The sequence below is a fragment of the Schistocerca nitens genome, chromosome 1 (genome assembly GCF_023898315.1).
Source record: "Schistocerca nitens isolate TAMUIC-IGC-003100 chromosome 1, iqSchNite1.1, whole genome shotgun sequence".
NCBI lineage: Eukaryota > Metazoa > Arthropoda > Insecta > Orthoptera > Acrididae > Schistocerca > Schistocerca nitens.
Window position 1 is genome coordinate 817,261,990 of NC_064614.1, and position 61,719 is coordinate 817,323,708.

A 61,719-nucleotide genomic window follows, 5' to 3' on the forward strand; every position below is an offset into this window, starting at 1 on the left:
CACACCGACCAAAAGGTGCAAACCACAGGCAGATGAAACAGTAATATTACTGGACATTGTCTCGTGTTGTACACTGTCTCTTCCTCCTTCAACTCACCCAATTATTTGCCTCATTATATGAACGGCACTTTATATCAGGTCATCAAATATAGCATGCCAAGAGTAAGCAAATTTAATGAAGATCTCTGCAATGTAATGGTGGGCTGGCACTCACATGATAATTTGTGGCTGCAGAAATGAGTGTAGTGATGGGATCAATTCATTTCTTCACTGTTACAGTATGTATTACACTAAGCTACACTGCTACATTAATATTAATGACAGCTTTAATGTTCATCATCTACAGTCTAGGCTATGGTTTTACAAAAGTGTGATTTCTTTTTTTCTTATTCTGCCTTCATATTTCATTCAGTGCTACAATATAGTATACTTCAGTCGATGAGAATCAACTCTCTAATAAAGTGTCATCTTCTCTAAATTTGACTTTCAACATTATAAATTTCCAACAACCACCCTTGACCCATTGCCAAAACCAGTTATGAACTAGCATTAGAATAAACACCTTCCAGATTGCTCATTGTTCAGCAGTTGTTGCCTTCAGACCAGTGCAGCTCTCAAATATGAGAAATGACTGAATCATGAACATTTCTTCAACTGTAGAACATCACAATCACAAAGATGGTTACCAATAACACACAACGAATGCCTGACTAGCTGACATACTTACATTGTGAAGATTTTCTAAAATATATCTACATCATATGATATTACCAACTTAACATTAAATTCATGTGACCCAGTAGTAGTAATGCAGTTGTAAAGCTGTTTTTGTTTTGCTGTTGCTGTAAGATTTTGGACATGATGTTTTTGTGGAAAACTTTGTGATCTGCAAACCAATTTATTAAGTCTAGAATCTTTGTGTTCTTTTGACTTACCTCATTAAGTCACACCTCAGTTGCAACATTTGTCCTGCTATACCAATCTAGATGAAAGGTATATTACTTTGAGGATGATGAACCAAGATTCTCCTTATGAAAGATACATTAGGTAATCATTTGATCACATTTATAGAACTATGCAGATGTTCTGTTACTTCTCAAAATATTCATTTTCAAATTTTCGGAATGAGAATACACTTTTATGGGTTTAGAGCAAATGCTGTAGAAAAAGCAGTATAAAGTAACTGACACAATAGTTCTCACATAATTTTGCTATAGGCCATTCCAACCTGCTTCCAAGAGATTAAAATATTCAGGCCCTTGTTAAATTTGACAGAGAGGTTCATATATAACCTTAGTTGCTCACTCTTTCATAGGTAACCCAACTACAATACTCTAAAATACACACAATTTAACTACCATACTCTAAAAACAATTCAATTGTCATGCACTCAGCCTAATGTCCCACTGATGTTATACAAAAGGTTTACGTGTTCATACAACTAATTGTCAGCAAATGCAGCAAGATGTTCTTTACGAAGTGATCCATTTTTCCTTAGAACATCTATAATTATGTAGTAAAAACTGACAATCAGCAAATCCTATCTTGTAAATGAGGATGTATAGTGCTTGTTTACAAGTACAGAAGAAATGGTCATATATATAGGAAGGCAAACTAAATGTTACAGCAAAGAAACTGTTTTAATACATTACTAACAGTCAGTGCTTTTACTGAAGTATAACAAAATGGAAGTGGTGGAAGTAGCAGAATTGGTACCACTGACTAAATACCGAAAAACAGAGCTATGAGTTAACCAAAGTGCTTAATTATGAACCACTATAGAATAGTTGTGATGTAAACAGAGTAAACAAGATAAAGAACCAAATAGATAACACACAAAAATGACAGTTTATGCATGTAAGACTCAATTACTCCCTGCAGGTAAATGCGTCTCTTACAACTGAAGGATCAGCCACTGTGTTTCAGTTACTGCTACCTCTACGCTCCACAGTATGGCATAAAGCCCTCCACATATGTCAGACATAGAGACAGAAGTTCAAAGATAGGCATATCAGGCTGTGTGTAATGTCAGTACTTTCATTTCACAAGAGGCATTTGAGAGTTCAGCACTTCTCCAATTGCACATTGTCTGCTTGCAACAGAAACCAAAGTACTACTGTCTCCCCTTCTGTCAAACCATCATTTGTGTACACACATGCCAAGTTACACTGAACACATGCTATCTGGAATTTTCACCCACATAAACAGTCTTTTTGAATACAAAAGTATTCCTTTAGTACTCTTTGACACACCTAACTTTATTTATAATTTTATTATGCAATGGTTCTAACCCCAATCTCCAACCAGTCTTCTAATTTAGTTCAGATTAATTTTGTTCATGCCACATTTATACTCATAATTTTCTACATACCCCTTGTTTGTTATAACACTATCATTCCATTTCATTATTTCATTTGTGCAGAATTACATTTTCTTCCCCCCTTTGGAGGACATGCTTCATTTAACACAATGACTAAAATTTCCTCTTTCATTTCACTTCCATCACATTTCTTTCCTCCCTCTCAAGGTTCTTTCAGTAACTGTTATTTCTGTTTCAGCTGGTTAGTACTCCTGTTACCACATCACTCAAATGACCCTTCTTGACACACTGACTGCCAGAAGGCTACCAGCAGCTACAGCAAAGCCTTATACTGTGCACCCACTGACAAATACAGAAGAACCTTATTCCTGATGCTGTGTCCCCGCTTGGCAGTGAAATATGTATCACTCTGTGTGTAACAGTTAATGCATTGACTGAATCCCTACTCCTCATGATTGCAATGTCTGCAAATTTATCACCCTCCACAAGAATACAGTTTTTAAAACTTTTCATTTCATCACTCCTTTACAACAGAAGTTTGAATTTTATAGTTATCATATTTCAATAGCAAAAGTTTTTCAAGGACTCCAAGGGATACTGAATATTGTTTAAATCACATTCTGCTATGGAGTGCACAGAAATGAATGTCTGCATTACACATTACAATTCAGTAAAAGCCTTACTGCAATGTTTTGCATATGCACCTGAGGAGAATCTTGCAGTACTACCTTTTCACTTCACACTGAACACCTACCGGCAAACAATCATCCAATGACTGATAACAGATTAAATATGTTAGTGTACCTTCTCTATTCTCCATCACGTTCATGCTCAATAGCTGCTGAGGTGTGGTGAGACAATTAATTCACAGAAATTATTGATTTGCCCACACAGCTAAGAGAATGATAGTGGATATTGACAAAAAAATGAGTTCAAACAAGTATTTTAGTAGGTAAATAAATGTCCCTCGAAGTTCTCAGTCACAAAGCTCCCAAAACAAATCAACAAGGATCTCTATAAGTTACTCCTCAGAAATGCATGTCTGCAGTCTTTCAACTTCGTCTGCTTTTCAGAACATTGATTATGCTAAATACAACTGCATCTGTCCTCAAAGTGTGCATCTAACTGTCACTCAGTCCTAACTAATACTTGAAAGAAGATTCTCTGCCAATTACTTCATACACTAATGAGCCAAAATATTACCACCACTGACTGCCCATCATGAGATTGAATCAGCTTGGTGGCATTGCATAGGCAAGTGTCACAGTAAGTAACTGCAAGCAGCATGCAGTCTAACGAATGGCTTTCCATAGTGGGAAGCAGCGCCTGGTCCCCGGCACGAAACCACCCGGCGGACTTGTGTCGAGGTCTGGTGAGCCTGCCAGTCTGTGGGGATGGTTTTTAGGCGGTTTTCCATCTGCCTAGGCAAAAGCGGGCTGGTTCCCCTGATTCTGCCTCGATGATTGCTGCGCGAACAAGTTCTCCACATACGCATACACCACCATTACTCTACCACACAAACATAGGGGTTACACTCGTCTGGCGTGAGATGTTCCCTGGGTCGGGAGAGGGGTGGGGTGGGGGCCATACTGCACAATAACCCTGAAAGAGTGGTTTGGTGTGGGGCAGCAGAGGGGTGAAGTGGACTGCAGTAGTCGTAGTGGGGTTGTGGACCACTGCGGATGTGGCGTGGATAGACCCTCTCCGTCGTTTCTAGGCCCCCGGTTATCATACAATACAACTGTAAGCAGAGAAAAGGTGTCTCGGGACTCATTCTAACAACAATATGGGTTGGAAATATGGAAATCCATTGACATAAGCGACTTTGACACAGGACAGATTGTTACAGCCCAGCTCATGGAAAGATGGTCGGCTGTACAAACGCTATAGTCATTACTACCTATGGAAAGTGGCTGAAAGAGTGAAAAATGAGCTGGTGATAAGGTGTCCAGTGTCAATGCCTCTTCACAGAACGTGGCAGTAGGAAGCTTGTTTGGTCTGTCGAGCAGGATACGTGACAATCCGTGGCAGATCTGATGACACAGTAATGCTGGTGCAGGAACAAGTGTTTTGAAGCACACCATTCAGCACACATTGTCAAACATAGCACTCCCAAGCTGACCCAATGGTGTTTCACTTACATTAGACCATAGATAAATGGAAACATGTCACCTGGTTAGTTGAATTAAATTTCTTATTACACTGGATTCATGGCTGTGTCCTACATGCCTGCTGCTCAGAGACATGCTTCGCATCTTGTATGCGGGCTGGTGGGGGTGGTATGCTACAGGGAACATTTATCTGGGCTTCCATGGGAGTTGGGACAGGAACTAAATGCATCGTGACACCCGACGGAACACATCTGGGTGACTACTAATCACCAATTCCACACCCACAAACCACTGGCCGGTAATTTATACGAAATGTTAGACTTATTGAATCCATGCCACATACAATTGTAAAAATGTTGCATTCTGGAGGCACCAACACACTATTAGATAGGTAGTCATAATTAAAGTTAAAGCAGTTACAGCCCTTGGTCACAAAATTTAAGTCTTTTGACCAGGTTTCAACACTTCTATGAGTGCCTTCATCAGAAATTAAATATTCAAATTGGCCTGTAACATAAGCACAAATTTATGGGAAAAAAATTTTATATAGAAGTGTAAGTACTGACTAACAGTACAAGAAAGAAACAATACTTACACGTCAGGTATAAGATAATTATCAAGTGAGAAAGGCTTTAGTCACAAAAATTTAAACAGAATTCATGGAAGGCGAGCCACTATGGGTTGCTCATACCTATAAAGCCACAGGTAGCAACAGACTGAGGTGCCCGCATTAGCAAGTGCAGGCAGATGAACATTACATGTAGAGTGCCATCTAGTAGCTGTAAATATAAGTAGCCTACTTAACATTTAAAATATAGACAGCTGAATATTAAGATGAACAGTATTTAGTACATGAACTAATAGACGAAGTTTTATTTGACAACAGCAGAGATGCAAACTTTTTGTTTACAAAAAAGTTTAGAAATACAGTTTGAAGACTGAAAACTGACTAACAGTACAAAAAGAAGCAGTACTTACACGTCACTTGTAAAATAAATATTAAGCGAAAAAGCTTTAGTCACTTTTTTTTCACGATTGTGACTAAAAGCTTTTTCGCTTAATATTTATTTTATACGTGAGTTGTATATGCTGCATCTTTTTGTACTGTTAATCAGTTTTCAGTCTTTAAATTATTTCTAAGCTTTTACATAAACAAAAAGTTACCATGTCTGCTGTTGCCAAATAAAACTGTGCCCCTTAGTTCATGTACTAAATACTGTTCATCTTAATATTCAGCTGTCTATATTTTAAATGTTAAGTAGCCTTCTTATGTTTACGGCTACTAGATGGCACTCTTGGTGTAATGTTCAGTTGTTGATACCTGTGGCTTTATAGGTATGAGCAGCCCATAGTGGCTTGCCTTCCAAGTATTCTTTTTAAATTTTTGTACTAAAGCCTTTCTCACTTGATATTTATCTTATACATGACATGTAAGTACTGTTTCTTTCTTATACTGTTAGTCAGTACTAATACTTTTATATTTAAAAAAAAATTAAAAAATCCCGTAATTTGTACTTATGTTATAGGCCAATTTGAATATTTAATTTCTGATGAAGGCACTCATAGAAGTGTTGAAACCTGGTCAAAAGACTTAAATTTTGTGACCAAGGACTCTAATTGCTTTAATTTGTAAACAGTCACTGAACTGAGCAGCCATGTTTAAATCTTTACGGCAGTCATAATGTTGTGGGTGATCAGTCTATTTGTGATGGTTTGAAACTGTGAGCAAAGTTGAGACTTCTTTCCTCTATGTGTCAAGTTCTCACTGCCCAAGCTACCTAATTACACCCTGCAGCTCAACTCCAAGCAGCAAATAACCTGAACTTCTCCCCTACACTCCAAATACTATGAAATAGAGCCCCTGCAGCTCATACCCAGAATAATCTTACAGGATTGATTGGATACACATTAAATATATATTGCATAACTGCAATCACTTTCACATTTATTCAACAATGAGACTGCCGATTCCGAAAGCATGGTCACTTTACTGTTGACAAAAACATGCAGACTTAAAAAAAATGCACTGACAGTATCAAAATGTAAGTAATGAGTCAACAGACATGAAAAAACTATTTTCTTTCGCTATTGCATCGTAAATCATTTGAGCTCAGTAAAGAAACTTCAGAATAAATACTGAAGCAATATATGTATGAATGACCACTTGTAACCCTTAGCACATAACTAACTGTAGGGCTCAAATTTTTCAGGTTTATCACAGTGTAATAGGCAGATGACTTCCTGGACACAGTATCCGGAGAGTAACTACCATTAACCAATAAATAAAATGCTGTAGTAGCTACAGTGAATTTATTACAAGAATCTTAATATTTCACTTCTGTATTACCCCTCTGCATAATCACCACTGAAATGTAAGAATTCATTTTATGTCTTAATGATGTGCCAAATTCTCTCCGCTTGAAATTCTGCCACTTGAGATTTCAGCCAGCTAGTTCCATTATCTTTAAGTTATTTGTCGGAATAACAGTGTTTAGAGCCATGCCACTTTTTATTGTGCCTGAAGAGGTGGATCACTCTGAACCACATTTGGGCTGTGGCAGATGTTCCTTTAATGCCTCCCAGTATGCTTTAAAATGTTTTTTCCCTTACATGTTCCCAAATTTTTCATACTAGATCTCATCAGCATTTAAAAACCAGTAGCCATAACCTTTCTGGCTGACCAAATTTTTTTTAACAAGGCAGTTTGCCCTTCAATCTATTGCCCATTTTTTAGTCTCTATGTGAGCATGGGAACTTTATAACAAGTAACCAGTCATGATTCTGTTCAGTAGGCCTTTTAATTTCACATTGTAACAGTTAAGTCCAGAGATGCAGTCATCTGTTGAGTTTTGTGGTCCTCAGAAATGAGTCCTGGAATCCACTGACCACAAATTACTCCCAAAAATGTCTGGGAGATTGTAAAACAGCTGAGAGGTCATGAAATGCACCTTTTCACTGATTTTTCTGCTATTTTTGCTCCATTTTGTTACTGACTATAGATGGTCAATACTTTTAGCATGAATATTCATATGAATGTGCAACACCTTCACTAATTTCATATGGTCCATATGCAGCACATACTACACAATTAATGTCACAGCTTTACTTTCCAGATAGCTCTCAAATAAGTACAATTAATTGTATGTTTAAGAGGATGGTTCTGGGAAATTATTTCTCTGCCCTACAAATGTATAATACGGAAAAAAACAATGATCAATTTAGGGGACATATGGAGGCACACAACCCATTATTTCGTACACAGTACATGTGAATGTGCCCAGGTAAGTTACCTGGACAATACAGCATACAGGTATTTGTGCAGCAGTAGTAGTAGTAGTAGTAGTAAAGAGGATATACTACACATATTTTTAAGCCCACACTGTCAGCTCCAAGAATAATCGCAGGTCATGAAATGAAAAACGACCCATTTTCTAGTAGTTATCGCAAGCCTATCAATCTTCTTAATCTAACTTACCATTATCATACCTTGCTATGGAAATGTTAATGATGAACAGCTTGTCTCCATTATTTATACAGTGTTTTTTTTTTTAAATTAAAATTGTGCAGATGTTACAAACCCAGTGCACAGCACTTCACTTCATAAAATGTGAATTGCACTGATGACATAGGTAAATAAGACAAGTCATCCCAGTTGTAGCAAGGGATGAAACTTTTGAACTAAGAGTGCCAATGTTTCTGAAACAGCTATGTTAGTGAGATGTTTACTTGTCTCTGTATTAACAGTCTCTTTATCAGACTAATAACACCATCATGAATAACTGTTTGAATCAAGAAGCTCCCACTAATTTGTGTATATGATGAGTACTGCTAATGGCACTTTGTGAAGGCCACCTGGTTTACATCACAGCAACTCACCACCAAAATAAAATAGACTTGCATACTGTAACAGATCAAAACTCTGCTGAATGTGAAGTTCCACAAAAGGCAGGCAGAATGAAGGGGACTGCTCAAACCATTATTACAATGTTCATTATCACCTTGCCGCCGCCACCACCACCACCACCACCACCACCAGCACCACCACCACCACCCACAAACAATTTTTTGCTGACTGAAGTAAAGCAGACCTGTCAATTTTACTTTGTGGCATTTAAGAGAAACGAATAAGAACTTCTTCCATACACAAAAAATGACTATCATTCCCTTAACTACTCAACTTGACATAATTCCAATACGTCATCACAACAATCACTGAGTTTTTGGATTCACTTTACGTGTAAAAACTACAAGGAAGAATGTAACAGTACTTCACCTCTCACTATGAACAATTACTTGGTTAATATGATCATAAAATGCCAAATTGGGCTACCATGTTTCTGGATGGGTCAAATCAATAATTATTTACAGTCAAAATTGTGTAATGAGTAGAGTTGCAAAGCAATGATAACTCAAAAAAGTTTATTATCATGTTATAAGCTAGTAACCAATACTGAACTTATAAAAGCAATGATGTTACAATATTAATACATACAAAATTAATATATTTATTGTGTGAATATTGTACAGTAAAACACTATACAATTATTTGAGTTCTGCTTGTAACACATTATCTTGTAAGCAAAAAAACAGCTAAATATTGTTCACTGATAGCACCAAATCAGCAATGTAACAGCATAAATACATGTATTAAAAATAACTGCAAAAGTAAAGTATCAAAATGCTAAAAAATAAAGCACTACAAGCTCATTTATTAGGTATTCCTTATACTTTGTAATACAGCATGTGGCAGTGAATGTATTTAACATGCTTAATGTATATTAGGAATTTGACTTCAATAGCATGCATACAACTGCTACCAACACTAACAGTTCAAAGCTCGGCACTATGTTATACGGAACCAGGATGACAAACACCTGGTAGGGGAAGTCACGCAAATTACTGTTTTTATGCCATTGGCTTACAAGATATTCTTTTCACTTCCTTTATCAAATTTATTATGCCAAGATTTCACATGACCATCGACTCAAATGCACGTTCATTTCACTATTCCAATTTATTTACAATGTAAACTGAGAAACATTTCTGGTAGCTAGTTTTCCATTAAATTTGCATGCTTATACAACCTAAGGACTTCATACTATCAAAATACTTGCAAACCTTTATCCTACTGTTCCCAAATAAAAAAAAATGTTCAAGAACAGTGCAACATTCATACAGATTTTTATACAAGTTATTTTCATAGAGGAAATTTGTTTCCAACGTACACTTACATAAAGATCTATCCAACAAGGTGTGACCAAACAGTATCAAGGCTGCATAATTTAAAGAAATATTCGCCTGCAAAAAAAGCTTATAAAGAAGTACTTAGAAGCTCCTGCAGTATTGACAGAGGGTTCTCATGTTGCTCACAGGCACAGACAACAGCTGTGTTGGCACATTTCCTTTTAATTTATGCATCTTTTGAGTTTCAGAACAAGTCATAACACTTATCAATGCAAATATGATCATCTACATTCAAAGTCATCTTGCACAGGACAAGTGAAAATTCTACAAAATCTTGTGGCATACTTTAATGCTACCTTTCATAAGGCTCATGGTAATACTACCAGGAAGACAGGCCATTCACAATCAGCCAAGCAGGGCAATCTCCAAGTAGGACTGTGCATTAACTAAAAATAACTCTTCAAAACATCAGTGATAAAATGTTGGCTGTGTGTAATGTTACCATATGGTTGAAATAAATACAACAGCTGAAATCAAGTTGCACAACTTGCCTACAGATAATAGCAGTAACTGTTGCCAGACCTTTAAACAAAGTGCAAAAAGCCGATTCTGAACAACTGCACAAAGTAATTTTCTATTGCAACAGCATTATTTATATTCTATCAGTTTATCTTCAAGAATCTACCCATCAATTTGTTTTATCACCCGTGCCTTGAATTGAAATGATTGATACTAAAAGCATTAAGACTCTCGAAAGATGGTCGTCACTCGTGTCCAAATAATATGTGCATAAATTCATTAACCCAACATTTTCTCAGCAATTCCCAAGAGATCTACAACAACCATCCTCATAAACAACATGTAACAATTACACAATGCAGTTTTCTAAAATGAGACTGCTTCATCAATCAGCAACACTGAAGCAGCTATTATCTAACAAACATTTTCACTGCCTCAGTACATTAGTTATTAGCACAATGCCACTACCTGGAACAACTTCAAGTATCAAAATTTATCATGAACCATGATATGTTATGATCACACCTCATATTTCTTACTAAAACTAATAAATAAGTGATAAAATCTCTTGTCAGTGACATGTAAAACATATCTTGTTCTTTCTTTAGCAAAGTGCAAGTAGACGTCTTGACAGGATGAGCAATGATGATTCTCGTTTTCACGATTAGCGGCATGGGCTGCACCATACCATTCTACTTGGTGTCACCATTCAACAGCTTTTCCACTCTTTTCCACTTGCGCAATGGACCTATTGGAATCTTGCAAATGGAAAGTTCAGAGAAAAACACTGATCACTAAAGATTATCTCTTTTACATAATATTATAGAAGAATTATAACCATGTTAACATGACTTATCTAAAACATGAAATGACAGTATAAGAAGACCAATGAATAAAGAGTGAAAGAGACGGCGGTTAAGTCAGAAAAAGAAAAGTTAAACAGAAGACTCCGAAGAAGAAGAAGAAGAAGAAGAAAAAGAAGAGGAAGAATAAGTCACATGTAAATAGTAATGTACATGGAAAGACAATGCAACAAACACACTGCACAGCTACCTACTATTAAATGAAATGGACACACACACCAGTGCAGGATACAAAATCAGCTGATCCACTAAGTAACACCCGAGATTTCCTTCCCATCCTATCACATAAAAAATTAAAGATGCATATACTGTGTTGGTTCAGCTGTAAGTTTCAAGCCTGCATAACACTTGTCTACAAAATGAACCACTGACTGATTATATTAGCAATAATTAAAATAAATACAGCAAAGACAATAGGACAGAAGAAAGGCCACATCAGCTTCAAGGATCAAAGCAAGACAGTAACAGAACTGAAATGTGAGCATGAAACTTCAAGCATAACAGTATAAAAACTTACACAGGCAGAAGGTAGTTTCCATGTACTCACATTAACAATATGACATTTATTATCAAGCTATAAGTATCTATTTGGAGTGACATAATTAGTAAGGTATGCATAACACGAGTTATAACATAGGCAAATAATAAGAATTATTCTTAGAGATTGAAAGAGCAAATATCTACCAAAAAAACCAACTGCAGTAAAAGAAACATCAGAAATACAAAAAAAGATGTCCACCAATCCAATGAACACAATTCTAGTCACTGAGATTACTACTGACACTAGTAAATAGCATCTAGCTCAAATGTTACCAACATAAAACTTAACTCATTAGAAAGTTTCCATCATGAAAACATTTTTATTAACTTTCATACTAGTACGTCACTCACTAATATTAACTATGTGCACACATGACCTACATCAACAGAGTGTAGAAACAGTGGAAGTTGTGCTTTGCAGTGAATGCACTTCAGTAATCTGCTATAGTAAACAGATCTACCTTGTAGGCCATTGATCTTTTCACACAACTGAGTCATCACCATACACCCTAAATTAACATCTCTTACATGAGGTCATGAATAAATACTCCCCTCTGAAAAATTTGGTCTTTAGAAATGATGACAACTATCACACAGATACCTGCTTTCTGGAAAGATATTCAGCAGATGACATCAACAAAAATCAAATGCAAACAGCTATAGCAATAAATTATTTTGTTACAGCTTAGATGCACTAATGATTGCAAATCCCACCACAAATAGGTCCCTGGAAGTTGTTCATGTTTGTAATGAACAAACTGCAATAGATTTTCCCCCTACACCAATATCTGCATCTCCACAAACAAATTATTCTACTATCAAATCATATAATAGCATGAAGTTTTTAAAGACAAAGAAACAGACCCCCAATAATTATACAAAACTAACAGAAAAGATTAACAGAAACCAAATTTTGTTACTGTACACAATGGAAAGTATAACAGGATGCTGACAACAGATTTAATAACAATTTCAATGCCACATCAGACTGTATTTTGTATGTCCATTTACAGCTGCCTTGGCAGTATAGAGTTGATTTAATTTCCATTTCTTCCAAGTGAGGGAGTATTTGATCAATCAATAAACTATGGTTTTATGGACATCTAACAGGAGCAAATAATCCAACACCTGTACCACTTAGCAAACCAATGACAATGTCAAGTTTTTCATTTGTGCACGTAAGCAGAGTGAGAAGACCTTACATCTGCTCAATAGTTTGTACTGGAGAATAAATCATGAAAACTGTCTTTAACAAATTTTAAGTGGCAGAATATTCAGAAAACCGTAAATATAATCATGTATTTATTCAAACAATAAGTCATTATCAAACAATATTCTTTGAAATAGACATGGAAAGTTCAATACAAGTTCCCCTATTTTCTGGAATTCCGATTCTTTGGATCACCTACACAATAGAATCACATTCTTAGAAGCTATGTAATGTACACAGAAGAGAAACAACATGCGTTTGGAATTTGCGAAGCATATGCACAGAACATGCTCTCTACACCAGTTGCTGAGACCAGTACATGAAGTTAACTTATTTCACTTAAAAGATTTAGAATGATAAATAACTCAGTCTCTATTTTGTGACACTATATGGGAAAAAAATCCCATTCAAAATTTCCCCATAAAAACCCTGTAGCTCCTAAACACTATTCCCAAATAAGAAATTCCTTATAGCGGCTAATAGCAGATAGACAAATGTTTGATATACAGAGCTCCAATTTACTTTAATGAAATCGAATTAATGAACTTCATGTACAGCTCTGTCATTCATACCATACAACTACATTACAAACACTATTAACAGTAAAATTACTAAAGAAAGCAGTATGTGCACTTCACTTGTTAAAACAGCAAATACATGCACGTAAACATCAATATTAACCTTCCAAGTTCATCGTTACATATGAAAGGATAATTTCATTATTAATGGCATTATACAAAACACCACAGCAGAAGAAAGCTGCATATATATATTCTTCACACATACCTCAGTGGCCCACACAAAAGCACCACAGCAACAGATTTCGCCTTCTGTCACACTAATTTGTGGATTGACTTACCTGCAAGAAAAAAAAAGGAATTGTGAAAGGACAGTCGCCACATTCCTGTGCTCTCCCTCAGTATGCACTGAATAAACACATTTTAATGACTTAACACATGTCAACACTGATCACACTCAAAATCATGACCCGATGCCAATATTAACCCATTCCTTTCATCACCCCAATGTAACTTTTATTCTCCCTCGGTTATTAACAGGCACCAAACATTTACAAGCACCACGTATTATTCAATGGCCAATGGCAAAAGTTTACAAATAGTACTCCACGTCAACAAGTCCTACTCCCGCAAACGATGCTACACACGTTAATCAGAAAATTCTGAATGTAAAATGACACTTCACCTAGATGAAAACATTTTTGTGTAGTAGATACCGAATAAATATTTTCTTCTCCTCACTTGGCACGTTAATTTCGGAATGTTAGCTGCTGTCAAAAGCAAGTAACATATATGTTAATAAAAATAAATAAATAAAAAGTTTACGCTGTTAGACGATCGTAAACAACGTCAGACACCGTCTTTTGAATGTCATGGTTGACATGCACTTTAGCAGTAGTCTTATTACGCACAACGTTACGTCATTACACCAAAACCGTAAAATTATGCAGACAAAACATCACGGCAAAACTTAAAATGACAGTACACCTTAAACCTTGTCAATTTTCCCAGTTGAAACATAACCTTAACTACGACAGCTGATACATAAAATCATGCATGCCTAAGTCGACTTTCTCTGTTTCACCAATATCAAAAATTGCTTTTGCGAAGAAGAATCTTTCGCCTCTCGACTTCTTGTGAGAACCTCTGGTAACATATTGTCAGGAGGGATTTACTGAAATTTTAAAAACTACTTAATCGAGAAAAAAAATTCTGGAGCGCTGTTGAAAGCCTTTTCGGCGTCGAAATTCCTACTGCTTGAGGAAAGCCGTGCTAATTACCCGTTCATGGTGAAGATATAGAACAATACTTGGTGCCCCGCCTCACGGTTTATTTCGTACAAGTAACGCGCTGTCACTGACGATACAACAAGTGGTCTGGCGACAATCCAATATGGCCAACTCTTAATTATGACAGTACTTCAGAAATAAATTTCGTCATTATAAGGAACGAGAAGGATACAGTTATTTCCTGCATTATATACTGTAACGAAAAGTTACGCATTTATCAAACAGCTTTAACATGTTACATAACAATATCAAATATATTATCCAACTTCAGTGCTAGTCCCATACGAACAATGTTATCTGTGGATCGCAAACAGAGCTGTATTTTTAAGTGTAAAATATTGAAAACTATACGAGTTTTAAAAAATTAGAACTCGTCATAGTATTTACCATATACTTTTAATGTTAAAGCTACCAAATGCTTAAGGAAAATACGCATCAATGACAAACTCGGATAGAGTAATGAAGCGCAGTGCGATGATGAACCAGTATTTCGAGAAATGTAAATATATGCCCGGAGAAATAAATAAAATGCCGAAGAAGTGCTAATGTTTGGTGAAACACGTGATAATTTTATACTTATCTACATTGTGCTGTATTTGTACATCACTAAAGACAACTGCAATTACGGGTACCTACATGAACATTGTACTGAGCAAACCACCGTGAGGTGCATGGCAGCGGGTACGTCCCAATGTACCAGTTATTAGGTTTTCTTCCTGTTCCATTCACGTATGGAGCACGGGAAGAATGGGTGTTTGAATGCGTCTGTGCGTTCTCTAATTTTCTAATCATATCCTCAAGTGAGCGGTACGTAGATGGTCGTATTTTCCTAGTTATCATTTAAAGCCTGTTCTTGAAACTTTGTTAATCGACTTTCTCGGTATAGTTTACGCCTGTCTTCAAGAGTCTTCCAGTTCAGTTCCTTCAGTATCTCTGTGACATTCTCCCACAGATTAAACAAACCTGTGACCAATCGTGCTGCCCTCCTCTGTATCCATTCAGTATCCCCTTTTACTCCTACCTGCTACGGGTACCACACACTTGAGCAACATTCTAGGAAAGGTCGCACGAGTGATGCGTAAGCAATCTCTTTTACAGACTGATTGCACTTTCCCAGCATTATACCAAGAAACCAAAGTCTACAACTCACTATACCCACAAATGAACCTATGTAATCATTCCATTTCATATCCCTATAAAGTGCTACGCCCAAGTATTTGTACGAATTGGCCGATTCCAACAGGACTCATTGATATTATAGTCATGGGATACTATGTTTTTTTTTTCGTTTTGTAAAGTGTGGAGCAAGTTGCCAACCTCTGCTGCATGTTGAAATCTGATCAAGATCTGATTGAATATGTATGCAGCTTCACACATATAGTATTCATTATAGATAACTGCATCATCTGCAAAAACCCCGATTTTACTATTGTCATTGTCTGCAAGGTCATTAATATACAACATGAACAAGGGTACCAACACACTTCCCTGGGACATGTTCGCAGCTACTTGCGCATCTGATGATGACTCTCCATTTAAGATAACATGGTGTGTTCTTCCTACCAAAAAGTCCTCAATCCAGTCACAAATTTCACTTAATACTGCATATGATCAAATTTTTGACAATAGGTATAGAAGCAGTACTGAGTCAAATGCTTTTCGCTAATCAAGAAATACTGTATCTGCCTGGTTGCCTCGGTCCAAAAAAAAGCCTTCAGTATGTTATGTGAGAAAAGTGTGATTTGGGTTCACGTGATCGATGTTTTTGAAATCCATGATAATTGGCACTGAGAAGGTCATTCTGTTCAAGATACCTCATAGTGTTTGAGCTCAGAATATGTTCTACGATTGTACAACAAATCAATGTCAAAGATACTGGGGAATAGTTTTGTGGATCACTTCTACTATCCTTCTAGTAGACAGATGTGACCTGTGCCTTTCAAGAACTGGACGCAGTTTTTTGTTTGAGGGAGCTGCGATAGATTATAGTTAAAAGATGGGGCTAACTCAGCCGAAAATTCAGTACAGAATCTGATGAGGATCCCATGTGGGCCTGGAGTTTTGTTCAGTTTTAATGGTTTCAGCTGTTTCTCAACAGCACTGACACTAATACTTATTCCATTCATCTTTACAGTGCTAAGAGGATTAAACTGGTGCAATTCTCATTGCTTTTTCCTTTGTAAAGGAGCATTTGGAAATGGAGTTAAGCATTTCAATTTTTAATTTGCTACCCTCAATTTCAGTTCCTGTCTCATTCACTAGGGACTGGACACTAACTTTGTGCCACTAACAACCTTTACATACAACCATTTTTTTTTTTTTTTTTTTAATATCATTTGACAATATTCTGCTATGGTAGTCATTGAAGGTATTATGCCTTGCTCTCATGACAGCCAAATGTGTAATTCAGCATCTATCTATAGACCTATACTTTATTTTACAACTATTATGCAGTAACCTCTGTGTACTTAGAAGTTTCTTTACAGTGACTGTATACCATGGAGGATCCCTCCCATTATGAAATGTTCTACTGGGCATGTATCTGTCCAGTGTGTGGTCAACTATTCTTTTAAACTTCAGCAGGTTTTCCTTTACATACACCTGACCTGTACTGAAAGTTTCAAGTTCCTCACTGAGGTATGACACTACAGATTTTTAATCTAGTTTACTGAACACACATCTTTCTGCTTGTTTTAGTTGTCCTTTGTACTTTGGTAATCATTGTTGGCACAACCGCATCATGGTCACTGATACCCGTTTTGATGTGGACATTCTGAAAGACAGCTGGTGTATTTGTTGCCATTAGATCCAATATATTTCTGTCATGAGCTAGGCTCCTAACTATCTATTCTAGGTAGTTTTTAGAGAAGGCATTTAGTAAAGTTTCAAAGGATGTCTTATCATGCCCACCAATAACAAAACTGCAATTTTCCCAATTTATTGTTGAACGATTAAAGTCTCCAGCAATGATTACAGTATGATTGGGGAACTTATGTACAAGTGAACTGAGGTTTTCTCTGAAGTTCTCGGTTACATCAGGAGATGAGTTTGGTGGGTGATAGAAGTATCCGATTATCACTTTATGCCCACCCCTGATACTGAATCTTGCCCAAACCATCCTATATAGAACCTCAATTTCTGTTTCTATCTACAAGTAAAAAACTCCATGTATCAACCTTGGAAGCTTAGACAGTACTGGTAGGGTGACTGACTTTTATCCATCTTTGACCTGTCCAATATCCATTGTACAATTTGTGCTATATGATACAACTGGACCAATAAAAAATCAAATCAAATCGGTGAAATTCAGATGCTCATCCAACTATTCTATTTTTAGTTCTACATGAGGTCCATGACTCAATTCATTTTTGTTCAACATGGCCACTTCAGTGCCCAAGCATTTTCCAGTCGGTGCTAGTGCTCTGTCTGTAATGATCTGAACATAGACAGTTGCATGACATGTTTAGTAAAAGCAGCAATTGTACAATTTAAGAAATGAAGATTTAGTGGTATTAATCATTACCTTTATCACTGTCGATTAACTTTCTGAGTCTCTGTGTTCTGTGAAAACTGTACATCAATTGCAGAACCCAGACAAACTATAAAATAAATTATCGCTGTTCTAGTTAACCTATTATTTTTGTCAAAGTACTTCTATTGGTTCCATAGTTTCATAGAATTCCAAACTGTTTTTTAAGAGGCTTTCTATTCAAGTCTGGAAATGTAGTGTCATCCTTATTGTACATTTCACAGCCACTGGAAAGTCTGCTAGTAACTGTGTACCCACAACTAATTACTCAATCCAATGTTGTTGTTGTTGTTGTTGTGGTCTTCAGTCCTGAAACTGGTTTGATGCAGCTCTCCATGCTACTCTATCCTGTGCAAGCTTCTTCATCTCCCAGTAACTACTGCAGCCTACATCCTTCTGAATCTGCTTAGTTTATTCATCTCTTGGTCTCCCTCTACGATTTTTACCCTCCACGCTGCCCTCCAATGCTAAATTGGTGATCCCTCGATGTCTCAGAACATGTCCTACCAAACGATCCCTTCTTCTAGTCAAGTTGTGCCACAAACTCCTCTTCTCCCCAATTCTATTCAATACCTCCTCATTAGTTATGTGATCTACTCATCTAATCGTCAGCATCCTTCTGTAGCACCACATTTCGAAAGCTTCTATTCTCTTCTTGTCCAAACTATTTATTGTCCATGTTTCACTTCCATACATGGCTACACTCCATACAAATACTTTCAGAAAGGACTTCCTGATACTTAAATCTATACTCGATGTTAACAAATTTCTCTTCTTCAGAAACACTTTCCTTGCCATTGCCAGCCTACATTTTATATCCTCTGTACTTTGACCATCATCAGTTATTTTGCTGCCCAAATAGCAAAACCCCTTTACTACTTTAAGTGTCTCATTTCCTAATCTAATTCCCTCAGCATCACCCGACTTAATTCGACTACATTCCATTATCCTCGTTTTGCTTTTTGTTGATGTTCATCTTATATCCTCCTTTCAAGACACTGTCCATTCCGTTCAACTGCTCTTCCAAGTCCTTTGCTGTCTCTGACAGAATTACAATGTCATTGGTGAACCCCAACATTTTTATTTCTTCTCCATGGACTTTAATACCTACTCCGAATTTTTCTTTTGTTTCCTTTACTGCTTGCTCAATATACAGATTGAATAACATCGGGTAGAGGCTACAACCCTGTCTCACTCCCTTCCCAACCACTGCTTCCCTTTCATGTCCCTCGACTCTTATAATTGCCATCTGCTTTCTGTACAAATTGTAAATAGCCTTTCGCTCCCTGTGTTTTACCCCTGCCACCTTCAGAATTTGAAAGAGTATTCCAATCAACATTGTCAAAAGCTTTCTCTAAGTCTACAAATGCTAGAAACGTAGGTTTGCCTTTCCTTAATCTTCCTTCTAAGGTAAGTCGTAGGCTCAGTATTGCCTCACGTGTTCCAACATTTCTACGGAATCCAAACTGATCTTCCCCGAGGTCGGCTTCTATCAGTTTTTCCATTCGTCTGTAAAGAATTTGCGTTCATATTTTGCAGCTGTCACTTATTAAACTGATAGTTCGGTAATTTTCACATCTGTCAACACCTGCTTTCTTTGGGATTGGAATTATTATATTCTTCTTGAAGTCTGAGGGTATTTCGCCTGTCTCATACATCTTGCTTACTAGATGGTAGAGTTTTGTCAGGATTGGCTCTCCGAAGGCTGTCAGTAGTTCTAATGGAATGTTGTCTACTCCGGGGTCCTTGTTTCGACTCAGGTCTTTCAGTGCTCTGTCAAACTCTTCGCGCAGTATCGTATCTTCCATTTCATCGTCATCTACATCCTCTTCCATTTCCATAATATTGTCCTCGAGTACCTCACCCTTGTATAGACCCTCTATATACTCCTTCCACCTTTCTGCTTTCCCTTCTTTGCTTAGAACTGGGTTTCCATCTGAGCTCTTGATATTCATACAAGTGGTTCTCTTTTCTCCAAAGGTCTCTCTAATTTTCCTGTAGGCAGTATCTATCTTACCCCTAGTGAGATAAGCCTCTACATCCTTACATTTGTCCTCTAGGAATCCAAGGAAAACTGGAAACGGTATATAATGAAGTATGTCACATTGTTTAGAACTGTTGTCTATTCTATTTTACATGACTAAATCATGAAACGTAACTAAGAACGTATACAATACTTATATTCTTTTCGTGTTGTAGTGACCCCTTCATAAAATGTGAATAAAACTTGTATTAATGTTTCAATTTCATATTACTGTTTACCAAAATTCTGAAGCTATTTGGAATTTGTTAAAAAAAAATGAACTACTCATGCTAGATTCCTATTTTCATATTTAGAAGCAGTTTTAATGATCAAACAATTCAAATGCTATTTAAACACCTTCTTGTTTTAAACTAAACCTCAACATGGGCAAGTTGAACAACAAAGAAACTCAGATTGTTCATTTGTGTTAACCTTATTACAAAACAAAATAATCATTTTACATTAGTACTTCTGCAGCTAATACAGGAAAATCAAAGAAAAGTCCAATACATTTTGAGAAATTTCTCAGCACTGATAGGACTTATGTAGGTACAGGTAATACTTTTTTGTATTTGAATATGTCACAGAAGAATCTCAGCTCTCCATAAATTTAGTATATTTTCAAGAATTCCCAAGAAGTTTCCTTCACCCAGTTTCGCATATTAAGCTTCAAATTTTCTACCACAAGGGTGCAATTTGATTACACTTTCTTCACAGTCCACCTGTAATGGGATTTTTCTGAGACCATACTTAACTGTCACTGATCAGATCCAAGGCACTCTTTTATCACATTGTCTACATAGTGCAACTCCAGCACACAATAATGTATCTTTCAGGCAGTCATGCCCATGTAGTTAAACCTCAAAGAAAACAAATAATTTTAGGACATTACCTTATTTATAATATTTTAGAGTATTTATTCATAACTCATTCCCTTTACAATCAAAATATGCTGGAGGAAAGAAAAGAAATAGAAAAAATATATTGGATGTTGTTATTTCATGATGAAGTATGTCCTGACCACTTTATGTATAGGTTGTATCATTAATATATGGAAATTTCTTAGAAATTTTGTTGGATAACTCTGATCACTTTGGAATGTGTTCATGTGGAAACAGAGTTATATTTCTTCAAACTGGTTTATCTTATGGCTCCTTAGCAATGTGTAATACTTGTAGATTGTGTGCTATGTCTGTCACTGGATGTCCGTCTTCAGCAACATATAAGCAAATAGCACCCATGAGTTCAGAGAATAGTATATTGAAATTTCTTCCTATTTGTGATATGTGAATCTTTAAACATTAATAGCAGTTGAGCTTGTACGTCTCTTATCAATTGTATGCTCTGTTGGCCTCTTATTTAAGAGTATTAGTAATTTCAAATTGATTTACCAGCACTCACAAATGTTTCATTTTAATGACATTTTGAATTGCTGTTATGATTACATTTACTGATACAAATCTTAACTGGATTATTTTTAGCTGTACAGTAAACTTCAAATACTGAGATAGCATTTAGAAGTGTAGATGGATGTGTTTCTATTATTTTGCTGTAGGTGGAATCACGGTTAGGTAGTATTAAAACTACAACATTTTTTCTTTCATATCAATTATTTATTTCATGACCTTAACACACACAGTTCTATGAACTACGTTTTTGGTCTTGCCTTCTTTTCCAAGGACTTAAGGAATTTATGGGTTAGACACATGCAAGAATTCCACATAGAGTTGTCCATGAGAAAAACATGGTTTCTCTAAAAGCACACTAGCAACTTTGAGTGTCTGACCTTCAGTAATTTTTAGTGTGAACTGCAGTCTTTTAACCTGAAAGGCAAACCCATCAATATAATTTGAATTTATGGAATGTCAAAACTTTCTCTTGCAGCTTGCCACTAATTATAATAGCCTTAACAATATTTTGCCGTGGTTGTCCAATTTATAAGCATGTACCATTATATAATCTTATCATTCCAAGACTATGCATTAAGAGAACTGTGCAGTAAGAGAACTGCAGAGCCAACCTATAACCTCAGATTATGAGAAGGCACTCCTGATAAGTCCAGAGAGTTTAAGAAACTCTATACATTATGAGGTGACTTATTCAGTGTCTGTAAAACTGTTATTATCAGCAGATAGATATCCTACAATATCTCCTTCTATTGTGACAACTTTTTCATTTATCCATCCTACAAGTTCAATAGTTGGCACCAAAATGCCCTTTCACATCATCATTATTTATTTCTCATATTCATTTGCAGTTCAGGATAAGCTTTGCCAGATGCCGCAACAATTTTTTTTGAAATTTGAGAAACTGCATGCATGAATGAACTTTGGATCTGCACTGCCACAGAATACTTTTTAAGCACTCCAAGTCTCTGACCTTTGCTCAAGTGTTGTCTGTATCACTATTTCACCTTTACATGGGTCGATCCCCAAAAGTGGCCTATATGTTCTTCCTTAGGGTTCAACGCTATTTCCATACCGATTACATCAAAAACGACTCAGCACTACAGTCGTGAAAACATAGCAGATGAAGTTACTATCACATTTGTTATATTCGTACAGGTGTTCTACCTTGAGGTCAAATATCATTTTGAGGGGCAACAATAATTACAAACCTTTTATCAGTATTTCCTTATTAGTAACAGATTTAGTTCAATAATGCCACCCTGAATCATTTTATCACTTTCCATTTTGTTATTTGTTATTACAGCTATGGCTGCAATCGATTTATTCTTCTTACATCATACATGATCAAATAACACATTAGGACTTAACAGAAATACTAAAGAGACTTTCATTTCACCCTTAGTTTAAATTTAAGGATTGAATCATATGTATGTTACAAATATCGTTATGTATAATTAATCTTTACGTAGATACAGATAATTTCGTACCAGCATATTCTCTTGTCAATCTAGTGCATATTCAACCAGAATAATAAATACTCCTTATTTGCCAATGCAATTTTATGGTCAATTCTAAAAACGCTAGGAGCAGTTATTGTTTAATTTTTATTAATTATGACTTTGCCATTTTATAATAAAACACAATTTTGACATCTTCAATTTTATCCCAGTAGCCGAATTTTATTCTCAATTGTGCTAATTGTTGTTTTGTTAAGACAAATTGTTAAGCGATTACTGGAAGAGAACCTCATGTTATAATAAGAAAAATTTTAACTATCATTTACTTTTCCTGTTTTCTACTTAATGTTCATGCAGCAAATGCATGATGTAAGTTAATTAAAGACTACATTTAAATAACAATTAATTGCCTTATGAAAAGCACATGCTTTGAAAATATAAAATTTAACTCCTCTATTAAATATTTCATTCTCAAAAATTTCGCTAAATAAATGAAATCAATAACATCTTTAAACCAATAAAGAAAGTGAATGGAAGGTAAAAAAACTTTTCAAGCTAAATATATAGGATTATCTTAACAGAAACATTGTAAAATCTCATGAATCCAAATAAACCCTAAGGATATAATAGCAAGGTTACTAAAAAATGTAAAAGAGAACAGTGAAACCAACAGCAGCAAACTCAGTGTTCAGCTCTAAAACTAATTAAGATTTTTCTTCAGCAAAGTTGAAAATATTTCGATTTGGCTCAACTAAATGTGAAGCATAAGCTGAAGATAAAGGGAAAAAAAAACATCAAATCAACAGTGAAGTTGGCAGTTTATAATTATACCTACCAACTAAAATAATAAAGGACAATAAAATTAAAACCCTATGAAATAGTTCAAACAACAGGACACAGACAGCCTAATAAGAAATAATTGAAATTAGAGGATCAACAAATAATTATTACAGCATAAACACCTAATTTAGTACATAAAAAATGAGGGGACATATAGAGGCCAAATAAGGAAAAATGACTCAAAGAGCTAAATACATCATTAAAATACGAGAAAAATAATAAAGTACTGTACATTATTTGACAAAATAAGAATTAGCTGTTCTTTACAAACTAATATAATTGCACCAATAAAAGGTTGAGGAACAGCAGTGAACCTTTACAATGAAATACGCATTAAATGAGCCTCGTTACAGACAACCATGCCATAGGTGCATCTACAATGGAGTGGTATCTGTGGAGAGTCAGGACTAACATATGGTACCTAAAGAGAGGCTACAGCCTTTTTCATAGTTGCAGGGGCATAAGTCTGGATCTATCCTTATAACAGAAGCCCATATGGCATTGTTATCTTGGTACTGCAAATGGCAGAAACCAAGTAGACATTACTGTTATCCTATTTCCCTAGTGCATGCAGCTCTATGTTACGGCTTAACATTGATGGCATTGTCTTAGGTAAAATATATTGGAGCTTAAATAGCCCCAGTTCCAGATTTCCAGATGTTAACTAATCAAAAGGATACCATCATCTGTGAAAACAAAAATGGTGTTTATAGGACATATCATGGAACTATAGGTCTCTTAATTGTGTAGGACCACAAATATAAAAGAAATTTGGGCTCATGTGGAGGGGTGTGGGTAAGTCCTTTTTCCCTCAGTCTATTTGCAAGTGGAATAGGAAAGGAAATGGCTAGTAGTGGTACCCAGTACTCTCCACCATGCACCATGCCATGGCTTGAGTATTTACGTAGATGTACATAGGTTATGGAATTTAAAAATAGATTGGATATTTTAAGGTCAGATGTCAAATAGGACTAGTGCAGTAGCTGGTCTGATGATGAACAACATAGGAATGCGGGTCAGCTACTACGAACAGTATTGTGAACACATTATCGTAGCAAAGACAGAGATGAAGACCAACACCCAGCACAGTAGCACAAGTCTGTATGCCAACAACTAGCTCATCAGATGAAGAGACTCAAAGGATCTAAGGCAAGATAAAAGAAATTCTATTATGAGAAGGAAAGTTGCTACTCACCATTTAGCGGAAACGCCGAGTCACAGATCACACAAACAACTGCAGTCTCAGGCAACTGAAACCACACTGCCAGTTGCCCGAGACTGCAGTCGTGTGTGTGAGTTGGGTTTGCGTGAGTGTTTTTGTGCACATGTGTGAGCGTTTCAGAGGCAGCATTAGGGAACAGTTACTTGAAAAAGGAGAAAGGAATTCAATAAAAAAAGAACAGTTAGTTCTGAGAAATGAAAGAGTGACGATAGCAGAGGATCACATAGGAAAAATCCAAGAACCAGTAAAAATCCTTCAATGGCAAAAGATATTTCACAAATAGAAATTACTAAAACACAGCAAACAAAGTAGACAAATGGAAATACAAACATCTGAAAAACGAGACAAAGTTATTTCAAAGTAGTAAAGCAGGAATGACAAGTGGAGTAATGCAAAGCTGTAGAAGCATGATTGGCTGTGGAATGGTATCTGCCACCAATAGGAAAATAAAAACACCATTGGGGAAAAATTGGAAAAGCTGCTGTATGAACATAAAGAGCTCAGATGGCAAGCCAGTACTACGCAAAGAAGGGAAGTCTGAATGGCAGAAGGAACAGATAGAAGGGAAGCAAAACTGGTGAAAGTGTAAAGAAAGGGAAATGGAAGTAGATGAATAGGAGATAAGACACACGATATTGCAAGAGTAATTTGACAGAGCACTGAAGCACCTATGGTGAAACAAGGCACCTGGAATTGATGACATTCCCTCAGAATTATTGATATTCTTGAAATGAGGTAGAATGACAACACTATTTGCTTGCAAGACAAGTGAGACAGGTGAAATAACACATCAGACTATAATAAAAACATAATAATTTCAGTCCAAAGGGGGATTGGTGTGAATGCTAGCAAACCATATATTTAATAAGACAGTGTTGTAAAATACTCAAATGAATTACTTGTGAAGTAATGGAAAAACTGGTAGAAGCTGACTTTGGGGGAAGATAGGTTTCGTTTCCGCAGAAGTGCAGGAACATGCGAAGAGATACTGACCCTAAGACTTAGCTTAGAACAGACACCAAAGAAAAGCAAACTTATGTTTACAGCATTTGTAGATGTGGAGAAAGTAGTTCGTGATATTGACTGGAATACAATCTTAAAAATTCTGGAAATGGGGGGGGGTTATAAAATACAGAGAGTGAAAGTTTATCTACAACTTGTATAGAAACCAGACTGCAACTGTAAGAGTCAAAGGACATGAAAAGGAAGCAGTAACAGAGGAGGGTATGGGACAGGTTTGTAGTCTACTCCCGATTTTATCCAATCTGTCCATTGAGCAAAGAAACCAAGGAGAAATTTGGAAAGGGAATCAAAGATCAGGAAGAAGAAATAAAAATTTTGTGGTTTGCTGATGACTGTCAGAGTGGCAAAGGGCTTAAAAGAGCAGTGGAATGGAATGTATAGTATTTTGAAGAGAGATTACGGGATGAATACAAAAAAAAGTAAAACAAGGGTAATGGAATACAGCCAAATTAAATCAAGCACTGTTGAAGGAATTGATATCAGGAAATGAGACAAAGTAGCAGAAGAGTGCTGCTATTATGACAAAAAATTAACTGTCTGTGGCAGAAGCAGAGGGGATATAAAATGCAGACTGGAAATTGTAAGAAAAACAGTTTCTGGAAAAGAGGATTTTGTCAACATAGAATATAAATGTGTGTGTTAACAATTCTGTTCTAAAAGTATTTGTCTTAAGCAAGTTTACAACCTTTTAGCTTACCTGGGCCATACTGGAAGAAAAGTATTTTTGGGCTGCACAAAGGCTAATTACCTAACACTAAAAACAACCACTGAGTGGAGTAGAAAAAAGTGGAATGGACCAATGCGAGATAAGCATCGTATAGCAGGATTTTCATATTGAAAATGCTCAATTTGTCATAACTTTACATCATCAAAGTTTTTTGGATTGTTTTTTTACGAATCCTATGATAGATGCTCACTTCTTGGGTCACTTTGATACACGCTTTGGGTTACATGCAGCCCTCAGGTCGTGGTTTGGACGTGCCTGGTCTGGTGTGTAGTCTTCTATAGAAGTGGAGTTTTTGCGTGATAAATAGTTCAGAGAAGAGAATAAAAGATTTGAAACGTGTTGCTATAGAAGACTGCTGAAGAAGAGATGGGTAGATTGCATAACTCATAGATGGTACTATATCAAAATGGAGAAACAAATTACAGCACAACATGCTTAAAAAAAGGGCTCAGTTGATAAGGTTGTATCATGAGGGATCAAGGAATTGTCAGTTTGGTAGTGGAGAAAGTGTGGGGAGTAAAAACTGTAGAGGGAGACTAAGGGATGAGTACTATTAAGGAGATTTGACTGGATGTAGATTGCAGTAGTTATGGAGGGATTAGGAGGCAGCTTGCCCAGAACATAATAGTGGGAGAGCTGCATCAAACCAGTCTTCGGACTGAAGACCACAACCCACATTGGGCTCAGTTCAAAGTGCTAGACAGTACCACATTCAAATGGCTGTGCATAAAGACAAATGCAGCTAATAAGGACTGAGAAATACATTTCAACAGGAATATAGTATATGCCATTGATTACTGAGCATTCATGAAAAGTAAAATGGCTCTTACCATAACATATATTTGCAGGATTTCTTTTTCTAGTTTTGACCAATATCTTAAATACCCTGCATATCATTCAACATTGCACAGACACTCATTCACCTGCTAACAAATAGTGATTTGTACAGCATACTGATAGACCAAACTACTGCATTAATCTTACCATTGCCTTCCTCCCCCCCCCCCACACACACCCCCCACCCCACCCCACACACAAGCATTTACAACTAGCTTATGTTAACATTGTGACTGCTGCATGCAAGGTGCCATACCGTCAGGCATGAGGCTGTGCTGTGGCTGCCAGTGGACACTTGGCATCAGGCACAAGAATCTGCTGTGGCTCCTGACAGTTTTGTGGCAGTCAGAGTATTAACTATGCTTGTGTGTTGTTCACAATTCTTGGAAAATGAGTGGTTGCATGTTACTTTTTCTGACGAATCATTCTGTGTGTATACATCTCTAAGAAAAATGGCATCAAGATGAAACTATTTTCAATATAGACTGAAAACAACTTCTCCTTACAGTCACATGTAATCAAAATTTCATTATTTTCTGTAAACAGGTTCCTTCATCTAGTAAAAGATACAAAAGGTTTACAGAAATAATAATTCTCAAAAATTACTTACAAGGGAACATCCCCATCGCACCCCCCTCAGATTTAGTTATAAGTTGGCACAGTGGATAGGCCTTGAAAAACTGAACACAGATCAATCGAGAAAACAGGAAGTAGTTGTGTGGAACTATGAAAAAATAAGCAAAATATACAAACTGGGTCGTCCATGCGTAAGATAGGCAACATTAAGGGCAATATGAGGCGAGCAGCGCCGTGGTCCCGTGGTTAGCGTGAACAGCTGCGGAATGAGAGGTCCTTGGTTCAAATCTGCCCTCGACTGAAAATTTTGCTTTCTTTATTTTCGCAAAGTTATGATCTGTCCGTTCGTTCATTGACGTCTCTGTTCACTGTAATAAGTTTAGTGTCTGTGTTTTGCGACCGCACCGCAAAACCGTGTGATTAGTTGACGAAAGGACGTGCCTCTCCAATGGGAACCGAAAACATTTGATCGCAAGGTCATAGGTCAACCGATTCCTCCACAGGAAAACACGTCTGATATTTTGTATACGACACTGGTGACAGCATGTGCGTCACATGACAGGAATATGTTGTCGACCCACCTAACTAGTACACTTGGTGAATGGGTGAAAAGATTCTTCTACCTTGCCCGATTTAGGTTTTCTTGTGGATGTAATAATCACTCCAAAAAAAGTGATGAAAACATAAGAGTTTTTCACATAAACTGAAAACAAAAAGTTAAAATTTTCGGTCGAGGGAAGATTTGAACTGAAGACCTCTCGTTCTGCAGCTGTTCCACTAAACACGGGACCACGGCGCTCCTCGTCTCATACTGCCCTTAATGTTGCCTATAGTATTACACATGGACGACCCAGTTTGTATATTTTGCTTATTTTTTCATAGTTCCACACAACTTCTTCCTGTTTTCTCGATCGATCTGTGTTCAGTTTTTCAAGGCCTATCCACTGTGCCAACTTATAACTAAATCTGAGGGGGGTGCGATGGGGATGTTCCCTTGTTAGGAATATCATACAAGACCTTAAGTTTTGGTAATATTCAGCAGGTAAGATTTACTTCTCTCCTTTCTCTACTGTCACGTGAGGGTGTCCTTTCATGTCTCATTTACGCACAGAAATAAGACAAAATCACATGGCGCATCAGGCAAGCAAGGGGTGCATGTGTGGGGAAGAGGGCGGTTGTCGGGGGGGGATGCAGTTTTTGGCTACATCTTGGCATAGTGAGATGGCTACATGGGCAAAAGTTTATCATCGTGCAAAAAGCAGTCCACCATAAATCAGGTATTTTTATGCAGACGCTTGATTCTCCAAATAAAGAACTTGATTAATGTCTGACATGGTACAACAAACTCTGAAAACACATGACCATCACATCATAAAGACAAAAGAGCATTGCCTTGCTGTTTTCCTTCACTTGATACTTTTTGGCAAGGCAACAATATCTTACATTGACTTGATTGTTGCTTGGTTTTGGAGTTGTAAACATGAAACTATGATTAATCATCAGCAATAGGGTGAAAGAGAAAACAATTCTTGCAATTGAGCTGTCCTCCATAGTGGTATCTTGGTTAGCTGTTTTGAACATTTTTTGACTATTTCTCAACCAAGATGCAAAGTCTAGGAGCTTCACATTGTCCATTTACACACACTAATGGAAAAATGATGAGGCACCAAACAAAAATTGACTACGGCCAGACACTGTAAAGAGTTGCTTAACACACCCTCAGTGACAGCAATATGTAATATGCAAGCCCTGTCCATGGCACTACTATTCCAGAAGTTTCTGGAACATCCCTGGCATAATACTTCCTTATAAATGCTGAAGTATAGGGACAGTCTGTAAAGTTCTTGTCCTGGTAGTGAAAACGATGATCTATGCTTGTGAATATTTTTTTTTAACATAATGTCCTTTAATATCAATACGTTTCATCCAGCATTTCCCCAGAAGTACCCATTCACAGCCACTATGGCTTCTCTATTGGACAGAAAGTGCTGAACAGCAAGGAATTTCTTCAGTTTTTCGAACAGATGGAAGTCCAAGGAGGCTGACTCTGGGAAAACAGTGGATGTTCCAGCACTTCATAGTGCCAATTCCTCAACTTCCCCATCCACAAGACACTTGTGGGCAGGGCGTTGTCATGATAGATGTTTTTGTTTTCCTTGTTTATGCCAGGTTTGTTTTCACAAATGCTCACATTCAGTTTTGTTAGAAGTTGAGAGTAGTATTCTCCAATTATGGTTTTACCTTTTTCAAGATAATCAATGAAATTCCTTTTGCATCTCAAAACACTGACACCATGATCTTTCCTGTCAGTGGCACAGTCCTTGCCTTCTTTGGAGCTGAAGAATCTGCTTCTATCTTCTGCATAGACTGCTATTTGGATTCAGGTGTGTAATGGTAAACCCATGTTTCATCCATTGACATGTATCAATGCAGAAAGTCTTATTTTTCTTAAAATGCACCAAGCACTTTCTGGGAAGTGTTGTACGAATGCATATGTAATCCATAGGGAGTAGACATGACACCCATCTTGCACAAAGCTTTCTCATGTTCAGTTCCTGGTGCAAGATGTGACTAGCACGTTCCTTTCACATTCTTGGAGAATTCGCAATTTCACGCACCTTTATACGCCAATCTTCCAAAATCATATCATAGATTTTGTCAATGATTTCTGCTATGCTTAAACTTGTGAACGTTCTTTTCATGGATCATCTTTGATGCTTTTACTGCCATGTTTTAAACTCGGCTGCCATTTCTTCACGGCAGAAACTGAAGGTGAAGAGCTGACATACATATTGACAAATCACAAATGGATTTAATTCAGTATTAAACCTCCTTTTACAGTGAATCTGATCACTGCAAGGTACTCAATTTTTTTTTTTTTTTTTTCCATTTTCAACACCATGCGCACCACAACTGATTCAAATAACTGCCTACAGTCAACTACTACCTGGAATGTCTTGCAATTTTATGTGGCATCGACTAGGTAATATGTGTACCAACGTAAGGGGGGGGGGGGGGAAATCACACGTGTAGTGCTGCGATTTCTGGAAATGGCCGAGAACTTTTCAATCATCCTTATATAGTGAAGCTCTTGTATGAATCTAGTTGTCTTGATGGAATTTGGAAACACTGCATTTTGTGCTTGTATTGGGAAATCTGTTTTGTAAGGCAGCACTTAGGAGTTATTGGAAAGACATACAAATGATTACTGTACTTTTTATTTGAAAAGTTATGCCACTGATTATAATTGTACAAGACTAGAAATGGAATAATTGAGATGGCTTATAAACCAGGCGCAGACACCACAGAATCATTTATGACTGACCTGTAAGGGGGTCACACAAAAGAGAACCAACAAAGTGTTACTCAAGCTGTTGCTTAAATAACAATGTATCCATTCACAGAAGTGACAGAACATAGTAATTAACAGCATTTATGATTCAGAGAATACACTTGCATGTTATATTTAACTGTAACCACAGTCATTTTCTTACAATACCACAATTTAATTTCATTTGCCAGAAACAACATTAAACTCTATATAAACTTAAAAATTCAGGTGTTGCAAAATTTTAACATGAAAACAAACATGTTTATTTTGAATGAAATACAAACTTTATCACCTACATGAATAAAGTCATTGTAATTCTTTGATAAACATTAATCTCTCTCTCTCTCTCTCTCTCTCTCTCTCTCTCTCTCTCTCTCGTGACATACATTCAATCATACAAACACCTAGTTTATAGTATGTATTTTGCTAAAGTCCTTTTTGTCTCCTTTTCAGTTATCTTATTAGTTAACTGAGCCCTAAGAGTCATGGAGATTCTCATTGCAATATGTTCGTAACATTATGCAGTTCTGTTCAGTTATTTTAGCTGTGTTATCATAATCCAGTTAGAACAATTTATTTTAAACAATGAGAACAGCATCAAGTGGGTCCAGTAGAATAAATAATGTTGATAAAAAACCATCATTTTATATAAAATTGTCAACTAATGAATTTACTGTAAAAAGATCCATTGCTACATTAAAGAATAAATCAGAAAAATGTGTGACCCATAACTGCAAAATATTAATCCACAACGAATACTGTTTGTGTCTGCCAGTGGCAAAATACCTATGACGCCAGTTGAGTGCTGTTCAAACACACAAAACTGACTAACAGTTAGTAAGTACAAGTGTACAGACAGTTTATACTAAATCACTGAACGCTCTTTAACTAACATCAGTTTCCAACTTTGGACGCCCCTTCAGTGACAGTTTCTTCACTGCTATACATCCATCGCCAGTACGCCACCCTCATACGATCCCAGATGTTCTCCCACGAGTCCATTGCAGGACGGACATCAAGGAGAGCAAATGTATAATCCTTTGGATTGACAGACCCACCATCATAATAATCTATAACATATCGGACTTCTTTTCCACAGCGATCAACAATCCAGTCATGTCGGTCAAAAGGAAGCTCATACCTAAAACAAAGAGAGCACAAGGAATAAATAAACTGAAAAGGGAATGCAATGAAATAAAAATAAATGAAGTCTATAATGGGCTGTGTGGACTCATTATTCATATTTAAACTATTTTCTTCAGTGGGGTGTCAAATTGTAATGGCCAAAGAATAAAGGGTCATTCTTTAACATTGCTAGGCGGCTTTTTTCTGTTTTAATGGCTCTGTCATACCTCTATGAAAATTTAACAAGCAGCCCTTCACACCAAATGCAGTTGTATTTGTTCCGTTTCTAATGGAAGCCTAGTAACATCCTATTTTGGGAGCATCAGTCACAAGGCTTCACACTGATCTATCATGCTACAAAATAATAGTTTGCACTGTAAAAATGAGTATATTTGTTTTTTTTTTTCAGCTTAAAAGTAATTTGGATGTCTTTGTAATACCATAGTGTAGTAAAAAAGAGTTTAATTTGTTATGTTTCACAAAAAGTAATTGAGGAAAAATGGCACACAGCAGAAGCACAAGAGCGCATATATGACAGCAGGTGGACCAGGACAATCAAAGCGGCATCTGGTACACACTGACTACATTTGAGCATAGCACAAGCATCACAAAGGAGCCAACACATCACTGGAAAATAGAAAGGAACTGGCAACATTACGTCAAGAAGAATTTACTGACACTACTGCATGAAAAACCATCCTCATTTCTTTCACTAGTCTGTCTTGAGTCCAGTAAGTTCACATGTTTGACAAGAAATGTAGCCTAGTGTTTTTGCCGCAGAAGCAGCTGGCTTCTGTAATAGCAATGTAATAGAAACAAGAACTGTAATCTATCAGATAGGCACAGAGTATTTCAATGAGCCTGGGGATGTACTAGTTTTGAAAAGCAGCCATTTGATAGCAGTACATGTTTTATCTATGTAAACATATTTTGTTTGGTAGTGAAAGTGGTAGACATAAATAGAATTTATCTTCTATTCTTTCCAAAATATAGGTCAGTATTGTAATTCATATTAAGAATGTAACTAGATAGATCGCTAATATGAGTGCTCTGTTATAATCGATAAACATATGTCTAGGGAAACATAAAAGTGATTTTTAAATTCTTATCATTTAGTGGTGTTCTGACCTAATCTACGAAGTCCTTTCCAATTAAAATTGATTTTTGTAAATTTATTTGAGCATTCTATTGCACTGAATTCTGTGACATGCCAAAGTGGCATGGCTGCTGTCATGAGGAAATATGTCATACAACATTAGTTACAGTGCAACAGCAAGTGGCTAATCTCTATATATAATAGGCAATGTCCTGACTAACTGACACTCACTCACTCACTCACTCACTGACTCACCATCATTCAGCCCAAACCACTAAGGATAGGAACTTGAAATTTGCAGATGACATTGATCTTATGCCGTAGCCATCATTTAAGGAGAGATTTTTGGAAATTCACCCTCAAGGGGTTGAAACAGGGGCTGAAGATATTTTGAAAATTAATGCTATTTAGGTAATTTTGAAGCTGTACCTACGAAAAGTGGTATTTGGTTTCTTGGTCAGAAATAGAGACAAGTGTTTCAGCATTTTTGAACATTTAGCCCCTATGGGGATGAAACAGTGGGTGAAAATTATTCTGAAAGTAAATGAATAATAAAGAACCACTGAAGTATCACATCTATGAAAGCTGGTATTTGACTTCTCAGTTACTAGTAAAAAAAAAAAAAAAAAAAAAAAAATACATGTTTCAATATTTTTCAACATTTAACCCTAAGGAGGTTGAAATGCTTCATGAAATATTTCATTATGAACATTTTACAGCGAAATCTATGACAATTGGTATTTCACTTCTTGGATAAATATAAAGAAATACGTGTTAGAGAATGAAAGATTCTATGGAAATATCACCATAAGAATGCAAAACGCACGATTAAAGAAAACCTACAACTCTAGCGACCAGAATCACTTCTCAGTCAGACATACATTCGGGAAAGACCATGGCCTTAATTAGCATGAAAAGTTTAGGAGTTGTAATTTGTGAATAACATAAAAATCTGATTTAAAATAAAGAGTTGTGCAGACAGTACAAGCTGCACCAGTGAAACAGCAGACACAATGCTAGCTATACACAACATGATCATTTATTTATCTGTACGACTTCTGTATAAAATGTGTTGTAGACATATATAAAATGTGTTGTAAACATACAATAAAGGAGGGAGAAGCTGTAAGATGCTGATGGTAGCTAGCGGTGTGAACGCTCCGTGGCTGTGAAGGAACTACTGCAGCATAGCAGCAGGCCACTGCATGATTCTGTAAAGGCCATTTGCAACAATATTATTATTAAAAAATATGAATAACGCTGTCTGTCAGTCTTCAATGGTTCCTAAGTTTTTAGTATGAGATTATTGACACTAGTGTCCGCCCCCGGTAGCTGAATGGTCAGCGTGACTGCACGGCTTACTGCACGGCTTGTCACTCCACTGGGCCCGGGTTCGATTCACGGTTGGATCGGGGAATTTTCTCCACCCAGGGACTGGGTGTTGTGCTGTCATCATCATCATCATCATCATCATCATCATCCTATCATCCTCATCGACGGCAGGTCGCCGAAGTGGCATCAAATTGAAAGACTGGCACCTGGCGAACGGCCAGCCCGACAGGAGCCCTAGCCATATCATTAAATAAATAAATTGGCACTAGTGTAGAGAATTTGGCCCAGAGCCCAGACCTGGTGAATGAATCAACTTTAGAGTGTTTCTAAAAACACTAGTAGAGGAGTTCATGCCAGGTCAAGGAAGTACACGAGACAAAAAATTTAACGCTGTACCATTAATTGGAATATTCAGCTAATTTATAGAGTTGTAAATAAACTTACATGCAGTTAGGGAAATTAGATTGAGGAAACCTCTAGTGGTCATGAAACGGTTATTTAAGTTTGACCAACTCAACCTGAATCAATAGTAGTGTACAGAGAACAGATTTTTGATCAGCAGGATCTCCGATTAGATTACCAGTATGAACTAGTTTCGCCTGCGCAGAGGTGAGAGGTGTCAGAGATTAATTGTGAGAAAGGATTTTGTGTAGCTGCAGTGACTGCTTGCGATAAGACTCAATAGCATATCTACAATATTATGAAATGGAGAGATTGCTAGTTACCATAAAGATGACATGCTGAATTGCACACAGGCACAAAAAAGTGACTGTTACTCATTGAGGTTTCAGCTGAAGCCTTCTTCAGTGCTTGCTTCTGTGAATGTGTGTTTTCCTTTCTGAAAGAGACTCTGGCTGACAGCTCAATGTATAATAGTCTTTTTGTTTTACCTGCCTGCAACTCAATGTGTCATCTTTATTGTGAGTAGCCACCGAATCTATCCTTTTCATAACGTTGTTGATACTCCTACCTGGACTTTCCACTGTCCAAGAGCATATCTATTATTGCAACAAGGGCTACTGATGAGTCACCTGATAACTGCTGACGGGCTATCTTATCCCTTAAACATTAAATACTCTTAGTTGAATTCTCTACGTCTATGAATGGTCTCAGCTGGAACATTAAAACTCAAAGTACACAGTTATTAGTCACTTTTCTCATGATGAGCTGGATCAAGTTTCCGCTCTTCTTTGTAACCTACAATTCGGAGAAGTAGCAGGTTAACAATCTGCCTTACAGCATTGACAAATGAAAGTTCTAATCTTTTTATCTCAAAGTTTGATCTGTCAATAAAGTAGAATGACTCTGAAAACTGAAACCATCTATTAGAGATAACAGTAACATCACTTTAATGAGCACCAAAAAAATAATAGCTTTTTCTCAGATAAAATCCAATAGCTTTATGAGAGTTTAAATTTAATAAAGAAAGTATATGCAGTCAGATTTGCATTTCAGACATGATTACCAAAAGGAAAGAATATATTTTAAAGAACACCTTGTCAAAAATTGTATATATATCATGATATAGGAATATTGTAACAAACTGGCCATTCTTTTGTCACTAGTAACTCTGACTAGAGACTCGTTACACATCTGTTGTTATCCCACATGTGGCAACAAAAGAACAGAATGGCGAAGAGTTCTCGGGCTTCCAGCCGGGTGGCGGTGTCTTCAAACTGCGACGTTGCAGTTTGAAGACACCGCCACCCGGCTGGAAGCCCGAGAGCTCTTCGCCAGCTGTATACGCCGGGAAAGCATACATTCACATGAAATAACAGAATATTACAAAAAAACTATGTAAAGTTACTTTAAATTACAAAAGGGAAGAGTTACTCACCAATACATTGCTGCATGGCATTTAATACAGCTTTAAATTGGGTAAGGCTAAGGTGTGCCACCACCACCACGGAACGACTGCTTATACAACAAGAGCAACTGAATACTCTGTCACAAAGCAAAAATTAAATAGGGAGCAACAGGGCATACTTTCATGCAGTACAAGCTGTATTTCTCAGTTGGCTGTTTATTTGTGGCAAAGCAAAAATGAAGTGATTGTCTATAGTCATGTAGCAAGAGGCATGCAAAATAATTTATTCCTTCACACAGCCAGATTTCTCTAATAAAGAACAGGGGAAAAGTAACTCTGGTCATATTAAGTCAGATGCCATAATGTATTTTACAAACAAACTGTTTCTGTCGCTTGTGCTGCATCCAGCAGGAACAGTAAATAAATTCAAGATATGTATAAGAAACCAGCATAATGTATTGAGGAAATAAATCCAATACATACAATGAAGTTTATGTATTCACATACAGTGTATGTGGTTATTTATATAGATTAGAAATGTGATATCTGACTGTGGGAGGAATTAAAACAATTCCCCTGAAATATTGTTGGCTTCTAGAGCAATAAATACACATTCAAATTAAGCATCTTTGGTTGCTCAATAGTGCATTAGTTGTTGTACACATTTGAAAAACACATGTATCACATAATTATCAAATTATTGCTAGGGCTATTAATTGAAGAGGGTGGGATGTTACAATTTACACATACTGAAACAAGAAGCATGAAATAAATTTGAATTTGCAACTTAAAATCTACACAGATTACACTTATTTTTTTATAATAAATACTGTACAATATTACTGCAGTACTTGCTAAAATCCAGTAGTGACCCCAAACAACATTGTATTTCTTCTTGTAAATGAGCTATACCCTTCTTGGTATACATAGAATGTCCTCTTTCAGTCTTATTTGTAAGGCTCCAGACAGGTGAGTAATATTATAGGATGGGTTGCAAGAGGATTTTGTAAGTCATCTCCTTTGTAGACTGACTACATTACTCTGTACCAACGAACCCAAGCCTGTCACCTGATTTATCTACAACCGAGCCTATGAGATCATTCAATTTCATACCCCTACAAATTGTTACACCGAGGTATTTGTACACGTTGATCGATTTCGATTGTGACTCGAGATTGTAGTCTTACATGCATCATTTTTTTAGTTTTGTGAAGTGCACTATTTTACATTTTTGAACATCTCAAGCAAGTTGTCCATCTTTGCATCACTTTGAAATTAAGACCTGACTGAAAACTTGTGCAGTCTTTTTCAGACAGTACTTCATTACAAATGACATCACCTGGAGAAAGTCCAAGGTTACTATTAACATTGTCTTCAAGGTCATTACTTTATGACATGAACAGTAAGGGTTCCAAAACACTTCCCTTGCGTGCACCTGAAGTTACTTCTACATAAGCTGATGACCCTCCATCCCATAATGCATGCTGCATCCTCCTTACCAAGAAATCTCCAAACCAGTCACAAATTTTGCTTGATGCCCTATACAATTGTACTTTCAATAGTAAATGTAAGTGTGGGTCAAATTCTTTTTGGAATTCAAGAAATACTGCATCTAACTGGCTGCTCTATGGGATCAATGGCTTTCAGGATGTTCTGAGAAAGGTGAAAATTGGCTGATCGGTGTTTTCTAAATTCATGCTATTGCATGAAGGACATCACTGTCTTCAAGAGACCTCACTACATTTGCGATCAGAATATGTTATGAAATTCTGCAAGAAAATGGATGTTGAGGAACTTTGATGGTAATTTTGTGGAGCACTTCTACAACTCTTCACTTAGTCAGTTGTGACCGTTTTTTGTTCAGTGGATCTGCAGTATATTATAGTTAGAACAGGAAGTGACAGCCACAAATACGGTACAGAATCTGGTAGGAATTCGATTGGGTCCTGGAGCTTTGTTCAAATTTTGGCAACATCTCAATACCCACTATTTTGAACCAGTCTAAATATTGCACATTTTTATTGATGAGTCTATAGAGAACTACAGCAATATTGTGCAATGTTTTCCTACAGTAATATTGACCATCTACATTGTGCTTATTATTAATTATGTACACAGTTAACATAAGACATGTTTAAAAAAATTATTACCCAAGCCAGCTTCGTATACGAGCACGTGGAGAGTAATCTTTGGCTCGCCCACCAAAGCTCTTTAACTTTGGTTTACCACATTCATGAGCATGCAGAGCTTCCCACTTCAAAACTTCCAGCCAAGCATGTTCATTATTGGCATTGTGGATACGAATAATATCATTCATATCTTTCTCCGAGATATCCTCTTCTCTCCATCGCCATCCTTTGCGCAGCATAGCATTCCAAAACATCTGTAAAGCAAGGTACATTCCTCCATTAACATATAAGACACAAATTCAACCAGAATAATAGTTTTGCCAACAGTATTCAATTATTCATACCTAGTTAAAACTTCAAAGCCAGCTACAAACAGTTAGATTAAAGCAACAACTGATTGATGCTGGAGTGCGTATAAAATTCATATTTTAAAAAATGAAGAAAGTATGTCTGCAGCTTAGTGATGGCAGCACTCTGAGACAAATGGATATCTTTCAACTAGTGCTCATTTGCTCCATTTCAGGTAACACCAGTAATATCAAGTTACCATGGACAAGTTGTAACAACAGGCCCTCGCACTGGAGAAGGAATCTATAGGTACATCATGATATGGAGCTGTGAGTTTTAGTGGCCACATAGTAATTAGCTGCACCACCATATATTCTTCCTCCCTCTGTTACAGGACATCTTATTCACTAGTGGGTTAGGTGAAACAGCATATCTTGTTACAATATTCAAAAATTATGAAAATGATACATTACTTCTCACTATAAATACATTGCTTTTCACTATAAAGATGACACATTCAGTTGCTGACAGGCACAACAAAAAGACTGTTTCACACAAAATCTCCAGCCATAGCTTATTTGAAAAAGAAAGGAATTCACACAAGCTGACACACACACACACACACACACACACACACACACACACACACACACAATCACTGGCCACACTGGGCAGACTGTAAGTGTTGAAAGAGAGCAGCAGTCTGGGGTGGTGCAGGGAAGGGGAGGGATAGCAGAGTAAGTGTTGTCTGATGGAATATGCAAGAACTAGAAAGTGGCATGACAAACCAGCCAGGCACAGTATCGAGAGGCTGTGGGGAGGACCAGAATGGGGAATGGGAAAGGAGAGAAGGAGGAGCAGAGAGAGCTCCGCACAATAAGTGTGATGAGACGTGAATCGGAATGAGGTGATAGAATGAAGCAGGCAGAAACTGTTGAGTATGGGGACAGTAGGTTATCGCAGGTTGAGGCCAAGATTTTCATGAGCACAGAATCTGTTGTACAGATAACTCATATCTGTGTAGTTCAGAAAAGCTGGTGGTGGGGGTTAATCGTGGCTTTGATAATCTATCATCATGTGCTGAAATGAGACATATTACCCAAGATTCTCCTCTCCCCCCCCCCCTCCCCAAAAGCAGTACTCCATCACCGACCCAACATCCCTGTGGAAGACCCAGGGGCAAGACCTGTCCAGTCCACCCAGCAAGCACTTCCTATACCAGTCGTCACAAGCTTATCCTAGCCCTTCCGGGCCGGGCCTCATGTGAAAGCAGACATGTCATATACCAGCTCGGCTGCAATCATTGCACAGCCTTTTATAAAACTATCACTACCAAACAAATGTTCACATGGAAGAATGGCCATCGTCAAACTGTAGCCAAGAGCAAAGTGGACAAGCCTTGTGGCACAACATGCAGTTGAACATACCATGCTAGGCTACAATGGCTGCTTCATAACCTGGACTATCAGTATCCTCCCTTCCACCATCAGCTTTTCTAAACTTTGGAGATGAGGCTCATCCTGACAACACATTCTCCAGTCCTGAAATTATCCTGGACTAAACTTACGATAATCTTCTGTCCCCATACCCTCCACTCAACAGCTTCTCCATCCTCTCTTCTACTATATCCTCCCAATCCACGTCCACTCACCCTCATTGAGCACTGCTCTCTGTGAACATACCACCCTCTCTGCTCCTCTTCCTCTCTTTTTCCACTCCGCATTTGCCTCCTCCCCCCACAACCTTCCGATACTACATCTGGCAGCTTTGTCCTGCCTAAGAGACAGCTGGGTGGCATGTAAATCCAATGCCTTTGCATGCAGAGAAGGGAGTCCTGCATACTTTGCTGCATGCAGGCATCCAATAGCTTGAAATGCAATTAGTAAGTCAAAATAGAGGAGGAACTTTGTCATATGATCGCATCTCATCTGCTACAGTGCCCTGAATATCAGCATTAACTGCAGTAAATTCACTCAATAAGATTCTTCGGTGTATTTGTCTTGCGGGTTCATGCAGTAATGTTGTTTAGTTTTCAAAGCTGAGGATGAGATACTTCAAAATATTCAATGAGTTCTGAAATTCACAGCATAAATTAAATTCAATAATCACATATCTGTAGTAGAACAAAAGGAAACTGTAGCTACCTGGTCACTGTACTAACAAAAGCATAACCAGCAACTCTGCACAACTCTGGTCTGTAAGTTACAATCAAATATGTGATGGGGAAGAACATAGTAATTCCTTCAGATCTAGTGCATTTTTGCCCTATGTGGGTGCTCTTTCCTCGAAGATAGGTCGTATTCTTGAGAAACACTGTGTTAAGGTGATCTTCCGGTCCCCCACGAAGATTACAGCTTTACTCGGCTCTGTAAAGGATGATTCACAGCTTCGTAAAGTGGGTGTGTAACAGATTCCTTGTGGAAATTGTCATACATAGGTCAAACTACACGCACCGCTCATGAGAGGTGTGTGGAGCATCTAAGATACACACGCTTATTACAGCCAGACAAGTCAGCTGTGGCTGAACATTGTATTGATACAGGGCATTCCATTGATTACAGTGATGTGAAGATTTTAACATCCACCCCTTCCTTTTGGGATTGTCTTCAAGGAAGCTATAGAAATTAGATTAGCTGACAATCTAATAAATAGAGATAATGATTTTAATTTGGACAAAGCATGGATTCCGGCTCTTGGAGTAATTAAACTGCAGAGAAGTCGTCGTCATGTCACCGCCGATGATCATACATCGATAAGAGAATCAAATGTCTGTACGCCTTCGCCACAGGCGGCGCATGTTTAAGCGTATGTCTCTGCCGCCGACCAGCAGCTGTGACCCGCATGCGTAGTACCACCACAGTGGAGCATATAAGGCCGTGCTTGGCATCTTCTCATCAGTCTTGTGACTCACTCTGAGGATGGCCGGACGATACGCAGCCGAAATATCAGTGGAGGAAATTTTATTTGCACAGCTGCATGCCCGAAATTTAATGGATTATTCATGACGCCGCGAGAAGCTGAAAATGCACAATCTACATGAAGACCTAAAATCACTTACCTTGGTCCGAAAAGGGGTCCAATATTCAGTAACACACAATTTCAATAAATTGCTAGCAACCATTAAAAACTAGGTTTCAGATTAAGCACAGTGCAAACAGAGTTTGAAAGACTTTTTGATAGGCAACTCCTTCTACTCTACAGATGAATATCTTAACAGAGATTGTTAAGCCAACTTAAGTAAAAATGTCTGTTAGATTTCAGTTTTGACAACACTTTGTCACTACGGTCAACATTAGATATTTTGTGTATGATAAATTTATTAATAGTACATAACAATGTTTGATTCTGACAGCGTGTTAATTCTGTAAATATTAGCTGTTCCAGTTTACCGCATTGTGTTCACCTATTTCGACAATCTCCTGACAAATGATCAGGGTATTAAGTATTATATCCAAATGTTTTAATGTTATATACCACCTGATATGTTCCACACCCACGAGAATCATCTCTTTTTTTTTGGGGTGGGGGGTGGGGGTGGGGGTGGTAGTCTATGGAACAAAAACTGAATCAAATCAATCTAATCTCTTTCCACTCCCCTCACTCTCATTCCCAGCCCAACCATTCCCCACACTCCAACTTCTACATGTTTCCTGAAGGATGCTTTATTGTGGCTGTTTACTGGGTGACCATTGAGAGAATCTCTGCTGACATGGATAAACGCCTTCAGCCTATTACCCATAGCCTACCCTTCTGTATAAGACACCAACAGTTTCCTTCAACAACTTTCCACAGTTGTTCTTCCTTTACTACCTGGCACTCTGCTTGTCACTGTTAATGCTACCTCGCACATTCCGAATGTCCATGGCCTTGCCACTACTGAACTTTACCTTTATCAACACCGAACTGACTCCAAACCTACCACCTTCCTCGTCACCATGACCAACTATATCCTCACGCACAATTATTTCTCCTTTTGAAGGCATCACCTACAAACAAATCCGTGGAACACCAATGGGCAACCACATGGTACTTTCCTATACCAACCTATTCATGCACATCTACAGGAATCCTGCCTAGCCATGTACAATCCCATCCCCTGATACAGTTTCAATAATGACATCTTCATGACCTGGACTGAGTGTGAGGACATCCTATCCACATTCCTCCAGACCCTCAACACCTTTACACCTTCTCTCCCATTCATTTCATATGGTCCTCCTCAGGCCAACAAGCCACCTCCAATGTTGACCCCCATCACCTCAAGGAAAGCTACCTCCTTCCATATCACACCTACAATCACCAACAATACCTCCACCTCAATAGCTTCCATTCATTCCATACTAACGAATCCCTTCCACATAGCCTAGGCATGTGTACTCATCTGACCTGCAATGATGAGTAGTACCTCTCCAAATGTACTAGGAGTCTCAACGAGGCCTTCACAGACCGAAATTACCCCCTCAACCTTTTCCAGAAAAAAGATCTCCCTTGCCTTGTCTCTCCAGCTACCTACCAAATAATCACTGTCCAGCAACAAAGGAGAATGCCTCTGGTGACTCAGTACCACCTATGACTGGAGCAACTGAATCACATTCTCTGCCAGGATTTTTATACCTCTTGCCGAACACTGAAAGGAATATCCTACCCACTACTGTCCCCACACATCTTATCAGCTACTCCATTCCTGTCAAAGACATCTCCTATCCTATCAAAGGTAGGGCTATCTGTGAAAGCTGTCATGTGATCTACAAAGTAAGCTGCAACCACAGTGCTGCTTTCTATGTGAGTATGACGTTTAACAAGCTGTTTGTCTGCATGAATGGCCACAGCTAGACCTCCCAGTTGCTAAACATAATGCACAACATGATGTGCTTCACTTCAATGACTGCTTCATAGTCTGTGCCATCTGGATCCTTCTTGAAAGCACTGACTTTCCGGAATTGCACTGATGGGAACTTAGCCTACAACATTCTTTTTTTTCTCATAGTCTCCCTGGCCTCAAACTTCGCTAGCCCCTGTCCTCTCCCTACCTATTCCGTTCCCTGCTTCCTTTCTAGCATTAAATAGTCCACCAACAAACCTACATCCCCCCCCCCTTACATGTCTCCCTTCACTCATCCCCCTTCCCTTCCATAAACAGCCTCCCTCTACTCTGCATCTGGCAGCCCACTCTTCTCCACGGTGTCCCTGCAGGCTCCCACAAGCAGTACATCATCTCCCACTCCTTATCTGCTACCTCTCCCATTACTCATCCCAAGCCTTCACCTTGCCCCACCATCCATCCCAGATTGTTACATATCTCAGTAGTCACAGGCATGGTTCACTGTCAGCTCCCAGCGGCCAGAGACAGTAGCCGTGTGTGTGTGTGTGTGTGTGTGTGTGTGTGTGTGTGTGTGGCTTTACATGGCAATTTAAATGTGGAAATCCACTGAGTCCACACTAAGCTACAGTCTAGTTTCCAATGCATGAGAGCTCGTGGAAAATAACATTTACATCACCTAAGAAGTTCTAATTTACATTCTGGCTAAACCCCTATTTAAGGGGAAAATTTTTTGATCCTCAGAGATTTGTTAAAAGGGGGTTTCACTGTAATTATATAGAGTACCTTAAGAGAAATAGAGAGCAAATACCTGGGCTGATGGATAGACCCAATATTCATTTTCAGAGCCTGCTTTAGGTATAGATGAAGTCTGTCTCTGTGTTGAAAGCAGGAATGGCTGATCTGGTGCTGGATGCTGATTTGGTGCGGGCATCTGAAAATATTAAAAAGCCAGGTGGACAGCATTATTTAACTGTTTTAACAATTTATATATGCTGTAAACAAACACACACTAATGTGCTTAGACATTCAGTAATATTCTACTGTGTGTTTAGCCTCAATATGTTGACCCACATTGCATTTCTCAACTTTTTATAAAATACAACATTTTTTATTCACTAATACAAAGAATAACATGGGAACCTAAATCTATACAGCATGTTTCCCTTCTGAACAGATTTATAAGTAAGAGACTTTCTGATGGGACAAGCAACTAATAATTTATTAAAGACTATCCTAGAAAGATTTTTTAAATGGGAGTTAAGATCTCAAAAAACAACAAACAGTCCAAAATATCTCTATTAAAATTTACAAACAGAATTCACTAAGATGAGAACAAGAAGCACTAACAAGCAGATAGATGTCTGTCACATACTGAATACATAATCTATAATGTTAACTCTTTGTCTTTCCCCATACCAGTGCTTGTATTCTGCAGCACATGTCAAAAGAAGTCAAATACCTTTATTTGTTTCACATTCCTGAAGGTTCTCCTTTTACATGGGATCGAGAAAACATGATGAATGAATAAACGTATTATATCCAACAAGACTAATATCAAATTTTGAAAGGGACGGCGCACACAATGAAAAGTCTCTAGCTTTGTTCCCTTCCACTTTGAACCAAAATTGAATTTGGTATTATATGAAACATTGATGTCTTATTATGTGTAACTGCACAAATATCACATGTCCCTTATTCTCATAACTACCTCTTATCTCAAGTAGAACATGAGATGCCATAAACTTAAGCATCATATCTATGTAGTTACAGGGTGTCAAAGTTTTTGTTTCTCCAAGAAAAACCTGTATAGAACATGCACAGTGGGATATCAAAAACACTTGGACAGAAGTGTTCTTCCAACAGCACTGGCAAAAACTGAGTGTCTCATTTCAAGACTGATGAGTTTTGAGGACCTGCAAATAACCACCAAAAGGAAGATGACATACTAGATACCTCCTGGGAGCATACTAGTTTCACTATTACCAATGGTCTAGACATTAGAAAGCTTTCTGTAAAGCAGATGCCAAAATGTTTGAACAGCGAACCAAATAAGCCACAACCTGTGACACTCAGAGATATTTGGGAGCATTTCAATGTTACAAAGGATTTTTTTGCTAGGTTAGTGACAGAGGGTGAATTCTGACTCCACATTTTGATGAAAAAGCTGATGATCAGTCAAAGGAATGGCACTATAGTTGGTCCCACAACCAAAGAAGTTCTGTAACTATGAACAGGACGAAACATTCAGAATGTCCACTTTCTAGGAAGAAGACCATATCAAAAAGCAGACCACCTACCTCAGGAATGCGGTATAACTAGACAACACTACACTAGCCACCTCAGCCAGCAATTAAGATGAAAAACAATGGTAAGTTGACCAAATGATCCTGTAATTGTAAGACAATGCACCTTCACACACATCCCCAGTTGTGTTTGCCCTGAATTTCCAATTTGACACACTTATCCCCCTATTCACTAGACCTGACCCTTCTCAACTACCAGCTCTTTCTGATCCCGGAGTGGCTGAATGGTCCTTAATTTGACATCATTAACGACATTCTTTGATGATCTACCACAAGATTTCAAATAAATTTGCAAAGTTCAATCTCTAACTATCTAACTATTCTTTCTATGGAAATGGTTTACTGCTTTACAAAATGGAAGAGAAAATTTCTGTGCAAAACTGCCTTCACTACAGTTGTTTTGAAAAAACTTTCTCACAGTAACAAATGTGCTTATGACACTGGCACTGACTCAGAAAATTGAATTGATTGATGGTAGTTTGAAGAAATTCAATAGCACGGGGGGCAGGGGGAGTTTACTATGTATATTTAATACCCACACATATTTAGCAATTGTGAAGCATTGCCAGGTTTGCTAGTTTCAAATCAAAATCATAAAAGTCATGTACACATTAACTACAGAAATACCCAGAAGGAATCTTTATACAGATACACATACTGTTCCATTTATCAGCTGAGCACATGCACGGCACAGTAGATGGTGGGCAACGAGCACTCCATTGACTAACGGATCAGATGCCATGTCCCACAGCTTCAGAGTTGACAGTTTTGAGGATTAACATACCTATGAAAACAGAACCAAGCATCTTCTGAAAATAGAATGAGGATCCAGTTCACCATCATGCACTTCTCAAAACTCAATAGCAAACATAACCCTGCATGCACTATCACTAGGCGTAAGTTCTTGCTCCACTGTTACTTTGTAAGGCCTTAGCCCAATTAACTTAGCACACTTTGTAGAGAGGTGCAAGAAATTTGCATTCACTGTGAAAGATGTCTGAGACATTTTACAAGAATTTTCCATGTATGGTGCAATGTCTCTGAAATGAGCTTCTGTGAGCACTGTATGTCCTCATTTATGCTTTTTGTCATGTACACTTACTGTTCCACAAAATTTGTTCACTAATTTGGGGAAAGCATCATGACTAAACACCTGGAAACTTCTGCTTGAACAATCTCTGGACAATATGAGTGGACTCTGCAAGCACATACGAAACATAGACATTTGTTCTGGAATGGAGTAACTTGGTCTTGCCATTGTTGCATTCGCAGACTGTTATACTCATGATGTCTGTTTCACCATTGGAATAACACTGGCCAAAAAGGCACGTAGTGCTGCCTCATTAGGAAGACATGGGACCCATTTTACTTGCCTGTGTGGCTCCAGTGGACGGCAAACATAGCCTCTGGCATGCAGTCATGAAATAAATTGAACATCCTGCATATCAGAAATGGTAATATGTGGCCAAAGCAGTAGGTAACGAAATAATGTGAGTAGCTCGCCTTGTACAGCTCATCATTGGCTACTACATATTATCCTGTAACTGAGTGCCACCAGCCTGACAAGCAAAGGCATTTCCAACATCCGCTCCATATGCAAACAAGCAGTGCACGGACAGCCCATAGTGAAGTTTAGCCAGTAGTGCACTGTTGATTTTTCATTTAGGTGATAAATGATGTTGATAATGTGACTGGCTGAGTACTTCATAAAAATGGCTGAGACAATTACTGTGTAAAACATTAAAATCTCCAAATAGTTAAAGGAGGTCAAACTGATCTTCTTTCTCTGTATTACATGGTAGTGTGTATTGGTCTACGCAAACAAAGAATTTTTTTTTTGTAAATTCAGTTTGAGTGTACTCTAGCACGTAGTATGTTAAGGCTGTTCTGTTGAGACATTTGACTAAGGAGGATTGTCAATTTGACCAGCAAAATCTGGTGGAGTCTCTGAAAATTAACCTTACTTATAAGGTCTCCTTTCTTTCTGGATCATCAGATGATGCAAAAACACATTCTGGCAAAACAGCAGTATTGTAAAAATAAAACAACTGCAAAATTTTTTGGGAAGAAACATATGCCTGGAGAAGATGCCATGATATATGCAAAAGTTGCATTTGTTTATAATTGTAAAACATGGTTTGTTACAAGTCATTGCACTGCCAAATGAAATTGTGTCATGCCTAATTTCCAGAGAATAGTAGTGCATCTAAAATTTCATGTGAAATAACTAAGGCAATGGATAAATGTACTTGGACTTTACAGTCAAGATGTAGTCATACGAGGTCTTCGGATGCTAGGAACTGGGAAAATACAAATTTTTTTCCTTATTCAGAGACTGCCATGTTTCTATGAAGACTCCAAAAAACCGACAAAGACATTTTGCATGCAATAAAGAATGTTACAGTATCTAAAGGCTTTCACCTGAATCCAGTAAGTGCATACAGTGCTGACAATGTTCCAATGAAATACAGGAAAAACAATTTGGTTCTTGTCTAACTGAAAAATTAAAATCTATCCATTTTGAGAGCAAACTGCAACTGTCATAATACTGCAACACATGGTCATAAAAATTTCATTCTAGTGCAGAGGCAACAGTTCTCAAAATCTACAAGGAATCTGGTTTCTCTGCATCAAATGTTCAGTCACAGAATTTTCACAGTTTGTAGAGATACAATTTAAGGAAACAGTACGGCGTGTCCTTGCAATATGGCACTCGCTTCTTCCTGCAGTTGACAGAATTGTTTACTGCTGGCATGCTATAAAGCCATATTTTATTCAAAGGGTGAGGAAGATTGTTCAAGATTGATTTGGCAGTTTGTGACATCATATGGGGAGCATGATGCTGAAGATACTGAACATTCACTTCCTGAAAGCTACCCAAGTTTTCTGCAGCACATTTTGCCCCTACCTGAAACATGAATCAGAAAACAACTCAGTTACTTCTGTTGAGCTGGACAGAATAATAATGGACCATAAGAGCAAACTACAGAGAAGGAAACAAAGTAAATTCTTGGAAACGGAAGTTTACGAAATTCTGGAAGAACTATCAAAATCACAGAGGCCGAGTTTTGAAAATGATGCACAATCTTTCTTGTCACACTGCATTGATTAATTTTCCCGAAGTTACTCTTCTGAGAACAATATGTTGAATCTGCATACACGTTTTTCACTTAAAGAACAAGATTTTCATCTGTAATGGCATTATGTTTTCCAGGTTACCAACAAACTGAATCTCAGCCTGGAGGAGTATCAGTTATACAATGGACTCTGTCATTTTCGGAATGAATATGCTGGACTTGTTAAAAGTAGAGCAGGAGGCCAGATTAGGGTAGATTTCTCGAAGCAGCAAACCACAATTGGCGTCTCCCACTCCCAACTGATTAGTCTTATATCACAGGTATTTTCATTTCTTATCAATAACTCATATCCTCAGTATGACGGGTATCATGGCCTTAGCAAAAATAAAACTTCAAGTAAAAGAACTTTTCTGAAAGTCGTGGCAAATTCTTGAATTTCCTGAAAGGAAGAGGGACAGTGATGGACCGCTGAAAGCAGCAAAGAGCAACATCAAATATGCACTGAAAAATACAGTGATGATGTTACTGTTGGTCATTTTCTTCGAGATTTTTTTATCTCACTCTTTTATCTGAACTTTGAATTTAACTTATTATATTGCTTGTAAATGTTTTATATTGCTTGTAAATGTTCACTTAGAAATTAATTTTGTGTTTAAATGGCAAATTCACACATTACAAATAAGAATGAAAAAAAGACAACTTTATTTTTTATTCTTGTGTTCACGCAGCATTACAAATAAATTTTGACATGTTTAGAAATTATAGGTACAACAAAGTCATTATATTATTATATTTGCAGTAAGCTATCAGCATTTTCTCCATTCCCTATCATCATCAAGAAGTTGAAGTCTAGCCCAGGGTTTCTTGATAGTTGGCATCCCTAATCAACAGTGGAAAAAAAAGATCTCAATTTCAGATCACAAATGTTGCACATTTACCACACAATAATGGCATCATACTGTATTTAAAATAGTCTTCTTTTTTTTCCTCAGACAGTATGATATGGTGTCAGAAAACATTAGCAGTAAAACTTCTAACACTGCAAGTCTGACTTAAAGATCTGTGTAGCTCCTTTTTGGCACGGGGTCAGAATATTAAAACCAACTGATAATTCATATAATTGCATAGGCTTCCGCGGCCAGAGTCAGTCGACATAAGAGTTTTCTGGGTATGGTACCGCATCATAACGTATAAAACTACTGCTGCTGGAGAAAAACAAACAATGTTTCAGCCACAGTTGAAGCGGTCTTCTTCTGGGCAGTAGCTTCATATATTATGACATGGTACCATACACGGCAAAGTTTTATGTCGACTGATAATAATTCCCTCACAATACTAACAAGTCTAACAAAGCATAGTATTGAGAACTCACACTAATAAGTTTGTATTCTGAGCATTAAATCAGTCATTAATTTCCTTTAGCTTCAAGGCCTCTTATATTAAAAATACGAGGGTGAGTCAAACAAAAACAAATTTGTAATAACAAATCGAAACATCGTGCCTTTATCCTGTTAAGTTGGTAAGCGTGCTACAAACAGCATGCAGAATGGCCTGTATGTGGCAGCATAGTGCAGATGCACACATACTGTCACAATATCAGTATAAAGATGGCCGCCCCATTTGCGACTTGCACCAGGGAAGAACAGCATTCTGTTATTCGTTTTTTGCATAATGAAGGTGTAAAACCTATTGAAATTCATTGACGAATGAAGGTTCAGTACGGTGATGAATGTTTGTCACAGCAGCAAGTTTACGAATGGAGTAGGAAGTTCGCAAATGGTGTGACTTTAGTGGAAGATGCTCCTCGTCCATGTCAGGCACAATGAGTTGTGACTCCACAGAACATTGCAGGAAAACTGCTGAGTGACACTGAACGACATTGGAGCATGTTTACAGATTAATCATGGGTCAGCACACGCCATTGTGCATGATGTGCTCCAGTTTCACAAAGTGTCTGCAAGATGGGTGCCACGGCAGCTGACTCCCAAAATGAGAGAACGACGTGTTGATGCTTGTGAAGAACTTCTCCAGCGCTTTGAACGAGAAGGTGATGGCTTCCTTGCAAGAATCGTTACTGGGGACGAAATCTGGGTTCACTTCCACCAACCAGAAACGAAGATAGCGAGCAAGGAATGGCGCCATTCCACATCACCAAAACCAAAGAAGTTTCGAACAGAATCATCAGCAGGGAAGGTTATGCTGACTCTCTTTCAGGACAAAAAAAGGCGTCATTTTGGAGTATTACATGCCTCGAGGGACCACTGTCACCAGTGGATCATACACAGATCTCCTAAAAAATAATATGCAGCCTGCAATCAAATCAAAGCAATGTGGTTTGCTGTCAGTAGGTGTCCTTTTGCAACATGACAATGCAAGGCCCCACACTGCCCGTACAACAGTTGCAAAAATCACAGACCCACATTTTGAGTGCCTTCCTCATCCACTATACTCACCAGACCTTGCCCCAAGTGATTTCCATATGTTTGGACCACTCAAAGATGCAATGGGAGGAAAGAAGTTCCGTTCTGATGAAGACGTATGCCATGCAGCGCACGAGTGGCTGCGCAGACTACCAAAAAAAAATTTTTTTCTAAAGGAATTTATGCACTTTGTAAGTGCTGGAGGACTTGCATTGAGCCTGGGGGAGATTATGTTGAAAAGTGATACAGCTTTGTACCACTTCTGCACAATAAATAATATTTTTAAAAAAAATTTAAGATTTTCATCTGAGTCACCCTCGTAGTAACACCCGAACAGGAATGGGTTGACTGAATCTACCAACACCAGATGTCAGCTTCATCTCTCTCAATCCAATGATGTAATTTGTGACTTCATACGAGGTGCATTCAAGTTCTAAGGCCTCCGATTTTTTTTTCTCCGGACTGGAAAGACATAGAAACATGCGCATTGTTTTAAAATGAGGCCACGTTCATTGTCAATACGTCCCAGAGATGGCAACACCGTCCGGCAGATGGAATTTTACCGCCAGCGGCGAGAATGAGAACTGTTTTTAATACTTAAAATGGCGACGTTTTCCTTACTTGAACAGCGTGCAATCATTCGTTTTCTGAATTTGCGTGGTGTGAAACCAATTGAAATTCATCGACAGTTGAAGGAGACATGTGGTGATGGATGTGTCGAAAGTGCGTTCGTGGGTGCGACAGTTTAATGAAGGCAGAACATCGTGTGACAACAAACCGAAACAACCTTGGGCTCGCACAAGCCAGTCTGACGACATGATCGAGAAAGTGGAGAGAATTGTTTTGCGGGATCACTGAATGACTGTTGAACAGATCGCCTCCAGAGTTGGCATTTCTGTGCACACAATCCTGCATGACGACCTGAAAATGCGAAAAGTGTAATCCAGGTGGGTGCCACAAATGCTGAAGGACGACCACATGGCTGCCTGTGTGGCATGTTGCCAAGCAATGTTGACGCACAACAACAGCATGAATGGGAGTTTCTTTTCGTCGGTTGTGACAATGGATGAGACGTGGATGCCATTTTTCAATCCAGAAACAAAGCGCCAGTCAGCTCAATGGAAGCACACAGATTCACCGCCACCAAAAAAATATCAGGTAACCGCCAGTGCTGAAAAAATGATGGTGTCCATGTTCTGGGACAGCGAGGGCGTAATCCTTACCCATTGCGTTCCAAAGGGCACTACGGTAACAGGTGCATCCTACGAAAATGTTTTGAAGAACAAATTCCTTCCTGCACTGCAACAAAAACGTCCGGGAAGGGCTGCGCGTGTGCTGTTTCACCAAGAAAATGCACCCGCACATCGAGCTAATGTTACGCAACAGTTTCTTTGTGATAACAACTCTGAAGTGATTCCTCATGCCCCCTACTCACCTGACCTGGCTCCTAGTGACTTTTGGCTTTTTCCAACAATGAAAGACACTCTCCGTGGCCGCACATTCACCAGCCGTGCTGCTATTGCCTCAGCGATTTTCCAGTGGTCAAAACAGACTCCTAAAGAAGCCTTCGCCGCTGCCATGGAATCATGGTGTCAGCGCTGTGAAAAATGTGTACGTCTGCAGGGCGATTACGTCGAGAAGTAACACCAGTTTCATCGATCTCAGGTGAGTAGTTAATTAGAAAAAAAATCGGAGGCCTTAGACCTTTAATGCACCTCTTAGTGCGCAAACAGAAAGATAACAGAACACTGACAACTATTGGTTATTTTTAAATGCAAGTTGTTGTGACAGACTTAATTGTAAAATAGCCTGATGTCTAGGTGAAGTTGGAAGGTGACAGTCTTATTGTGAATACTTGAGTTAGTCCCCTAAAGCTGCATCTTCCCCTCTCCTCATATTGGATGATTTTCTTTACCATATATAATTGCATCAAATACTTCATTATTAAAGTGAAAGTATTATATTCCAAACACAATTATTTAGTGACTGACAGGTTGCAGAGAAAGCGATGAGGGGCAGTGTTGCAAGCGTGCAGCCAGCCAAGCTTCACATGGCAATGCACATATCTATGAAACAGACAACACAATAAGCATCATGGATGGTGGATGGCCCATTGCACTCAACTCACTGAAATGTCAATCACAAAGTAATTTTAATTATAATATAACCAGCTTTGACTGCACAGCCCTGAGGTTACATGAGGTGTTTGCCAACTACAATAGCCTAGATAAGTTATCTTTGAGTGTGAAGTATAATACAGACGTTACTGAATATGCTATAAGCAACACGCAAACAGAAGCTGCGGCCCCGGTAGCTGAGTGGTCAGCGTGACGGAATGTTAATCCTAATGTCCCGGGTTCGATTCCCGGCTGGGTCGGAGATTTTCTCCGCTCAGGGACTGGGTGTTGTGTTGTCCTAATCATCATCATTTCATCCCCATCGACGCGCAGGTCGCCTAAGTGGCGTCAATTCGAAAGACCTGCACCAGGCGACCGGTCTACCCGACGGGAGGCCCTAGCCACACGACATTTCATTTCATCTTTAAGTGTGAAGTACAATACAGACGTTACTGAATATGCTATAAACAACACGCAAACAGGAGCTGCTGGAACACTACAATGGTGGTAAAACTGACATGTGTATGATACTCCACAGTACTTTAAGTAACAAGAAATGAATTCTACTACGTTCCTTCAGAGGAGTTTATCATTTGGTAGACTAGCGGGGATACAAAATTAATTACAAGCACAAAAATGAAATTAAGAGTATGATAAACAAGAAATTGAGTTTTATCCCCAGATGTAAATTCATAGCATACTCATGTACTACGCACATAATGCCACTTGGAACTTGATGGATGTGGGAGTGTAAGCATGTGACTGCCATCTAGCACGTAGGCTGCTGCTAGCAAAGGAAAGATGTGGGGGAAAAACGACTCGCATCATATTTACAGGGTAGGCAGAGCCGTGGAGCCAATGCAGCAATCACAATTCATACCTTGCTACAGCATGCTGTATTGCTTCCTACCCAAATAAGAGCAAGAAACACGAAGAAACCGAACCGGTCCAAGGTCATCCTACTTCCACCATATCCTACATTCCAAGCAAGTAGACCACAGGTGGTACCATTACAGAATTAAATGAACTGGACAATGAGTAAATTACCAGGAAGAGGAGAGCGAGCAAGCACAAATAACTACAACAGATCAACACGAACAATGTAAATACCAATTACTGTGTATGTCACGACAAAGCAAACTTATTCTTCCACAATGCACACTGACTGGCGCAACAGATAATAAACGGTATATCACACATAATATTTGGAACGTAAAGTATAATACAAGGACTAGTGGTTAAATGACGTAATGAAAAAAAAAAAAAAAAAAAAAAAAAAAAAAAAAAAAAAAAAAAAAGGAAAGGCAGGAACAAATCTGAAACACATTCCTTGTGAAACCTGTAGCGCATAGAATATCAAATTGAGACGTACTTAATGATCTAGGTGGGGATGGTAATGTTGCATGCCACAACCCTCACTATCCTTTTTGTGTACTCACCATGTTCAGTGGGTTGACAGTGTTATCGAAATCGCCATGATTCACGGGGCACTCAGATATAGTTGCCTGAAACACACATACGACATTTCAGTGACAGCTTTAAATTACCTGATAATGAACGCAGGGTAGCATGGCAGTACTACATACCTTTGCTTCTTCTTCCTTGTGCATGGGGCAGCCTGCCGGCGGATTGCCATACATCCTTGCAGATTTATTGAAACCATCTGACTGTACTGAACCCTTTGTGTCGTATGGACCAGTTATTTGGGAAGCCGCCACCTGGGCGGCTGTTACAGTGTTTCCCATTCCCAAATTAACAGGCTAAAGAGTGTAACATTCAATAAGATAAGTGAAACTGGTACAACATGAAGCAAACTATCTAAGCAATATTACGTAAAATATCTTAAACACGTTTTTTTGGGATTATAATGCATACCTGAAGGTTACAACAAACTCATTAAGAAACAAATCAACAACAATGCGAAGCGAAACACTTACGACCGCTGCAGACGACCAAGGAAACTTTACTTCAGCGCAAAGATATTGCTCTACCATACCCAGAGACATACAATAATAGTTTCGCCGTAGCTAGGAGGTGTCTCGCGCCAGTAAAACGCATGGCTGAGTTTTTGCAGTACAGTTCTGGCTGACACGAGAGATGAACGCTTGACATGGAACTCTATGCTCAAGTGAATGTTACTGTATATTCATAACCGTAAAATTCGTGTAAGTACTTATCCTTAGTTTCATCTATCAGTTACCTACATGCACAAAAGAAACTGCGAGTATAACTGCTGTTAAGGTGAAAAATATGGAACCAGTTACATTTCGGTTGTGCTTAATAGCTTTCGCCTGACAGAAAGAAAGCATACCATTGCTGTTTTTGTAACACATGTGTGTGATCCCGATGTAGATGTAGACTCGTGATTAAACACTAGTTAACGTTTGTTGTTACGCAGTTACATCAACTATGATCGTGTATTAAATATTCAGACACATATTACGATACTAAAGCTTTTCGGGCAAAATAAATAAAGCAAGACCATACATACACTACTGACACTCTTGGGATTACTGTAACTACATTTATACATGTACTTTAAATTTATTTATTACTCAATGCCCTTAAATTACTTTAATGTTGTATAATTGATTGTCCAAGCCAAGCAAAAAAAGCCTTCAAATTTCACAAACGCTTTTCTGTTATTGCTTGGTGTACCATGTCAACCTCTCTTTTTTTTCTAGGTGTATCTACTACAGGTAAAAGTAGTTCATTGACATCCCTAGCGAGGTTAAAACTATTAACATATATTTCGCCTAAAAGCATAATCTAGATTATTACCATACACAGGGTCTTTCTTGTGTGCATCACAACTTCATTATAATGACTCACCCTACTTTTGTTTACTTTTGTAATAAGGCATTTTTTAGCATGTGGTGGTAGTAGAATTAATTTTGTAAATCACTGAGAAGGATGGTATATATGACTCAGTTATGTATGGTATTAAACACTTCTTTGATAGTTCTGTTTTCTTTTTCTCCACATCAGTACTGTTTGTGTACAGTATCGTTTCCACAGAAACATCAGAGAGAACAAGATGTTAACAGAAGAAAGTGTAGCACATAAGCAACTATTTTTCATTGCAAGCAACTGTTTTTCTCTTACAATGACTTCTAATTTGTGAAGGATGGATCACTTTCAATACCTTGCTATATACCTAGTGAGTCTGTGCTTACCATACCAATTTGAAATCTAAGTGTGTCACTAGTCATATGGCTGACAGCACACTTATTAACTCTGTCAATGAGTTTGTGATGGAAGGTTGTAAATATCATCAGCTTCAGTGTTTTTTCAAATGTGAATGACATGTAAAAAAAACAATTGAGTGTATCTATTATGCCTTATTCTACCTATATTATGTAATGACATTACAGAGACTCTCATTTTTTTTAAAACTAACGTAATAGGCAATGCTTAGCAGGCTATTTAAACAGTGACAGTCATCGCGTTAACAATGTTGTTGTTATTGTCATCTTCAGACTGAAGTTTGATTTGATGCAGCACTCCACGCCACTATATCCTGCGCAGGTCTCTTCATCTCTGAATAACTACTGCATCTTATATCCTTCATCTCTTCAACAGCATAACCTATATAAGACATAAGAAAATTCGAGCAACAAATATGAATCAACAGGAAGAAAAACAAGAAATTGACCAGGTGTAAGTAGGGCTCGTGCACTGAGGGTCCTGTACAAAATTACATACAAAGACACCTCATGCATCTTGGAAATCGAGACTCTCGAGTATTTTTGGTCATTAGTAACATTGATACTAGCAAGATATCAGCTCCAGGGATTTCAAGACATTGAAGTCTGACAATTCAGACAGACAACTGAATAACAAATGACTAAAATATTTTTGTATGATATAATTGCAAATTAACAATTTAGGATTTTTCCTTTTCCTTGCACTGTGAAAGCTGCTTCTTGCCAAATTCCAGGAAGTAACCTATAGGTTTTGATGAGTGAGTAAGCGAATATCAAAATATCTGACCTAAGTGGCCGCATGTTTTGGTTACATCGACTTAGAACCTTCAATTTTTACCGCCAAAGCTCTGTAGGCTTTAGTATTTAGTATTAAAACTTGATATGTCTGCTGGTTCCTGAGAAAAAGGAAATACAGACAGGCAGACGTACACCAATGTAATCCTATAGGGGTTCTATTTTTACCGACTGAGGTATGGAACCCTAAAGATAATAAACAAACTAAGCGCAACGAGAATAAGGAAGTGATACAGGAGTATGCAACTGCAGTGGGTGGGGTCATGCGACATCAATTTCTGGTCTAAAATGTCAGGGCAGCCAGGCGTTTTACTGGCACAAGACACTCCTGTTGTAACTAGTGATTTCATGTCGGTAAGGGACGTTCATGAAGGTATAATAGTAGAAAAACAACTGATTGTACTTGTCAGCTGCATGCTCTCACGTGAAACAGTTGTTAATATTTTGTATAATTTGAATTTCCCCCCATGAACCATGGACCTTGCCGTTGGTGGGGAGGCTTGCGCGCCTCAGCGATACAGATAGCCGTTCCATAGGTGCAACCACAACGGAGGGGTATCTGTTGAGAGGCCAGACAAACGAGTGGTTCCTGAAGATGGGCAGCAGGCTTTTCAGTAGTTGCAGGGACAACAGTCTGGATGATTGACTGATCTGGCCTTGCAACACTAACCAAAACGGCCTTCCTGTGCTGGTACTGCGAATGACTGAAAGCAAGGGGAAACTACAGCCGTAATTTTTCTCGAGGGCATGCAGCTTTACTGTATGGTTAAATGATGATGACGTCCTCTTAGGTAAAATATTTCGGAGGTAAAATAGTCCCCCATTTGGATCTCCGAGTGGGGACTACTCAGGAGGATGTCATTATCAGGAGAAAGAAAACTGGCGTTCTACAGATCGGAGCGTGGAATGTCAGACCTCTTAATCGGGCCGGTAGGTTAGAAAATTTAAAAAGGGAAATGGATAGGTTAAAGTTAGATATAGTGGGAATTAGTGAAGTTCGGTGGCAGGAGGAACAAGACTTTTGGTCAGGTGAATACAGGGTTATAAATACAAAATCAAATAGGAGTTATGCAGGAGTAGGTTTAATAATGAATAGGAAAATAGGAATGCGGGTAAGCTACTACAAATAGCATAGTGAACGCATTGTTGTGGCCAAGATAGACACGAAGTCCATGCCTACCACAGTAGTACAAGTTTATATGCCAAATAGCTCCGCAGATGACGAAGAGATTGATGAAATGTATGATGAAATAAAAGAAATTGTACAGATAGTGAAGGGAGACGAAAATTTAATAGTCTTGGGTGACTGGAACTCGATAGTAGGAAAAGGAAGAGAAGGAAACGTAGTAGGTGAATGTGGAATGGGATTAAGGAATGATAGAGGAAGCCACCTGGTAGAATTTTGCCCAGAGCATAACTTAATCATAGCTAACACTTGGTTCAAAAATCATAAAGGAAGGTTGTATACATGGAAGAAGCCTGGAGATACTGGAAGGTCTCAGATAGATTATATAATGGTAAGACAGAGATTCAGGAACCAGGTTTTAAATTGTAAGACATTTCCAGGGGCAGATGTGAACTCTTATCACAATCTATTGGTTATGAACTGTAGATTAAAACTGAAGAAACTGCAAACAGGTGGAAATTTGAGGAGATGGGATCTGGATAAACTGAAAGAACCAGAGGTTGTAGAGAGCTTCAGAGAAAGTATTAGGAAACGATTGACAAGAATGGGGAAAAGAAATACAGTAGAAGAAGAATGAGTAGCTTTGAGAGATGAAATAGTGAAGGTGGCAGAGGATCAAGTAGGTAAAAAGATGAGGGCTAATAGAAATCCTTGGGTAACGGAAGAGATATTGAATTTAATCGATGAAAGGATAAAATATAAAAATGCAGTAAATGAAGCAGGCAAAAAGGAATAAAAATGTCTCAAAAATGAGATCGACAGGGAGTGTAAAATGGCTAAGCAGGAATGGCTAGTGGACAAATGTAAGGACGTAGAGGCTCATATCACTAGGAGTAAGATAGATACTGCCTATAGGAAAATTAAAGAGACCTTTGGAGAAAAGAGAAGCACTTGCATGAATATCAAGAGCTCAGATGGAAACCCAGTTCTAAGCAAGGAAGGGAAAGCAGAAATTTGGAAGGAATATATAGAGGGTCTATACAAGGCCGATGTTCTTGAGGACAATATTACAGAAATGGAAGAGGATCTAGATGAAGATGAAATGGGAAATACGATACTGCGTGAAGAGTTTGACAGAGCACTGAAAGACCTGAGTCGAAACAAGGCCCCAGGAATAGACAACATTCCATTAGAACTACTGACAGCCTTGGGAGAGCCATCCAGACAAAACTCTACCATCTGGTGAGCAAGATGCATGAGACAGGCAAAATATCCTCAGACTTCAAGAAGAATATAATGATTCCAATCCCAAGGAAAGCAGGAGTTGAAAGTTGTGAAAATTACCTAAGTATCAGTTTAATAAGCCACAGCTGCAAAATACTAACACAAATTCCTTACAGACGAATGGAAAAACTGGTAGAAGCCGACCTCGGGGAAGATCAGTTTGGATTCCGTAGAAATGTTGGAACACATGAGGCAATACTGACCCTACGAATTGTCTTAGAAAATAGATTCAGGAAAGGCAAACCTACGTTTCTAGCATTTTTAGACTTAGAGAAAGCTTTTGACAATGTTGATTGGAATACTCTCTTTCAAATTCTGAAGGTGGCAAGGGTAAAATACCGGGAACGAAAGGATATTTACAATTTGTACAGAAAAAGATGGCAGTTATACGAGTCGAGGGGCACGAAAGGGAAGCAGCGTTTGGGAAGGGAATGAGACAGGGTTGTAGCCTATGCCCGATGTTATTCAATCTGTATATTGAGAAATCAGTGAAGGAAACAAAAGAAAAATTCAGAGTAGGAATTAAAATCCATGGAGAAGAAATAAAAACTTTGAGGTTCGCCGATGACATTGTAATTCTGTCAGAGACAGCAGAGGACCTGGAAGAGCAGCTGAACGGAATGGACAGTGTCTTGAAAGGAAGATATAAGATGAACATCAACAAAAGCAAAACGAGGATAATGGAATGAAGTCGAATTAAATCTGGTGCTGCGGGGATTAGATTAGGATATGAGATGCTTAAAGCAGTAGATGGGTTTTGCTATTTGGGGAGCAAAATAACTGATGATAATCGAAGTAGAGAGGATATAAAATGTAGACTGGCAATGGCAAGGAAAGCGTTTTTGAAGAAAAGAAATTTGTTAACATCAAGGTTAGATTTAAGTGTCAGGAAGTCGTTTCTGAAAGTATTTGTATGGAGTGTAGCCTTTTATGGGAGTGAAACGTGGACGATAAATAGTTTAGAATAGAAGAGAATAGAAGCTTTCAAAATGTGGTGTTACAGAAGAATGCTGAAGATTGGATGGGTAGATCACATAACTAATGAGGCGGTATTGAATAGAATTGGAGAGGAGTTGGGGCACAACTTGACTAGAAGAAGGGATCGGTTGGTAGGGCATATTCTGAGACATCAAGGGATCACCAATTTAGTATTGGAGGGAAGTGTGGAGGGTAAAAATCATAGAGGGAGACCAGGAGATGAATACACTAAACAGATTCAGAAGGATGTAGGTTGCAGTAGGTACTGGGAGATGAAGAAGCTTGC

General features: G+C 38.1%; 1 protein-coding gene across 2 annotated transcripts; it reads right to left on the reverse strand.

The window, feature by feature from the left end:
* Positions 1-31,397: 31,397 nt before the first annotated feature.
* LOC126262628 (holocytochrome c-type synthase) lies at positions 31,398-56,061 on the reverse strand. Of its 2 annotated transcripts, none has more exons than XM_049959389.1 (6): positions 55,982-56,061; positions 55,631-55,804; positions 55,484-55,549; positions 44,936-45,058; positions 39,039-39,271; positions 31,398-32,669 (listed from the first exon to the last, which is right to left on the reverse strand). In XM_049959389.1, exons 1-6 carry the CDS (start codon positions 56,048-56,050, stop codon positions 32,423-32,425), a joined length of 912 nt encoding a protein of 303 aa, XP_049815346.1. In that variant the 5' UTR covers positions 56,051-56,061; the 3' UTR covers positions 31,398-32,422. The 2 variants fall into 2 exon arrangements, with proteins under 2 accessions (XP_049815346.1, XP_049815355.1); XM_049959398.1 differs by having other exon boundaries at positions 55,920-56,052.
* Positions 56,062-61,719: the final 5,658 nt, after the last annotated feature.

Bases quoted from the DNA above. Each gene is read 5' to 3' on its own strand.
- LOC126262628 (XM_049959389.1), bottom strand. From the start codon at position 56,050: ATGTCTCTGGGTATGGTAGAGCAATATCTTTGCGCTGAAGTAAAGTTT. The intron at 55,805-55,981 runs GTAAGTGTTTCG...TACACTCTTTAG, and splicing joins CTTGGTCGTCTGCAGCGGTC to CCTGTTAATTTGGGAATGGG. The intron at 55,550-55,630 runs GTATGTAGTACT...TGTGTGTTTCAG, and splicing joins ACAAGGAAGAAGAAGCAAAG to GCAACTATATCTGAGTGCCC.